Here is a 72,089-nt window from a genome sequence, read left to right on the forward strand (position 1 = left end):
TAAACTTTTTGTTGCGGAAAAACTAAAAAAAAATGTTACATTTTGTGATTTTTATGACTGATTTTTATAATTGTGGGATATGCTAGAATTTAATCAAAATTCATAATATTTTTAATAACTACTTTTAATTTTGTTTCAGTGTCTACGAATGTGATTTTACGTACTAGTACTACAATTTATCATAGTGATAAATCATTACAAGTTGTACATTATATTCTTTTGTTTTTCGATCGTATTTTATTATTTAATTTTAAAGGATGATCCAAAATAATAAAACTTGTTTAATAGTAGCCCTCTGGGCAAGCTCACAATTCATGTGGGTCCCCATCCAGGTTCCGACCCTGAATTCAAATAGCCTAGATAATTAGGTTAAATTTCTCCATCTTGTTAAATATCTCTTGATTATCTTTGAACGCAAGAACAAATATGAAATGGCAATGCGGCGATAGAGAAGGAGGACGAGACAATGATTGTGAGGAAGGAAGTAGGAGATGGTGGTGATGAGTTGGGGAAGGCCAAGACAACGACAACAAGGGGAGAGGGAGGTGGTGAGGAAGGAGAGGATGACATGGCTTGACTTTGTCACAATTCAAATACTCCTAGTAATTGATAGACGACGATTGTTTTTATTTTTTATTTTTAATACTTATCTATGAAAACAAAAATCGATTGTTGCTTCTGGTAATTATTTAGGGTTTATGTGCTTAATGCTTTTTTTTTCCTCCAAACTTTTAGAGCATGTGTTTAAGCATTTGAAATTGTTTAAAATCTCATGGAGTAATAAACATGGCCTCATCAAAATTAATACACGCGCGCCGGAAAATTTTGAAGTGGGACAATTAAGAAATTTCTTGATGTTGTTCATATATGGTTTTAGCAACAAATCATCCCAAATTAGAAATAGCGAATTGAAGACAAGTCCATATCATTCAAACATTTAAACAGGTCCATAATCAGACTCTGGTCAGCAGCAAACTAATATTTAGCTTAAAATGATAAAATTAACATAGAAACCAAACGACTGCGAACGTTTACATTGGAACCCACTTGTAATTTTCATGGACTGCCTCAAATTGAACAGCTCAGTGCAGGTTAGGTAACTTCCTAGTCGAACCTCATGAATGAGGGTGAGCTTCAACCGACAAAGTATTCATTCTCTCGCACTGAATTAGCAATACGGGACACCTGCTACCGAGGGAACCTGTAGTCTAAGCATAGTAATTCAAGCTGGCTTTCTTTTTCGCTTGAACTTGGATGATGCCTTCATTGAAATCTTCATGGTTAACCTGATACACCAAGTTGGTCCAATTAAATTTAGTATAGCATCTAAGTATACAGTCAAACACAGCGTCTCATGTTTCATATAATCATAGTATTAGTTTGATGTGAACATCACTCAAGATGTCATATTTCTCAATACACAACAGAAACATCCACATGTAAACACCAACCTCAGTGGCATCACGGCGAAGTGCTAACATGCCTGCTTCCACGCAAACAGCTTTAAGTTGAGCCCCATTGAAGTCATCTGTTGAGCGAGCAAGCTCCTCAAAGTTGACATCAGGATGAACATTCATTTTTCTGGAATGAATCTGCAATTACAGAAGTTATCAGCAGCATGCAATAATTACCAAACAGGCATTGCTACGCAGGACATTAGATATAAACACAGATTTAAGGCACTTCACAATTGAAGCCAAATTGTATACTCTTGATTTGAAGATATATACCTGCAAAATGCGAGCCCTTGCTTCCTCAGTAGGGTGAGGAAATTCTATTTTACGATCCAATCGACCAGACCGCATCAAAGCAGGGTCTAAAATATCGGCTCGATTTGTTGCTGCTATTACCTGAATACACAAATGAATATTAGAAGCAATAAGAGACCATGGCACTGAATAAAACAAATTAGAGCAATGATATCAAGTGTTCTAACACAAATACAATGTTAGAATCAGAATGTTAACTGTGCTGGCAGTCTTGCACAAAATCAGAATGAAAGGAAAAATATATCACTGAAAGAGAGATTAAAAGAAGCAGAAGCAAACCTTTATCCGATCATCGCTGCTAAAACCATCAAGTTGGTTGAGCAATTCTAACATGGTTCTTTGAACTTCTCTGTCACCACTTACTTCACTGCATAAGATGAGATCCTCTGTTATGTTATTCGCTTATAAACAACACCAGAGCCCATGAAATATAGGGAGTCAGGGACTCAATACTTCATCCAATAGATTATCATTTACAAACTTGTGAGGCACGCTGCACGGGCACCCAAACAGAAATGCAAACTGCATAAAACCTACCTATCAAAACGCTTTGTACCAATAGCATCTATCTCATCGATAAAAATGATGCAGGGTGATTTTTCTTTAGCAAGTTGGAAAGCATCACGTACAAGCTTTGCTCCATCTCCAATGAACATCTAAATACATAAAAATATTATTAGAGTACGTACAGTTAATAAACAGACTTACCAAAAAGAACCCAAAATACCTAAAGCAAAAATAGGGCTAAAACTGTATTAAAATCAAAATCACTCTAGGTAACTAGAATCACGCACTACAAGGGTACTTGTTTGGGCTGCACATGCCAAATGCCCACGCCATCAGGTTCATTTAAAAATGAACTTGAGCTAAATATACCTGAACGAGTTGGGGACCTGCTAGCTTTAAAAAAGTGGCATTTGTTTGGGCTGCACATGCACGGGCCATCAGAGTTTTCCCAGTTCCAGGAGGACCGTAAAGAAGGACTCCTTTTGGTGGGCGAACTCCTAACTTCTGAAATCTCTCTTTGTGTGTCATTGGCAACACAATTGCCTCAACCAACTCTTGAATCTGAAGTGTTAAAAAGCATGTCTCATAAAATATTATAAGAAATTACAAGAACCAGTGCTATTAGTTGATCAAAGGCAGAAACTTGCCTGTTTCTCCAAGCCACCAACATCATTGTAGTCCTCAGTTGGTTTCTCATCAACCTCCATAGCCTTAACACGAGAGTCATACTCGGATGGCAAAGTATCCAATATGAGATAACTGTCTTTGTTTACTCCAACAAGATCTCCAGGCTTCAACGTGTCAGGATCGACCAAACCGACCACAGGCAAGAAAATTGTCTGCAATTGACAGATTGTATGAAAGATGTTATTCCCAGAAACTTCAAAATATTTGTATGTCATATACGGATTATGGATTCCAATGCAGATGCCCTTTCCTAGGTATCAGTGTTCCTTCGATATGTTCAGCTCAGCATAAATTATAGTTGAAGTAAAAAAGAAGGAATAATTATTAAATGAAAGGACCTCCTGATCATTACCATCAACTTTGAATTCTTCATATTTTCCAAGCATATGAAACTGTATAGTGGATTCAGTTCCACTAGAAAAGCATATAAAGCTTAAAAGCTGTAAATTGAAAATCTCACCTACACCTAAATCATACCTAACATAAAATCGACGAAGACAGAGGACAGACAATGGAGCTAGTATAAATGTATGATAAGTACCTGGCGTGTAGATGTTTTTAGCACAACACATTTGCCCTTCCTTTGTGAATCGAGATCAATATTTGCACCATCTTCTTCAGCTTCTTCCTCTGGGTTCATTTCCAATATCTGAGAAAACAGATAAAAGGTGGTAATGGTATCCCTTTGGTGGCACACAGATCATAACTAAGAATTTTGGATAAATGCCACCAGTGTAGATCGCAACAGCATTAGAAGATTATTCAGGTTCCAGAGATCAGCTACTGAAACACATACAGGCTAATATGACATATATTCATATAGGTATTTCCCTTACAAGTATTTTTTGTGAACACACTGTCTAGGTAATATCATCTGGATACATCTCAAAAACAGTTCACAAGATAGAATGACCAGACAACACAACGGTAGTCCAACTGATTTGGATCATATCATGGACTGGCTCCAACACAATCTATACAAACGTCATCTTTAGATTAGTTTCCATGTAAAATATCTTTATAGAGCTGAACAACTTTGATGATCCAATAAATTTATTGTGTTTAGTTAGTAAAAATGGAATAATGTGAGGGCCAAAACTACAAAGTTTCCCTCAATTGTTTAAATGACCGCCAATTGTTATGATCTCAACTAATCATGAGACAGATACCCCTCCGACTTTGCATTCCCTACAGGACGAGCATTGATAAAGCTTGAAAATCAAACGATAGTGTAACCCTTCCCACTCCCCCAGGCCCCAAACAAAAGTGCACAAACCAGGCAAAGAAAAAGAAGAATAAATAGAATCCATTTTCTCCCGCTGTAATCTGAAACCCTAAGCAAAGCATAAAGAACCCAATCAAGCAATCCAATTTAGAGAGGGAAGTCCCAAAACCCAGCAGTACATAATTATACCTCCACAATGTTTCCGACCAAGTAAGGAAGCTGCTTATTCAGCTTGATTTTTTCCTGATTCTCTTTAATCTTCTCGCGGAACGACTCCAACTCCAGATTCGTCCTCTGTAACTCTTCCTGTGAAAAGCGATAATCCAGATCAGATCTTCACCGAAGTTGAAACTGCAACAAAATAAAAATTGAGCGAAAACAGAAGGCAACGAAAAGTCGGAATGAAAACCTTGAGAATACGGATTTCGTTATCAAGAAGACGAGAGGCGCGAGTAATGTCCTCGGTAGTCATGGAGGAGAGCTGGTCGTCGTCGAAATTGTCCTCCAACATGGGCGTCGCCATACCGATCAACTATGCTTCAAGGTCTCAAATTTGGTTAGAGAGAGAACTCAGAGAAGAGAGAGTAGAGAGGAGAGAGCCAGAAAATTGTTAACTTGGAGAGGGGGAATGGTATGTCGATTTGGGCTGAAATATGTTTCACTGGAAATAGCCGAGACGGTCTATTAGTTTTGCGGCTCCATTACTCTCACGTATTCTTAATTAGGGATGTCAATTTAGCCCGAAATCCGTGGATCGGCCCAAATAACTCGGTAAAATCATAGGGTTAGGCCGGAAAATTGCAACCCAAATGCAGAATAGGGCTACACGGGCTGACCTGTTCGGGTCGGTGGGTTATGCGGGCTGGCCGGGTGGGTTGCGGGTTAGCCCATGGATTGAGCATTTAAAATAAAAATTTAACTAAAATTTTATGTAATATACTTATATGAAGTATATATGGTAATTATAATATTAAGCGCACCATTGATATGAAGTATATATGGTAATTATGTCTTCTCTCTCAAATTGAAAGTTAGGGTTATGTGGAATATAGATATTATAAATATGTACTCATATTAAACCCCGCATTACGTTATTATGTCTTTCCTCTCGAAGACAATGATCCCATTGAAGCTTCTAAAGTTATTGATGTAGAAGAATGTCATTCAACTCCATAGAGTTTATTTTTTGAGATACTACTATCTATATTATCTTTTTAACTACTTAGAATTTATTTTTTGGGTATACAATTAAGAATGTCATTCAACTCATTGAAATGCATGATTTCCATTTAATTTCAGTCAAATTCACGCATGCTACTAATTAGCAATATGTTTATGTATTTTGTTTTAATTTTCAATCGCTGTTATTTTGTTTCTCTTGATCACTACAATAGTACTTTACTATTTGTGACAATATGTTTTTTATAAGTCAGAATATTGGATTGGATAGAAAGTAACACATAAGATCACTTTTGACCCGAATAGCCCGTGGGTTAGCTCGAAACCCGAAGATTTAGGGTTATGGTCGAAAATTTATAATTCGAAAAATTCACAATCCGAATAACTCGCACGCTAATAGCCCGACAAACAGAGTAGATTGCCCGAACCCGAGCGGGTTAGCTCAATTGACATCCCTATTCTTAATACTCCATCCGTTCATAAAAAAATAGACAAGATTATGAATGACATAAGTTTTAATATATAATTGGTAAAGTAAGAGAGAGATAGAAAAAGTAAGAGAAAGGAATGGAAAAGGTAGTGAAATGAGTGTTAGTGGATTGTGAGATCCATATTTAGAATGATATGTAGAGTTAGTATTGGCTGAAAACTTTTCTTTTTGAACTTAGTCTATTTTTTGTGGATGGATCAAAATGGAAAAACTTGTCTATTTTTCGTGGACAGAGAGAGTACTACTTATTAATATATCCATATTTAGGAATGTTAGTGCAACTCACAACATGTGGGTTGACCCGAATAACCAGCTAAATTTAAAGGGTTAAGGTGGAAATTTTATAGCCCAATAAAATTATAACCCGATTAGCCCGCAATTTGAATAAGACGAACCTGAAAATCCGATGGACTACCCTGAAAACCTGATAAAATTTTATGGTTCTATTTGTTTACTTCTAAGACTTCATTGATTATTTTTATAAAAATGAGCATTTGATAAGGCTCATTTCATGCATTGGTTATGAGGTTAAATTATGTGATTTCAGTGAACTAATAAGTGTTTGTAAGTTCTGGTGCGTGAAATATCTGCCAGACCCAAGGAATGCATACAAATCAACCGGGCAGACGAAAATGAGGAAAGTGAAGTGAAAAAGCGCCAGCAATTTACCTGACTGAGGAAATGATGAACACGCTGGCAGGAAGTAAAAGTGAACGAGGAACAAATCCTAAAAGATCCTTTTTCGGAGGGCAAAAATGACAAATCATAAAGAAGGAGTGCCCTAGGGATCTGAACCTCAACTATAAAAGGGACAACTATCTTGAAGAGGATAATCATTCTACACCAGCTTTAACACACTCATTAGTTTCACTTTTAGTTTTAGCTAACTTCACACACGCACTTGGCTTCAATGAGGTAATTCTGGGCATATTGGGTTCGGTTTAGCTTAGTTTGTGGTGTAACACCGTCCTCACGGGGGTGAAGATACAATCCTTTTTACATTTCTTTTGTCTTATCTCGCCGTGAACTTATTTGCCGGAAGCTCGGCGACTGCTATTATGTTTGAACCTTTTTCTGCAGCTATGGAAGTTTGTGTTTTCTGTTTAATGTTGGTTTTGATGCTTGATGTTCGTTTTTACTGATTTGGATGTTTTTCGCAATTGATTGTCGATTTGGAGTTGAGATCGGTTGAATCAGAGTTGGTTTGTTGTTGAATTGTTTGAATTGGAGTTGATGGATATGGATCTGGATGTGGTCGAGTTTAGATTGGATTGATCTGGAGTGGATTGTGAATTTGAGTTGTAGATTTGATACATACTGATTTGGATCTGCATGGTTATGGTTGTTTTTACTGTTGCTTTCGATTTGCTCGACCTGGTAGTTTTTAGCTTAATCGTAATGTTCGAAGTTCGATCTGAGTTTACTCTGTTTCTCTGTATTTAATGCTCTGTTCCGTTCTTGTTCATGTCAATTTGCTGAAGAAGATGAAGATCGTTGGTAGTTAGACTCAGATCTGTTTGTTTGTTTGCTTTTGCAGCTTTATCTGTTGTCGTAGCTAAATCGGGAAATCTGCTCCATTGCTTTTTCTTACATCTTTGTCTCGCTGTTTTGGGAAACATATTTACTTGACCTAGTAGTTTGATAAACTTTCCTTAGTTAAGTCGTCTCTCGAGTCATGCATACGTACGTGTTTTTCTTGTTTCTTAGGTCTAGTAGTTAGTTTAGTCTTTCAATTCTCTTGCCTCCAGTAGTTTTAAAGAATTCTTAACCCATGAGTTGCGTGGCAGCAGCCGACCTTCCCCAAACCCTCTAAATACTTGCTAACACCTCCGTCTCTGTGGGATCGATCCTTACTTCCATATACTAGCCAATAGTATGATGGGTTAAGGTTTTGAAGTAGTGAAAAGTGTATCCAATGACCATTTCTAATAGATTCATGATCTCCTAGACCTTGTGATATAATGAATCATCTGGACCTGTTGGATTGAGAAATATCAAGTGCACACACTATTTCTAGCTACTTCATCATTGAATAGTGATTGACATATAACAATATTTTTTTACTTTTGATGCCACACAAATTGATGATATGATGCAGCTTCTTAATTATGACTAGAAAATGCTTGACTCTATTATCATGTAATTTCTCTTCTTTGACACAAATTAAAACTTCTCCTACACTGCTGGTTTAAATGCTGAGACTTTCAAATTTACGAAGTGAGAGTACTTGTAGTAAAATGTTGATGTTGTGAACCTTTCACGTAAAACCTTTTTGAACATGACCAATTTACAAACGCCCAGCCTCCCTACAAAGCGCTCTCTGGCTCGCTGCCGCCGGACCTATTCACCCACCTCGTAAATCTTCGCAATCTCTATTTTTTAGCACAATTTCAGCGGCGAAGTTCCCCAACCCTTTTTCTCTCGCTTTGTCGAGCATCAATTTAGCTGAGAACAATTCATCCGGTTCGATTTCGGCGGGTTTTAGTAATTTGACTAGATTAGACACACTCTATTTGCAGAGCAACCGTTTCTCCGATCCGATCCCGAGTTGAATATACCCAACTTCAGTGGCAGACACAGAAAACCATATTGATAGGGACTATGTTTACTAGTACTACCTTTTTACATGGTAATTTACACATGAATTTGGATAAATATAAATTTTTTTTAGCAGAAAATCCCCCAAAAAATGGTTTTAACCTTTTAGGGAGGGCTTAAGCTTGTGTCTGCCAATGCCTAGCTTTGTTCAATTTAGTGTATCGAATAATGGTGTCGAAACTGGTTGAATTACCCCTAAGGAGAGGATTCTGCTCTACGAATGTGATTACAATTAGTGGCTCATGGTTGTGAAGATAGGGTGATTTCTTTCTCCCCAGCAATGGTGTGAAAGAGAAGTGGGCTTTGGTGAAGGAGTAATTAGGCATATGCTAACTCAATGAATTAATAAAGTAAATATTTAAATTTTAGTAAAAAAATAAAATAAAATGATGTCGTTTCGTTTATGAAACGTTGGCCAAATCCACGTAAACACTCCTACATGCATGCCACGTAAGCTAAAATTTTCCACGTAAATTTTGCGGCTCCCATTGACTTGACGTATCAGTATTATACATTTATAATATCCGTCTGTGTCACACCCAATAACAATATATGCTATAACAATTTTCTATGTCAGTATACTGACAAATTCATATTTTCATTGGTTTAATTGGTCTGTTGATGTGCTTTATATCAAGCTTATTGCTTGAATTGTTTTTTTTCTAGCCAGTTAATTGTTATTTTGGAGATTGATGTGTTAGTTGAGTTGTGTAGAGAAAAACATGAAAAATAGACAAAATTGGTGAATTCTAGTACATCCGGGTGGAGCTCCGTCACTAGTGTAGCACCAGGCTGGGTACCAAACACAAGGCGTAAAGGATCCAAGGACATACACCCGACCGGGTACCATTCGGCCAGGTTGGTTCACTCGGTCAGGTAATCAGACTAAAGCATCGCGAATCCAGGCAATGTACCCGCCCGGGTACTTTTGTGACCATAAGGTCACCCGGACAGGTAGAGGTGCAAAGGCGTAGGTTTTCCAGCAACTTAAACCTGAGCGGGTAAACCTTGGCGTATCAAAGCCACCCGGACGAGTCTGATAGTCTGGCGTTTTGTAACACCCAAACATGATTTTTGGAAGAAAATAAAGAGGAAAAATAACGCCTAGGTCATGAAGGATGTTGAAAGGCTTTGATATTTTTTATTCAACTCGTTTGATTCTATTGATTTACACTCCTTTACATAGGATGGAGACTAGAGTAATTAAGGTAAAGATTTACCCTAATTCCTAATTGCTAATTACATGGTAAGTATCAATCACAATATCATTCCATATTTTCTTGATATTTTCCTTGTCTTGATTTCTTTCCAACACTCCCCCTCAAGTTAAGTAAGGGGGTCGTCCATGCTTAACTTGCCCAATGCTTCACGAAAGCTTCTCGAGTCCACTGCCTTGGTCAGAATATCTGCCAGTTGATCTTCGGATCTAACAAATGGTAGTTCCACGACCTTTACTTCTATGTTGTCTTTGATGAAGTGTCGATCAACCTCAACGTGTTTTGTCCGATCATGTTGTACTGGGTTCTCGGATATATTGATGGCTGCCTTATTATCGCAGAATAGTTTGCACGGTCCTAAGGGCATCAACTCCAACTCGGTCATTAATCGTTTTAGCCATAGAAGCTCTGTTAATCCGCTCTTGATCCCTCGAAATTCCGCCTCTGCACTTGACAATGCTACCACCTTTTGTTTCTTGCTTCGCCAAGTAACCAGGTTGCCTCCAACAAATGTAAAGTATCCAGCGGTTGACTTTCGGTCATTTGGGTTTCCTGCCCAATCTGCATCTGTGTACCCACATACGTCCATATATCCATGCTTCTTAAACATTACTCCATGTCCTGGTGTTCCCTTCAAGTACCGGACGATTCTTATTGCTGCCTCCCAATGGGCTGCCTGTGGCCTATGCATGAACTGACTCACTACTCCGACGGCATATGATATGTCAGGTCTGGTGTGGGATAAGTAGATCAACTTTCCGACTAAGCGTTGGTACCTTGTACGATGAGTGGGTTCTGCTCCTTCTACTATCTGTAAACCATGGTTCTGGACCATAGGGGTGTCTGCCGGCTTGCAGTCCAACATTCCAGTTTCTGCCAACAAGTCAAGAACGTACTTCCTCTGATTTATGAAGATTCCTCGTCGAGACCTTAGTACTTCTATCCCCAAGAAATACTTTAGTAATCCAAGGTCCTTCATTTCGAACTCCGAGAAAAGATTCTGTCTTAATCGTTTGATTTCCTCTTCATCATCACCAGTGAGGATCATATCATCAACATATATAATAAGACATGTGATCTTCCCTTCCATTTTTTTCAAAAACAAGGTGTGATCGGAATTACTCTATTTGTACCCGTACTTCTTCATCACTTCGGTAAATCTCCCAAACCAGGCCCGAGGAGACTGCTTCAACCCATACAACGTTTTCTTAAGTCTGCATACTCTTCCACCTTCAAAATCCACAGAGAAACCTGGTGGGGCCTCCATATAGATCGGTTTTGAGAGTTCACCATGCAGGAAGGCATTAGTGACATCGAACTGGTGTAGAGGCCAATCCTTGTTTGCCGCGATGGAGAAGAGGACCCTAATCGTGTTCATCTTGGCAACTGGAGAGAATGTCTCGGCATAATCAACTCCATATGTTTGAGTGTATCCCTTTGCTACCAATCTGGCCTTATATCGCTCAATTGACCCATCTGGTCTCCTTTTGATGGTGAAGACCCACCTGCACCCTACAGCTCGCACGCCTTCTGGTCTGGCACACACTTCCCATGTTTGGCTTTTCATCAGTGCCTTCATTTCCACCAGCATTGCCTTTCTCCATTGAGGTATTTGCATAGCTTCTTCAGCTGTTTGGGGAATCTCTTCTTCTTCGTATAGAGCTGTTGTGAATGCTCTAGCCATTTCCGCGAGGTTGGCTTTAGCTAGATTTGCCATCGAGTATCTGCTTTTACCCCCGATCTTTTCTGGACTGTATCTCTTAGGTGGCACCCCTCGAGTGCTTCTGGGTGGAAGAATGTATCGGCCAGTGTCCCCATCAATAGCAGTGACCTCATCGGTCTCATCAAGGTTAGAAGTAACAACTGTATTCTCAGGAGTGGTTTCGGAGTTTACCTCGGATATCACTGGAGGAGGATTGGTTTGAGGCATGGCTGGTTGAGGGGGATCCATAGTAGACGTGACTTGCTCGGCGGTGGCGCTAGCTTGTTCTGTTAGTTCCGCTTCGGAGTCGCTTGATTGAGGCACCAACCAACTTGGAGGTCCACTCATACCCCTTAGGGTATCTCTACTCTCCCCCTGACCTCTAAGTTGAGTTTGATAGAAGTATTCGCACTCAAGGAAGTTACAGTTCATGGTAGTGATTATTTTCCTAGAGGATGGATCATAGCATCTATACCCATTTTGATTAATCCCATATCCCAAAAAAACGCATTTCACAGCGCATGCAGAGAATTTAGTACGCTCATGTTTCGGTATATGCACATAGACAGAACATCCAAAAATCTTTAGTGGAAGAGTAAATGGTTCAGACACTTTTGTTAATTTTGAGAGAACTTGAAGAGGTGTTTGCATATCAAGAATTTTTGTAGGAAGACGATTAACTAGGTACACCGAGGTGGCAACTGCCTCTGGCCAAAGGAATTTCGGAACATATGAATCAAAAAACAAGGCTCGAGTTATTTCAAGAAGGATTCTATTTTTTCTCTCGGCTACCCCATTTTGTTCCGGTGTATATGGGCAGGTGGTTTGGTGAATTAACCCATTCTTCTTTAAAAAATTCTTCCATGTCTCTATTAACAAATTCTCTCCCATTATCTGACCTAAGAACCGAGATAGTTTTATGAAACTGTGTCTGAATCATTTTGAAAAAGATTGTGAATTTTCCGAAAACCTCAGATTTATGTTTCAAAAAATATACCCACGTCATTCTAGTGCAATCATCGACAAAAAGAAGAAAATATTTAAATCCATGATCACCAGTAATAGGCGCAGGGCCCCACACATCAGCATGAACAATGGAAAAAATATTTTTAACACGCGTATTACTGGATTTAAAAGATTGTCTATGATTCTTAGCCAAAACACATGACTCACAAGAAATGTCTTTAAGATGAGAAAATTTTGGAAAAAGTAATTTGAAATAACCCGCGGAAGGATGACCCATTCGACGGTGCCACAACCAAGCTTCTCTATCGGCAGATCCGTGAGCAAGCATCGCAGCGCCCCCTTGGTGAGCTATCTCATCCACATAATAGAGTCCCTGACGCTCAGTGCCACGCCCAATTATCCTCCTCGTCCTGATATCCTGTAAAACACAGAAATTTGGATGCATCAATAAAGTACAATTCAGTTCCTTCGTCACATGACTAATAGACATCAGTTTGTGAGATAATTTGGGCACATATAGGCAATTCTTAAGTTTCAGACTCGGGGATATTTCAATAGTTCCACTTCCATTCACCGATGTCAATTCCCCATCAGCGGTTTGAATTTGGCTTTTTGTTGCATCATTAAAGGTAGTAAAATCCCTCTTATCATAAGTCATAGTATCTGTAGCCCCACAATCAAATATCCATTCATTCCCAGTATTACCCGATAATTTTTTTGCCATGCACGCAATGTGGGTGTTTTCAAGAGGTGCAAAATAATTTAGGTCAATAAATGACTTTTTTGAAACCGGGGGGATAATTTTCACATTTTTAACTTCTGGGGGACTCAATTGCACTTTCATCCTTTCATGGGGTAAATCATGCAATAAAGGAAAGTTTGGGGGTAAAAAGTGGGATTTGACATTCTTGGAGGATTTAAATGATAAGAGTAAAGTGGGGTTAGGGTTTTTAGGCCCCAACCCGTTACCTCCAACTCCAATCGATCCGCCTCCGAACGTCCCTCCTCCTCGTCGGTAGTCGGCGATTGCCGCTTCCCCGATTGCACCACCCCTGTTTTCTTGTCGGCTGTGGGCGTCGGCGGCCTCCTGGTTGCCCGCTCCGGTCGCCGGAAACAATCCTCCTCCATTCTCGGTTACTCCGATGGCTAGTTTCGCCTTGGCTCTCTGGTTTTCGTCCCACCACTCCGGGAAGCCGACGAGAAGGAAGCATGTTTCCTTGGTGTGTTTGTGCTTCCCATAATGCGAGCACCACAGTTTCGATTTGTCCGGTTTAAACGGTCGCCGATTTGAAGGGTTGGGTGCACCGGTTCGGTGCGGCGGTGGTTCGCCCCGCTGCTGATTTCTAGCTGCGAATCCGAGTCCGATACCGCCCGATGATGCGACACCGCTGGTTGCGCCGGCCGGTTCAGGGAAAATTGCCGGCATGATTTTAAGCCGGGCGGTCTCTCTCTTTATCCAGCCATACGCGACCTCGGCTGAGGGCCACGGTCGCTCCTTGAGCACTTCCCGCTTCATCTGATCGTATCTCGGGTTGAGTCCGGTTAAAAATTTGAATAGTCGCCGGGTTTCGATGTATTTCCGGAACTGACTTACTCCCTTGTCACAACATGTGACCGGCTGTTCTTGGCACCGGTCTACATCTATCCACGTCCCATGTAAGTGTCGCCAATATGTCTCCAGGCTTTGTTCTCCTTGCTTGACATTCTCTGCCTTTTCCTCCAGGTCGAAGAGTAAGAATGGATCGGATGTGCTTTCGAATGTTACGGCTAGGCTTTTCCACAACGCCTCTGCCGTTTGGTGATGAGCAAAGTCGATGACGATGTCGGTCTCGATGTTGTCTAAGATCCACGAGAAGACGATTAGATCCGTCTCCTCCCACTCCGTGTAGTCTGCCGCCCCTGGTTCGGGTGGTGGCGGATTGCCGTTGATGTGGCGAAGAACCCTTCTACTCCCAATCTGAATCTTCATTAGCCGTGCCCATATCGAATAGTTTGATCCGTTGAGCTTTACAGCAACTATTACATTCTTGCTGACCCTCAGCTTGGTGTCGTCTGAGATTTTGGGTTTGTCGTCATCGGCCATGGCTTAATTCTGCCTTAGGAGGTCGAGAGAGGTATATTTAGGCTGTGATGAACTTGTTTCTGAGCCTTTGCTCTGATACCATGTTGAAAGGCTTTGATATTTTTTATTCAACTCGTTTGATTCTATTGATTTACACTCCTTTACATAGGATGGAGACTAGAGTAATTAAGGTAAAGATTTACCCTAATTCCTAATTGCTAATTACATGGTAAGTATCAATCACAATATCATTCCATATTTTCTTGATATTTTCCTTGTCTTGATTTCTTTCCAACAAAGGATTCACACCAGCCGCCTCCTACACCTACTACACACACCCCCAAGAACACCTTTGAGAGAGAGATTTGAAGATTAAAGATTATGCATCGGAAGATTGAAGCTTTACTCCATAGATCTATCTCACATGAGTACTTAGGCCAACCACAGTGGGGCGGACAATAGTATGCCCGATGCATCGGGCGCCCTATCGTCTACCACTGTGGCTCCGCGGACGATGGACGATGCGTCGTCCGCGCCATCGTCCGCCCACTGTGGGCGATGCGGACGATGGCGCGGACGATGCAACGCGTTTTAGTTTTTTTTTTTTTTAATTTGAAAATTTTGTTATATATATATACCCAGCTTCACTTTTCATTTGTAACTTTTCGATTAACTTTTAAACTCTCAAATTACGCTATAAAATGGAATCCGTTGGATACTCAAGTCCTAGTAGCCCGATGATTGGAGATGGCGCACGGTGGTCGGGTACACAACCTGGCAAATATCGGTAGTTCGACGCCAGAAAGAAGCGGACCAAGCACCGGGCGCATAATTTGCCACCTCCAACAACTTGTGAAGAGTACGTCCCGAGCGTACGAACTACCAGCCGGATGAAACCCTCGTCTTGGCGAGGTGTTGGGTGGATATATCGGAGGACCCGATATTCGCGAACAACCAAAAGCAGCTCACGTATTGGGAGCGCATCGCCGAGCGCTACAGTGAGGTGAAGCCGCCGAGCGCGTACAAGCGCCAACGAGAGCAGCTCCGCAAGCACTGGGATCAGGTGAAGAAGCAAGTCAACCTGTTCGCGGCGGAGAGAAGTGCTCGAGGGATCAGGGAAGCGGCGAGAGCTTGAGCGACGTGCGCGATAGAGCATTGTTGTCTACCAGTCCATGTACGGCGACTTCAAGCATTTCAACATCTGGGCGCTCTTGAGGGACAAGCAGAAGTTCCAAGGCAGGATTCTGCACACTGGTGCAGCGAAGAGGACGAAAACCACCGACACTGGTGGTTACACGACCAGCGAAAGGGGAACTCGTCCGGTGGACCTCAACCAGACGTGCACGGAGGAAGAGACTTTCGGCACACTGATGTCCTCCCGGCGGCGTCTCATAGGCGTCAAGGCTGCGAAGAACAAGGGGAAGGCGAAGGCGACATCCTCCTCGGCCGCCCCCCCATCGCCGATCCTGACCCCAACCCCTACCCCGACCCCAGCGACACTTGCCTACGCAGATTTGGCAACGACCTCGATGGCACGGACGTTGTTGGATACGCACAACGCCCTTATGAAGTGTATGGATCCGGCCAGAGCCGAATTCCTCCAGAGGTTGATCGATGAGTTAAGCCGGAAGTTGGGGCTTTTGTAGGATAGTCAATTTTTTTTTATTTCTAACCCGTGTAACTTTTTTTTAAAATCAATGAATTTTTTGCCGTTCTTAGTTAATCGTTATGTTTTTTTCTAAGTTTGCATTTATATATTTGAAAATATTTAAATTAATTAACAAAACAATAGTAAAATGCTTAGGGCGCGCCTTAGGGCGCGCCTTAGGGCGCCGCGCTGCAGGTGGAAGGGGAGGAGGATAAAATTCTGACGTGACGGTGCATAGGGCGGGCTTTAGGGCGCCCCACTGTGAATGCTCTTAGTATCTTTTATTCATGTATTTGTTGGATTCCTTTGTGTTAAACTTGTTTTTCTCCATGAACATGAGTAGCTAAACCCTTTTTGTAGAATTCCTAGTGATGATGCACTAGTTTCATAGTTTTTATCCAATTGATTTTGTTTTTACCTTGCTCTTGTAGTTGTTTGCTTATTCTTGGATTTATTCATTTCAATTGCTTGAGCACCACTTGATTGTGTAGGATTAATTAGATTAATCGGGAGATGAAATAATTAATTTGGAAATAAGAATAATTCACACCTTAATACAATAGAATTCGAGAGAGTTGAGGTTTTGAGTGAGGTCTTTGATCTTATCGTGCTTTATGGAGTTAAGGGTTTAGGATTACAAGGGGACTTCAATCATAATGCCTAATCTACAGGTTTCTCTCATCGGGAAGGGGTTTAATCTATAATTGTGATCGACTTAATAACTCTAGAGACGCAAAAAGGTAAGGCAAATAGATTGGATAAGAGCTTGAAATTGTGCATCGGATCCTTGAGTTCTATAATTTTCTCTATATTATCTTTCCGCATCTTGTTTACTTGTTCCTATTTGTTTACTTGCTTATTACTCCCTCCGTCCACGAAAAATAGGACACATTGTGAAGGCACGGGTGAATTGGTAAAGTAAGAGAGAAGGGAAAAAAGTAAGAGAGAAGTAGTGTTAGTGAAATGTGGGGTCCATATTATTAGTACGAGAGAGGGAAAACAGTAAGAGAGAAGTTTTTGAAAACTTTCCTTTTTAAATGTGCTCTATTTTTGTGGACAATAAAAAATGACAAATGTGCTATATTTTTCGTGGACGGAGGGGGTATATGCTTTCATTAGTGTAAGAACAAATCAAACTTTTCCCAATTGTCTAGATAGTAGTTAACATTTGTTCGGGTACTTAAGTTCATACAAATTTGTCTCTGTAGGATACGATACTCTTGCTTACTAATTGCTGCACTAGCCCCGTACACTTGCGGGTATTACTTGTGTTAAAATAAATTGAGTCATACACACATATCAATGTTATAAGTATATAATATCAGTCTATGTCACAAACACATACTCCCTCCATCCCACTTAAAATGAAATATTTGGGAATCGTCACGAGATTTTATGTAGTGTTGTTTTGTGAGTTAATGAAGAGAGATATGGAAAAGTAGAGATATAGTTGTTTTCATTTTAGAAAACGTTTCATTTTTAATGAGACAGTCAAAAAAGGAAAACGTTTTATTTTTAATGGGAAGGAGGGAGTATATATTATCGACTTTCTTCCATAATTTCATAATAAATCTTAACTTGAATTGACAATTTCATTTTCACTAAAATAATTAGAACACTATTATACTACCTGACATATGTATGTACTCATTATACGTATTAAGATATCAAAGGAAACTATGAGATAAAAAATTTATGTAAAATTTAATGTACCTGTTCTACAAAAAATCAATGTAAAATAAAAATTATAGTAAGATGAAAAATGATGTAAAAGTTAAACAAGAAAAATACATATGCTCTATCCGAGAATCGAACTCACATAAAATGTATATATTGGCTGCTGTATGAAAAATCAAGTAAAATGTCGGTAGCAAAAACAAAATTTATATATGATGATTGGAATTGAAATCTCACCTCACTCCGGTAAAGAAAACACTATATCAGCCTCGGCATTTAACAATTATGCTAGTATGTAATGAATACGTATATACATTTTTCAAATTCTTGAGGAAGCTATGGGCCCCTCATGCCTTCGCCACTGATCAGGGTCCAGGGATAATCAGGTGTGTATTTTTTAAAAGATTGTAGACGAAAAATAAGTAAGCAAAATGCATTCGAGATGGAGCACACGTTATGCAATTCGATTAGTAAAAGATGGAGTGTCAAATCATGCAATTCGAAGTCTTAATTAATGCTCCCGTATTCCAAAAAAAATACTTTTAAATGTTCAAAAAAATAGTCTCATTTCTAAAAAATGAAAGTTTATAATCTTTTATACTTTACTCACTCTTGCTCTCTATCTTTCACTTAGTTAACAATTTTTCATTAAAATTCATGCCATAAATGAGACTATTTTTTTGGAAAAAGGGAATGATAGTTGGAATGTCCAATCATGATTAGTTGGAATGTCCAATCATGATGAAATACATGTACTGGAGTTATAGATAGAAAGTCAAATCATGCAATTCTTAATACATATTAAGGACGAGGCGATCTTTCATTTCATATAAACATGTCAGAGAAGATCGAAACTTAGTGGTTTGCCACTTTTAACATATGCAAGAGCCAATAGGAGATGCATATATTATGCGTGGCTAACTAAGCAAATTATCTAATTAAAAATATTAACCCGTGTGTCATGTTACTACGAAGCTATATATTGATCCGCTTGTGCTATAAAAATGAATTTTATTTGAGACTTGAAAGCATTGAAAATGTCCAACGATATCCTCCCAAAAGCGAGTTACTGGGGCATACCCGACTCCCTGACCCAGTTGGATGGTTTCTGGCTGATCAGCACAGCAGTCGACCCGGCCACGACCTTCCGCTCCAACTTCAACGCCCGCGACGACGACGTCATTCTGGCGTCGATGCTCAAGACCGGCACCACGTGGCTCAAGGCGCTCGCCCATTCCATCCTCAAAAAAGGCGAAAGCGGCGATCCCCTAACCAAAGACAACCCTCATAACCTCGTCCCCACCCTCGAGTTCGAGGCCTTGTCGTCCGCCAACACCAAGTTCGACATCTACGATGCCTCGGGGCCTCGCCTCCTCCACACCCACCTCCCATACTCCATCCTCCCGGGCTCCGTCAAGAACTCCGCCTGCAAGATCGTCTACATCGCGAGAAACCCCAAGGACACCCTCATCTCCATGTGGCACTTCTATAATGCCATAGTGGTTATGGGCGGTCAAGAGCCGGTGTCGCTTGACGAGGCTGTGGATGGCTTCTGCTCCGGCGTGCATCCCTTCGGCCCCTTCTCAGATCACGCGGCAGAGTACTGGCTGGAGAGCAGGAGATGGCCGGAGAAGGTGTTGTTCCTCAAGTATGAGGAGATGAAATCGGACCCAAAGAGGGAGGTTTCAAGGATTGCTGAGTTTATGGGGAGGCCGTTGACGAAGGAAGGAGAGGCGGAGGAGCTTTTGTGGAGGTGCAGTTTGGAGAGGCTTAAGAATTTGGAGGTGAATTCGACTGGACATGATGTGGGGCCCATGCCCAATGCTGCATTTTTTAGGAAGGGTCAAGTTGGAGATTACAAGAATTATTTGACGTCTCAAATGGAAGAACGGATTCATCAAACCGTCGGCCTAAAGCTTGAGGCGTTAGGCATCTTTTTCTAGAGAATCAAACACCTTTTTCATTCAACTCATAATCAATTGGGAATTCCGAGTCATTCAAATTTCAATGTGTGTGATTTGTACTAATATATTGTACTTCTATAATGACTTTGTTGGATTAGTATTAGAGAAATTCTCTGTGTGAGTTTTGAACATTTCTATTTATAAAAAATGGGCATCCAATAGTGATTGAGATATAACAGCAAATTTTTTACTTTTGATGCATTGACAATATGGAGTTCCTTATGAGATGAAAATGCTTGACTTTGTTATTCCGTAGTACTTCACTACAAAAAAAAAAAAAACGCTTGAATGTAAGCACAAAATTTCAAGCACATGTTGTGCTTGCAAAATTTGGAAGAATTTCGAGCACAAAAGCAAGCAAAATGCAAATTAGGTGGCTGAAAATAATTTTGCGAGAACTACTTTGAGCAAGTTAGAGCAACAACAACCGTGCTCTTGCCAGCGAGCACGGTTGTGGGCCCGGCCCCACTTTTTCTGTTTGCTCTTAGGCAAGAGCACAACACCCACAGCTGTGCTCTTCCGCAAGGACGATCACAATTCAATTTAAATAAAAACATTTCCATAATATTAAAATTCATTAAAAACTGAAATAATATAAAAAAAGACATAATTAAAATCCTAAAATTAAAAATTACATAATTAAAATCCTAAAAAAAATTAAAAATCATAATTAAATTCCTAAAATTTTAAAAAATCACTACGCGTTGCCGAATTTCGCTCACATGTGTTTGATTAGGTCTTCTTGTAGCTCAACGTGGGCTCGGGTATCGCGCGCATGCTTGTTTCGATCCTCTCACCCACCGTCGTATGCACACCTCGGCTTGGGGGAGACCTCGCGCTTGAGCTTCCGGCTCCATCCTCGTCGTAGAAGCTAGCCGCCCTCGGTCCTTCGTTGGCTATAATCATGTTGTGTAAGATAATACACGTGTACATGATGTCGGTGATATTGTTCAAGTGCCACAGCCGAGCCGGGGCCTTCACAATGTTGAATCGGGCTTAAAGGACCCCAAAGGCTCTTTCGACGTCTTTCCGCGCGGACTCTTGACGCTGCGCAAAAAGAACCCTTCTCGGGTCTTGCGGGTTGCTGATCGTCTTCACAAAAGTCGACCACCTTGGGTAGATACCATCGGCGAGATAGTAACCCATGTGGTATAAGTTTGTGTGCTTTGCTTACCATTGGTGGTGTAAATTACACATATGCCTTATTTTCTCTGTATTGTCGTTTTAATAATTAACTGTTTTCAACTATAATCAATTCTTGACAAGTGAAGAATAATAGGGTTATTGTTGTTGAGGTAAACTAAGAGTTTATGAGCTCTGATTCATTTACTGCCTCAATAATTTAGGGCTTCATACACAACGAAGCACTTTATTTCTCAACTTTGGTTACTCCTGCTTGCTTTAAGTAGATGTGGGTGTAGACAGTATACTGATTTTGCTGCATTGTTGCTTTAGGCAATTGTTGGTTGAGTATTATGGCTCCAAATCCAGATGTAATTAAGAACTCATACATTTCTCTATTGAGAATGTTGAAGGCACATATATTTTTCTCTTGTTATCACAGTCTGGAATTCATACATTTTGTTGTAGATTATACAAGTGAAAGCAGAGTTATGAAGATTGTTGCAAATATGGTAGAATTGTCATTATAAGACAAAATATGATCTGTCTAACTTATGCCGGGATGGAAGTATGACTATTGATTTATTGATACTTCGAAGCTTAGGCCACTTCTTGATAGTTGTGCATTGCTGTTCCAATCACCTTACTTGTTTCAGGCTTCAAAACACGTTGGTATCTCTCGGATTTGTGAAATCTAGACGCATTAAACCAAGTGGTGATAAAAAATGTGTGTATTCTTGTTTTACTAATGCACCTTACAATGTGCTATATATGATTAGCAGGACGTGTTGTATTTGAAATATTCAATGTGTGATCAAATTTCTGGAAGTCTAGCTCACAGTCTCACTTGTTTGCTTTCCCCCCACAACGACAGCTACGTACTGCATGCATTGCCATTACTGTGGATTCTGGCGAGCACTACTGCCCCATGTTGCTGATCTCCATCGTTATTGGTCTCTCTTCACCGGTATATTCCTTCAACACATTGCTTTAATTAAAATTATCAATTTTCTGTTTGTTCTTTGATTAATGATCTCCATTGCTTTGATTAAAACTGTCAATCTTGATGCTCTTGCTGAATTATATAAATCATTGTGATTTTTACTTATGTGTGGATGTTATATGGTTCAAATTGTGATCTTTAGATTTTGTCTATGAGATCTTTGCTACTTCTATATCATTGTTCTTGCCACAGCAAAGAAGATTGTGACGATATTGAATCAAGTTCACGAAGCAGTTAATATTCAAGATTAGCCTAAATAGGTAACAAATAGTATTATACACTAATCTATTGTTTACTAGATAGCTCAATTTCTTTTACTTCATTTTCTTACCATTTCGAGGCAGTGGTATCTGTTTTACTTGATTTTTGTACATACATATCATGTTCAGTGAGGAACGAGGTCTTCAAATATTCTCTATGTTCAAGTAATATTTGTCCAACTACTTTATTGTTGTAGTTCAATGGTATTATTCACCCCCATCCCATGTAAGAAAAAATATAACATCATTTGCTCAGCTCTAATGTGCATAACTTATGTTTATGTTTGAACTTATAGTTAAATGCCTAGAGGAGGCTTGAGGAACTAGAGGAGGTTCCTCCTGAGCTAGAGAATATCTTCACACTTTTTGACGTAGAAGTGTCACCAGAAGAAGGGGACGAAGAAACAGTTGGAGTACATTCACCAATAGCTCCTGATCAACCTGATCTCCTCGGAAGAAAAATCATACATCTAAGGGATGGAATGTAAGTGGATGATTATGTTAATAGAATTTTTATAATTTACTAACTATACATTGATTGATATGCAGGCTCTACCCTTCCAAAGATGTAGCTAATATCTGTCTTGACGTTTTTCATAAGATTGTTCTCCCAGACGCCTTCTTTGAAAAAAGTCTTAAGCAGCTCCACATTGGAGTTTATTGGCTGGAATTCAAGGTAATATGCATCTTTATTTATCATCATGATTGGATAGTCTTTAGATTTTACCTTGACTGTCATTAGAACACACTTCTTTTCTTTTTTATTTTTATTTGATATGTTGTTTCAACACTCCTTTTCTTTTATTATTTGTGTAGAAACATGCTAACGTCGAAAATTATGATCAAAATCTCACGTTAGAGGCATTTAAAACAAAATGCAAAAACTAGGTATGGTGATTATATCATCAAAATGAGAAAGAAAAACAAGAAACCAACCTACTTCCCTGAGGTCGTGTGGAATGAATTATTTAAAGCGTGGAATACGGCTGATGCTGTAAAGGAAATAGGTTCCTGGAGCTAGGCAAGCGACAAGCTTGTATTTTCAATTTGCTACCAGCTCAGCCACTGGCTTTGCATCTTCCGGCTCGTCTGGCCTTAGCACTGAGCAGGTTGATGAGCTTCTCGAGCGACGAGTACAATCATTGCATCAAGAGATAGAAGAATTTCGGGAGCTAGTAAAGGTCCTCGGTTAGCAAATTCAAGAGTCTAGAAGATTCAAGAGTCTAGGAGAAGTGGCTAGTACTATTTGAACTAAATTTTGTGAGCTTGTAGTATTTGAACTAAATTTTGGGAGCTTGTAGTATTTGAACTAAATTGTAGGAGCTAGTAGTATTTGAACTAAATTTATGATCTGATTGAATTTAAGTTTAAGTGTAAAATAATACTCCCTCCGTCCCCAAAGAATATGCACTTTGGGTCGACACGAGTTTTAATGTAAAATTAGTGAAGTAAGAGAGAGTAGAGAGAAAAAGTAAATAAAGTATTATTAGCGGAAAATGGATCTCACCTCATTAAAGAGAAAAAAACTTTCTAAAATTAGAAAATGCATATTCTTGTGGGATAGACTAAAAAGGAAAGACTGCATATTCTTGAAGGACGGAGAGAGTATTTTGTGTCTATGTTTTGAATTTGTCATTCAATTGAGTTATTTCATACTATGATTTGAAAAATAAATCCTAAAATTAATTTTTAAAAAAATTACAGAAATTTAGTAGAAAATTATTTTCGAATAGATGCTGAACAGCGAGCACAGCGGTACTCGACATCTACGACGCCTCGGCTCCTCGCCTCCTCCACACCCACCTCCCATACTCCCTCCTCCGGCCTCCGTCAAGAACTCCGCCTGCAAGATCGTCTACATCGCGAGGAGCCCCAAGGACACTCTCATCTCCATGTGGCACTTCTTCAATGCCATATTCAGGCGCCATAAAGAGCCGCTGCCGCTAGACGAGGCTGTGGATTGCTTCTGCTCGGGCGTGCATCCCTTCGGCCCTTCTCGGATCACGTGGCAGAGTACTGGCTGGAGAGCAAGAAAAGGCCGGAGAAGGTGTTGTTCGCGTCAAGTATGAGGAGATGAAATCGGAGCCCAAGAGGGAGGTTTCAAGGATTGCTGAGTTTATGGGGAGGCCGTTGACGAAGGAAGGAGAGGCGGAGGAGCTTTTGTGGAGGTGCAGTTTGGAGAGGCTTAAGAATTTGGAGGTGAATACAAGTGACCATGGTTGGGGCTTGTGCCCAATGCTGCTTATTTTAGGAAGGGTCAAGTTTGGGATTGGAAGAATTATTTGACGTCTCAAATGGAAGAACGGATTCATCAAACCGTTGCTCTTAAGCTTCAGGCTTTAGAGCATCCACATTCGTGCTCTACATTTGTGCTCTTGCCAATGAGCACGGATGTAGGCCCCAGACCCACTTTTTTCTGTCTGCTCTTAGGCAATAGCACAAACAACCCACATCCATGCTCTTCCGCAAGGACGAGCACAAGGGTCCCACCATTCCATTATTCAATTTAAATAAAAACATTTCCACAAAATTAAAATACATTAAAAATACCCGAAATAATATTACAAAATACATTAAAACTTAAAAATTACATAATTAAAACTCCTAATCAATATAAAATACATAATTCAACTCCTAAAAATCAATTAGACAAGTTGTATAAAAAATATGAATGAGAGATGATTTGATGTGAAAAATGGATGATGAATGTGTGTATTTATAGATGATTTTAGGGGGGGGGGAAATAAAAAATAACAGAAAAACGGGCCAAAAACGGCCATTTTTGGGATTGTGAAAAATTTTTTTTGGTATTATTTTTTATTTTAAAAAACATAAAAAAAATGATTTTCCAACGGATATGCGGTTGGCCAATCAGAACGCGCCACGTCGCCTGCTCGCTGGCACGGACGTGCTCGATGCATCGAGCAGCGCCGTCCGTGCCAGCACTGTTGCTCTTAAGCTTGAGGTTTTAGGCCTCTTTTTCTAGTTCATTATGTGGGGTGGATTTATAATTTCAAAATTATAATATGCATGGTGTTTCTTGATCAAGTATTAAAACCGTTAATGCTAGCCAATTCAAACAATTGTCGTTCGATATCCTAAATTCGCATTCCAGTATAACTGCCATTTAACAGTAATGTTATAACCTTCTGGATCGTAAATAAAATGAAATACTTAATATATACTTTAGCATTTTAGGAAATTTTTGATTCTATGTAAATGCGCAAAATATTTCTTTAATAATATATATGCAATAAAATAACGTCACGCAAATATAGTTGACAAAACTATGTAAATAAATAAGGCCCAAATCATGTTGCAAAATGCTTCGTTTCATTAATAAACCCGTTGCCTTACCACTTGGCCACGCCCCATTTCAATTTCTAATTGACACTAAGAAACAATAATATTGTTATTGGTTGTTTGTCAACTCCAGACCAAATAAATATCTAGAAAGATTCCATATCTATAGAATATAGATCTTATATATCTATAGAATAATAGAATAGACCGGTATTCTAATTTTGATACATATAGATACAGAATTCAACTTAATTTATTGATCATTACATAGAATTCAATTAAGATATTGTATGAAAGTATCGTTTCTTCTATTCTCCTTTGAGAATTGGAGGATTTTTGGTTGGATGGATTCAAAGAAAAAGAAGGATTTTTGTCTACCTTATTTACTTTCTTTCTTTCTTTTTCCTGATATCAAAAATGCAACCAAAATGCAATTATCTCCAAGAACAAAATGTCTGTTATGCTTAATATCGTTAGTTTGATCTGTATTTGTATTAATTCGCCCTTTATTCGAGTAGTTTTTTCTTCGGCAAATTGCCCGAAGCCTATGCTTTTTTGAATCCAATCGTAGATGTTATGCCAGTCATACCTCTGTTTTTTTTTCTCTTAGCTTTTGTTTGGCAGGCTGCTGTAAGTTTTCGATAAGATCCGGAATAATAATATCCTAGAAAATGCATGATTTCCTCGAGAAAAAATTCTAACAATTGACAAAATCAGATAAATTTTAGAGTATGAACCTTCGATTCACACATTGATTCGTGAATAGTTAACATAAACCGGACTTACCCCCATTTCCTCGTTTTTGAGCCTTTTCCAGTCATCCAGTCAAAGACCCTAACCCTATTAGGGTCTCCCACAATATCTAAATTTGGATTATAGGCGCAAATTAGATTTTTTTTGTTAATGAAAAAAAAATGAATTTGTGACAATACATTTCTTGAAAAAACCTCATTCCTTGGTATCAAAATAGGATATGTGGTAGAAAAATAGAAGATCTATTCTCTTTTTTTTCTAAAAAAAAAATCTTGGAGATTGTGTAATGCTTACTCTGAAACTCTTCGTTTATACCGTAGTGATATTTTTTGTTTCTCTCTTTATCTTTGGATTCCTATCTAATGATCCGGGGCGTAATCCTGGACGTGAAGAATAAAATACAAAAGGTTTCTTGATTCATTTTCAAATTTTCTTAGGATTTTATCTATTCACACGTTTCACTAAGATTTTCAAAAATTGAAAATAAATAATAAAATAGAATATTAATATATAAAATATAAATAAATAAAGTAACCAACGGAAACGGAAAGAGATGGACTCGAACCCTCGGTACGAATAACTCGTACAACGGATTAGCAATCCGACGCTTTAGTCCACTCAGCCATCTCTCCCAAATGAAAAAGAGAATTACTACATTACACATAATCTAAGGAGTTTTTCTTTTTCTCGTTTCTTTCTCTATTCTATTATTTCTATATAGAGAGATCCACAAATCAGGAATTTCCTTTATCTAAAATCGAAAAGATGGACTCGACCGCGCCAACACTCGAACAAAAAAAAAAGAAGAAGCAAGACCTCTTTGTGTTGATTTTGTTCGAAAGGTCCTTCTTATTCTCACGACCCGGCATGGTCAGTACCTAGCCGGGCTCTTTTTTTTGTTCCAAAAAATTATAGAGAAATAATGATTTCTCTTTTTTGAAAACAAAAAAAGACTTTTATTATTATAATTATATTCAATTGAATATAAAATATTCAAGCAACGACAAAAAGAAAAAATATTATTTAAATTATTTTCTTGTTATATTTTACCCGAACTAAAAAAAAACTATCGATTATTCTACAATACATTTTTTGTGTTATGATTTTAATGTTTTTTTATCCATATCTAACTTCTTCAGTGAAAACTTTAGTTATTTAATAATTTCAATTAAATTCTTTTTTGGAGCCTCTTTTCCGAATCTCATTAAATTTTGATCTACTTGTGAAAAAGTTCAGCACGCTCCTTTTGATGATTCTTTGATAATCCTATCTTGATTATGTTCAATTAGCTTGCTCGACAAAAGGTCCATTTGTATACAATAATCATATGATGCTTTTTTTGATACAAGAGGGTGCTTTTTTGATTGAAAAAGGGATAGGAGATGTTTTATCAATTTTGAAAATTCTGTCTATTTTTTTCTTTTATCTGATAATTTCTTGTATTTTCATCTAATCAATTTATTTTTATGTTTCGAATCGATTAGCAAATCTTTTTTTTTTAGATTTGTTAGTTCAACGGTTTGATTAGCTCGAAAAATAGCTTTTCTCTTTGTTTTAATTCAATTTAATTGCTTTTGGTTCGGATTGTATCCATGTCTATATACCCCTTGTTGAGCTGAAGTTTTGTTTAATCGATATTTTCTCGGGGTTGCTAACTCAATGGTAGAGTACTCGGCTTTTAAGTGCGGCTAGAATCTTTTACACATTTGGATGAAGTGACGAATTCGTCCATACCATTGGTAAACTTTGGAAGACCACGACTGACCCTGAAAGGGAATAAATGGAAAAAATAGCATGTCGTATCAATGGAAAGTTCCGAGGATATTTAATTCTTATCCGATTGGTACAAAACCTTCTTCGAATTCTTGGAACAGAACAAAAGAAAGTTGGGTCGAATGAATAAATGGATAGGGGCCCTGCGGCTTCAGTTAATTCTTAGAAAGAAAAAGCAACCGGCTTCTGTTCTTAATTTGAACAATTTCCCGATCTAATTAGATGTTAAAAAAAATTAGTGCCCGATACGGGAAGCACTTAAGTGGATTCTATTTTTTTAATGAATCCTAATTATTCCCATTCTCTATTATGGAATGAAGATGTGTGTGTATAAAGAAGCAGTATATTGATAAAGAAAGTTTTTTTCCGAAATCAAAAGAGCGATTGGGTCGAAAAAATAAAAGATTTCTAACCATCTTGTTATCCTATAACATTAACACGTACGGATTAAATGAAATGAATGGAAAAAGAGAGGGTAGAGAATCTGTTGATAAGTTTACTTGTCTCCGAGGTATCTCTTTTTACTAGAATACTTTGTTTTGACTGTATCGCACTATGTATCATTTGATAACCCCCGAATCTTCTACCTTTAATTCAAATGGAAATTCAAATGGAGAAAATCCGAAGATCTTTACAGCTAAAGAGATCTCAACAACACGACTTCCTATATCCACTTATATTTCAGGAGTATATTTATGTGTTTGCTCATAATCGTGCTTTGAATAGATCTATTTTATCGGAAAATCTAGGTTATGACAATAAATCCAGTTTACGGATTGTGAAACGGTTAATTACTCGAATGTATCAACAGAATCATTTTATTATTTCTTCTAATGATTCTAACAAAAATCCATTTTTGGCGCGAAACACTAATTTATATTCTCAAATTATATCAGAGTGCCCGTGTTTTGTGATATCCGGAAACTCACAAGGTATTACAGCAAGGGACATGTGGTGTGAAATCAAAGAGGTAGGATTGCAGAACTTTCACAGTTTTTAAACCATGCATAAACAGTATCAATGGTTTCCTTATATACAGTGGTGTAGTCAATCATGTTTTAGTGACTAATACATCTCTTAAAGTAGTCTTAATTTACTTCGCATGCCATAGGACAAAACCTTGATATAGCTAAGAGACTAGATACATTAGTATTTTTGTTGATTATAAATAATTATGAGCTTCAAAGTTTTCAGTATCATCATTCTTTCCAGACTAACCTGGTCCTGTCTAATTAGCGTGGATCGTTTGACCACCTAAATTCCGAACACGTATCAACACCTTCTGAACCAGGTTCACTTATTGGGGCAGCCGTGACAGCTTCTTTGACTATTCCTGCAGGAACTGTACAAAGTGTTACATTTTCTGTGGCATGGGCTTGCTTAGAAATAAACTTTCAAGCAGGAAGAACCTATCACAGGCATGCAAACAAATGCTCGTTTAATTTGATTATACTCCTATTTATATATGCTGCTTTTCAACTTTGACTGAGTACATCAACTTTGCTATCAGGCGTTATACTGAATTCTATGGCACCCATGGTAACATGGCATCAAGCATTTCTCATGATGCTATTGTTGGTAAACTCTCAGCAACTTCATTTATGATCCTTCAGTCTAAGAAATTTTTTAAGGGCAAAAACGTCAAAAGAATCATATTAATGTGTTTATATATTTATTTTCTAACTTTTTCTCACTTATCTATTGTATCATCAACAAACCATAGAACGTTTTCGTTGGGAGTCAGAAATTGAAGCATGGCAAAGACCTATTCTCGAAGACAAGAGACTTCCTGAATGGTAGGTCTTATTGTTTCATTGATTGATACTCCTACTTGTTAGTACAGTTTGAAAGGTGGCATTTTTTTCAATGGTCTATTGCAGGTACCCGCCCACACTTTTCAATGAACTGTACTATCTTAACTCAGGGGGAACAATTTGGACAGGTGATTGGGTAATGGAGTATGTGTTGTGAGGGTGATAGACTTTAAGTCTTGATATTTTCTCTTTCTTTCTCCTCTTCAGATGGAACTCCACCAATACATAGTATACGTACTGTTGGTGAAAGAAAGTTTTCACTTGACAGATTAGGCTCAAATAGTAGTCGTACAGTCAATACCACTGAGGGAAATGACACAGCAATAGACATCCTTGAAAGAATGACATCAATGCTTCAGGATGTTCATACTTCTGCATCAATGAGTTCTGCTCTCGGAACAAACTTGCTCCAGAAAGGAGAGGAAAATGTGGCCAGTTCCTCTACCTTGAAGGGGATTGAATATCACATGTGTAATACATATGATGTCCACTTTTATGTTTCATTTGCATTAACCATGTTGTTTCCCAAACTTGAACTCAGCATACAAAGAGACTTTGCTGCCGCAGTGATGATGCATGATCCTAGTAGGATGATACTTTTACAGGACGGAACATGTGTCCAGAGAAAAGTTCTTGGTGCTGTTCCTCATGATATTGGAATGAGAGATCCATGGATTGAATTAAACTTTTACAACCTTCACAATACAGATAGGTGGAAAGACTTGAATCCGAAGTTTGTCCTCCAAGTTTACCGAGATGTGGTTGCCACAGGCAATAAAGAGTTTGCTCGAGCAGTGTGGCCATCAGTCTATGTTGCACTGGCTTACATGGAACAGTTTGACAAGGACGGAGATGGCATGATAGAAAATGAAGGGTTTCCAGATCAAACATACGATACATGGTCTGTAACTGGTGTGAGTGCATACTGTGGTGGCCTATGGGTTGCAGCTTTGCAGGCTGCTTCAGCAATTGCACACGTGGTTGGGGACAAGGGTTCTGAAGACTACTATTGGTTTCGGTTTGAGAAAGCAAAGAAGGTGTATGAAAAGTTGTGGAACGGATCTTATTTTATTTATGATAACAGCGGCAGCAGTACAAGCTCATCCATCCAGGCTGATCAATTGGCTGGACAATGGTATGTTAATTTTGTTTAAAGGTTTCCTCATATTTTGTGATTCACCTGTAGAAACAGAATCTGTTGTAATCTTTTTCATTTCCATCACATTTTTTTACACGTTTTATAGGTATGCTCGAGCGTGTGGTCTTTTACCCATTGTTGATGAAATAAAGGCAAAAAAAGCTCTTGAGACAGTATACAACTTCAATGTATTGAAGGTGAAAAATGGGCAGGTAGGGGCAGCAAACGGGATGCTTCCAAATGGAGAAGCTGATATGTGTACATTGCAGTCGAGAGAAATATGGAGTGGGATTACATATGCTGTTGCGGCAGGCATGATCCACGAAAATATGGTAGAAACAGCATTCAAAACTGCAGTGGGTGTCCATGAAGTAGCCTGGGCAGATGAGGGTAAAGGATACGTTGAGTTGTCCTTGACCAAGAAACTAAGATATCTATTTATGTGTGCATTTGTGTGCATGTGCGCTTCTGTAAAACCTTTTTATTTTGAGAACTACATCCGACCTATAAAGTAACTACATTGAACACTATCTATCCTGAGTAAGTATCGATCTAACAGTTTATTCTTTTGATAGATATGCATTCCAGACGCCCGGGGGTTGGGACTTTGAAGGGCGGTACAGATCTCTTGGTTACATGCGACCTCTAACGATCTGGGCGATGCAATGGGCACTAACACGACAGAATAAGTTGCCATTGCCGGAACTGAAGGAAGAGATCACCGAAGAAGCTGTGGTGAAGAAGCAACATGATGGATTCACCAGAGTGGCTCGTCTGCTCAAGCAGTCCGAGGAACCCGATTCCAGGAGCCTTTTCCAGGTCGTCTTTGATTACACTTGCAAAAGGATGTTGGCCTGAAAAATGCAACTCCTCAAAGCTCTTTTATCACTTCAATATACAGTATAAACCATTATTCTTTTCGATAATTTTCACTATACAATTATAAAGTGAGTAATTTACAGATACAGAGCCATGAAAGTTTTAATCAGTTCGTAGGGAAAATCTGAATACAGTAACGAGAAAAGCTTTGTGTTTGTATTATTCCTAAGCTGTTTTTGTATGTGCCAAAGCTATATAAGAAACTCAGCTCCAAGCACCAAAAATAAGCTCGCAAATTAAGGCGCAGTAATTATGCTTTTAAATATGATACTATTAATTATATTGATTAAAGTGATTAAACATTAAATAAAGTGTAATTAGCATTGGTAACTGTCCATGATACTACCACACAAATTTGTTTGGGTTGTTCCTTCGGGTATTCACAATAATGATACCAAAAATCAGCTACTATAACTTATTTTTCCTTGACCGGCAACATTTTTTTAATTTTATAACTAGAATGATTTTTAACTCGTTAATCTAGTCAACAATATTTGAAAAATATTCATATATAATCAAATGACTCACGAGTTCAATTATTTTTTCTTTGTGCAATTTAATTGTAGTGAAATTAAAACATAAGCATTTCTAAAAACAGTAAAGAAATATTCTTATATATATATATATATAGGGGTGTGTTAAGGTCCTTTGCAGCTTTTCAGTCCAATGTTCTTTTTAATCACAGTCCTTGGATCCTTGAATTGGATGGTTGTGATGATCTGCATTATTTGATGAAAAATTTGCATTATTAGTCGGTGTGCATTATTCAACTGAAAATCTGCATTATTACACTATAATGGAGCATTATTAGTCGGTGTGCATTATTCAACTGAAAATCTCCATTATTAAATGACACGTGGCATCAATCTAACCGTCGAATGACAAAATCATGGGGCTGAGATTAAAAAGAACAATAGAACAAAAGATACAAAAGGAAATGAATACATCCATATATATATATATATATATATATATATATGGTCTTCATCTACCAAAATCAGTCCTTAAGTATAGAAATACAGACTATATCTATACCGTCGGATCTGGAGATTAATGGCTAAGATTTGGAGTGACTCCTCGTTTTTTATGGGTCATAATAAGATCGATCTGTGTCATGTGCGGGGTAATTTAAGAATCGAAAATATTAGGAACCGTCGTTCCGTTTTTTAGGCGCTGATTAATTAGGATTTGGGAGTAATTACTGCACACGCTTAAGTTGGTGCTTGGATTCCCACGCCATTCAATTTCACTCTCATTAAACAAAAACTCTCTAATTTCCCTCAAATCTTCTTCTTCTTCTACCGCCAAATCAACAAAAAATCCTCCAACAAAAAATCGTCGCGGCTCAAAATCGACGTCTCGTCCACAAATTCGTCGTCTTCTCTACAAAAACGTCGCCTCTTCCAGAAAATCGTTTCCTTTACAAAAACCCTATTCATACTCCAGAAAATCGACGAAGAAGGGGAACCAAATACCTAATTCAACAATGGTCAACACTCGAGCAACTGGATCTGCTAGTCATGACAGAAAATGTTAGTAAGTTTTTGTTACCATTGACTTAAATTTGACAATATCAGGCCAAACTTTAACTTCAATTCGTTGTTCGACACGTAGTGTATCAGAGAACGAACGCGAAGAAGAAGATACCGCGGATCCCAAAAGCACCGAAAGGTAAGTTGATTTCACATTCTGGGATTTGGATGCATGTAGTTTTGTTTCGATTTTGGAACTTTGGTATTTAATTGTGGTTTTTTGTTTCATAAGCAAAAGGCCAAACTTCCACAAAACCCTCAACTGAAGTGATTCTTGCTAGCCATGACATAAATCAAGGTTAAAGTTATATATTTGAGCACTGTTGTGTATGAGAATTATGTAATTTGTAATGGTGCAGTGACAATGTGGAACCCAAGGCCAGCTTAATTTGCACGATGTGTAACCATATATTTCCATGGCCCAAATATTCGTTTAGTATGACCCAAAAGCATAGCTGATGGTTTTTGGTTATTGTTAGTGTATTCTCCGGTCGTATGACCTAGGGCCTGCTTATTATGGCCCAAGTTAACCATATGTTTCATGACTCGAATATTCGTTTAGTATGACCCAAAAGTCGTTGTTGATATTTTTCGTTATTGTTAGTGTATGCTTTGGTCGTATGACTCAGTTCCAGCCTGTTATGACCCGATTTAACCATATGTTTCCATCACTCAAATATTCGATTAGTATGACCCAAAAACATATTTTATGTTTGTGATTATTGTTAGTGTATTCTTCGGTCGTACTAATATTTGGAACCCATGACCAGCTTTTCTGATATATTTCATATAATTGCTCTTTTAGTTTGATGTTTGATACCATTATCCAAAGTATTCGGTTCGACAAACATAGTGAATTGCAGGGTGGTCTCGCAAGAAGAATCGGTGTGAAACAAGGAAACAGAACTAACATAAATGAATTACAAAATTGTGTTGTTACACCACAGGCTGGAGTAAACAAGGTAATTCTTGTGTAATAATTCTTTACGTTTATTGATTAATGCTATAAATAGGGTTCTATAATGGTATTATCGTACGGTATGTAGAAATTATTATTGCAGATCTATGACATACGTAAACATATCTAACACATTGCATGTTTTACAGATGACGTTCTTTTGTAAGTATTTAGCAATGATTGGTTGTCACAATCAATGCAAATCAGTGATCAACGTACATATTCAGAGGTTAAAGATGAGTTGGAGAATGACAAACAATGTTGATGACAACGAGGTTTATTTGCTTAGACACCTTGAAGTCTACATGAGTGAAAGAGAGGGTCAATGGAATTGTGGACTATCGACTAAAAACAAAGGTGTGCTTCAGTATTTAATAGCTAAATACAACCGTGTGTTGATGGTGGTATGAAATAATCATAACGCGTTACTGAATAAAGAGGCGGCATCTAAACATTAAGCAAATGAGAACAAGAAAAAAAGATCAACGTAGAAAATATGATAGCTAACTATGGATCTCGCCAAATGGTTATGTCGTAACTTAAATTAGAGAAAGATTTTGTTCATTTCTTTAAAGATAGTATTTCTCTTGTTTTTGAATCATGTTTATATGGCGACTGGATGTCATTGGTACTATATACTGTTTCATCTATAAGATGAGAAAAAATTCCATTACAATGACCTTTGAATGCTTTCCTCTTGTTTCTTGTAGACGATAGCCCATGCGATGAACATTACTCGATACACTGGAAACAAGAGGAAAGAGGAAAGCATTCAAAGGTCATTGTAATGGAATTTTTTCTCATCTTATAGATGAAACAGTATATAGTACCAATGACATCCAGCCGCCATATAAACATGATTCAAAAACAAGAGAAATACTATCTTTAAAGAAATGAACAAAATCTTTCTCTAATTTAAGTTACGACATAACCATTTGGCGAGATCCATAGTTAGCTATCATATTTTCTACGTTGATCTTTTTTTTCTTGTTCTCCTTTGCATAATGTTTAGATGCCGCCTCTTTATTCAGTAACGCGCTATGATTATTTCATGACACCATCAACACACGGTTGTATTTAGCTCTTAAATACTGAAGCACACCTTTGTTTTTAGTCGATAGTCCACAATTCCATTGACCCTCTCTTTCACTCATGTAGACTTCAAGGTGTCTAAGCAAATAAACCCCGTTGTCATCAACATTGTTTGTCATTCTCCAACTTATCTTCAACCTCTGAATAGGTACGTTGATCGCTGATTTGCATTGATTGTGACAACCAATCATTGCTATATACTTACAAAAGAACGTCCTCTGTAAAACATGCAATGTGTTAGATCTGTTTACGTATGTCATAGATCTGCAATAATAATTTCTACATACCGTACGATAATACCATTATAGAACCTTATTTATAGCATTAATCAATAAACGTAAAGAATTATTACACAAGAATTACCTTGTTTACTCCAGCCTGTGGTGTAACAACACAATTTTGTAATTCATTTATGTTAGTTCTGTTTCCTTGTTTCACACCGATTCTTCTTGCGAGACCACCCTGCAATTAACTATGTTTGTCGAACCGAATACTTTGGATAATGGTATCAAACATCAAACTAAAAGAACAATTATATGAAATATATCAGAAAAGCTGGTCATGGGTTCCAAATATTATTACGACCGAAGAATACACTAACAATAACCACAAACATCTTCGTCGATTTTCTGGAGTAGGAATAGGGTTTTTGTAGAGGAAACGATTTTCTGGAAGAGGCGACGTTTTTGTGGAGGAGACGACGAATTTGTGGACAAGACGTCGATTTTGAGCCGCGACGATTTTTTGTTGGAGGATTTTTTGTTGATTTGGCTGTAGAAGAAGAAGAAGATTTGAGGGAAATTGGAGAGTTTTTGTTTAATGAGAGTGAAATTGAATGGCGTGGGAATCCAAGCACCAACTTAAGCGTGTGCAGTAATTACTCCCAAATCCCAATTAATCAGCGCCTAAAAACGGAACGACGGTTCCTAATATTTTTGATTCCTAAATTACCCCGCACATGACACAGATCGGTCTTATTATGACCCATAAAAAAACGAGGAGTCACTACAAATCTTAGCCGTTAATCTCCAGATCCGACGGTATAGATATAGTCTGTATTTCTATACTTAAGGACTTATTTTGGTATATGAAGACCATATATATAGGGTATTCATCTATCAAAATACGCCCTTAAGTACAAAAATACAGACCAAATCTGGAGCGTAGGATCTGATTATGGGCGGCACGATTTAGTCTTGACAACCATTTTGTTATGTCATAATAAGAATGAATTGAGGCATAAAAGGGTAAAATGGAAAAAAAATATGAACAGACGTTCCGTGTTTTCTTCGCGGAAATCATGGGATAATTACTCCACACGCCATTAACCTGATTGTTCGGTTCCCGCCTATTCAATTCGTCTTTCCCCCCACAGTATATCTAACTCCCCCAAAAAACCCTAATCACCTAAATCACACATTACCTCTGTAAATTCTGAAGCGGCAAAACAATTAGAAACTCAAACCACTCTTTGTTCGATTGAAGATTCGTCAGATAGTTCACCTAAATCGGCCATCCACAATAAGCGCTCCAGCCCAGAAAATCTATCCCGATCCCACCAATCAACGAATAGGAAGATCCAACAATCAACTACGGCAATGGTGAATACTCGGGCATCTGGATCTGCAACGAATGACGGAAAAGGTTAGATGTTTGTAGTACCCATGACCTACACCCCTTTCAAATACTTCAAAACTATAACGGCTTTTTTTGTTCAACCAGTGTATTAGAGGAGAAACACTAAAAACAAGCCACCGAGGATCCCCAAAGCTCAAACCGGTAAATTGCTTTCCCCTTCCAGTTTATTTAATGAGGTACTACGTATGTATCGATTTGGAAGCAGCGCATGTAATTGTGTTATTTTTCATAAACAAAAGCCCATTCTGCATCCAAACCAACAACAGAAGCAAGCGAATGTATGCATGACATAAATCCATATTATTATGCTTTATTTGTTTCATTCTTGTACCGCTGCTCTGTTAAAAAGGCAAAATAAAGAGATACAGAATAGAAATTAATTGCTTGACTACCAGGCATATTTATGTGAATTTTTAATTATGTTAAAAGCAAATGTGATTATGTTTCAGGGGTTGTACCACAAAACAAAACAACACCGCAATCCAACAAAGGGAAGGAGGCTGATGCAAAAACAGCAATTCCTGGTAACGGTCTGTGATCCTCCCAACTGGTACTTAGTTGTGATGTTTGAGATGATATATGTAAATACATTTGGTTATGTTAAACCCCTAGGGCTTACGATGGAACAACTCATTATTAACTCTCTCTGTTATTTAGAAAGATGTGATTGTTTGTAGGAAAAAAGGTGATTTTTGAGATGATATATGTAAATACACGTATAATGACTTCTCACTATTATACTACTCCTGGAGCATGACATTTTTACCTCTAACTAATATTTTGAAAGTATGAATTGTTTGTGGAAAAAAATTGGTGAGATCAGTGGTGGATACTATGAGTTTATAAGAATGTCATTGTATTTAGTGTTTGCAAAATATTTCTGTTAAAAGCAGCACTAATCTGGAATATACTTTCAGATACGAGGGCTACACCAAAAACGTTGCGGTAGTGGATAAATCTACTGGAGACACAACTGTACCTGTTTCTCAATCTGGAAAAGGTGAGTACAATAATAAACTTAAGATGTCTTGCTGTATTGAAATGATTTGAGTAATAATTTTTTGATTTGTTATGATGCTTATGTTCATTTTCAAATTCAAAAAAAGCTTTTTATGTTTGGTATGATTATGGAATACAATTGAAATAATTTGATCATATTTTTGTTAATGTAACACAATGTGTAGCTGTAGGAGGACTGGGACTGTCCTTAAACAAAGCCAATGATATGATTATAAGAAAAAGAGCCCAGGCCAGGAAGCCTAAAAAGAATGAATCTGCAAACTATTGGAAATGTGAATGCAGATACATCCCATGTCGCCGACAATGATGTTGTTAAGAACACACACCTGATAGACGAAAGGTATGCCACTACTATACACCTCTAACCAAATATGCGTAATATAATTTGATTTGGTATTATTGTTACAGGATCAAAGCGCATAAAAGAATCAGTTTTGCAAATAAACGATCCAGAAGCAGACAAACAAGCCGAAATACAGACTGCTGAAGAACCAAGAAAGGGCCCTGCATCAAAGAAGGTTGCTAAAGAGAAGGTGAACAAAGGGAATGAGAAAGTAGGGGAGGGGGTAGAAAAGGGAGATACAGATGAGGAAAAGGTAAGGCACGAAGCGTTGAAGCTGAAAACCAGTCCAAGGAAAATAATCGAGTTGTTTCAATCGCTAAACGAAAAGTAGTTGAATGAAGTGATTGATATGGGTTTTGGTGAGATATAGCATTTTGGAATAGCAGAGGTCCCTGGAAAATTGGCGTATGACCTGGTGATACAGTTGGAAAACCAACGTCTGTCAATATACCCAGAAGATGTGTACGTTACTTTAGGGCTGCCTATCGGTGGAACCTTGATCAACCGCGTAAGCAGACAAAAGAAGAAGCCATTCTTTGATGAGGTGGCTCGACAGGTTGGGAAACATGTCGAGCGTATTCTACCAGAAGACCTGATTAAGGAGGCATTTAAGTATAAAACTGGCGGCGAGTGGTTTCAGAAGGTTTTCCTTCTAATAGTTGACACAGTTCTCATTAATCCTTGTGGTGATGGTAAATGTAGGACACATATAGACCATTTGTTCAGAGATATTTCGGTTGTGAAAGAGTACAACTGGTGTGCATATGTGCTGGAGACACTAGCTGTTGCAGTAAAAAGCAGAAGGTCTACTAAGAATACACCATTCACAGGACCCATATCATTCTTGGTGGTAAGCGCTGTGTCTCCCCTTATTGAAGCATTATGTTAATATGAACAATAGAATAGACATACGTGACTTACATATTAGATTTCATATGTTTAATCATTCTCAATTACTATTAATTTGTTAAACATCTATATCAGGCCTTTTATGTGGATTGGGTTTTCCACCAAAAAATGTTGGTTTCGCACGTTTTCCCAACAGTTTTTGGGTGCATATGTTATTATTACCTTGATTAGTGCATATTTTGACCCTTAAGTGTTCATTTAAATATTTATATTATAATCATATGACGTATTAAAAGCTTACTATGAATTTCCGATATGAACTATATATTATTATACCGTTGATTAGCGTATAGTGGGTATGTATTTAATGGTTAAAGTATGTATATTGTAAGCGTATTACTAATTAAATGCTTGTTATGACCAAACTTATATATATGTTATTATGACTTCGGCTGGCCCATGTTATGACCCAACAGTGATCATTTAAATATTTATATTATACGCGTAAGCCGAATTAAATGCTTCTTATGACCAAACTTATCTATATGGTATTATGACTTCGATAAGCGTATATTATGACCCTGAATTTTGCAAATAAATATTTATATTATAATCGTATGACGTATTAAATGCTTAGTATGACCAAACTTATCTATTATAAGCTATTATAATTAGTTGTATAGTTTGGTATAAAAGCATTTAAAGTATATGCTTAAATATACATCTTTAACTTAATACATACAACTATACGCTAATCAACGGTATAATAACATATAGTTCATATCGGAAATTCATAGTAAGCTTTTAATAGCATATGATTATAATTAAATATTTAAATGAACACTTAAGGGTCAATTTACTAATCAAGGTAATATAACATATGCACCCAAAAACTGTTGGGAAAACGCGCGAAACCAACTTTTTTGGTGAAAAACAATCCACATAAAAGGCCTGATATAGATGTTTAACAGATTAATAGTAATTGAGAATGATGAAACATATGAAATCTAATATGTAAGTCACGTATGTCTATTCTATTGTTCATATTAACATAATGCTTCAATAAGGGGAGATACAACGCTTACCACCAAGAATGATATGGGTCCTGTGAATGGTGTATTCTTAGTAGACCTCCAGCTTTTTACTGCAACAGCTAGTGTCTCCAGCACATATGCACACCAGTTGTACTCTTTCACAACCGAAATATCTCTGAACAAATGGTCTATATGTGTCCTACATTTACCATCACCACAAGGATTAATGAGAACTGTGTCAACTATTAGAAGGAAAACCTTCCGAAACCACTCGCCGCCAGTTTTATACTTTAATGCCTCCTTAATCAGGTCTTCTGGTAGAATACGCTCGACATGTTTCCCAACTCGTCGAGCCACCTCATCAAAGAATGGCTTCTTCTTTTGTCTGCTTACGCGGTTGATCAAGGTTCCACCGATAGGCAGCCCTAAAGTAACGTACACATCTTCTGGGTATATTGACAGACGTTGGTTTTCCAACTGTATCACCAGGTCATACGCCAATTTTCCAGGGACCTCTGCTATTCCAAAATGTTGTATCTCACCAAAACCCATGTCAATCACTTCATTCAACTGCTCTTTGTTTAGCGATTGAAACAACTCGATTATTTTCCTTGGACTGGTTTTCAGCTTCAACGCTTCGTGCCTTACTTTTTCCTCATCTGTATCTCCCTTTTCTACCCCTCCCCTACTTTCTCATTCCCTTTGTTCACCTTCTCTTTAGCAACCTTCTTTGATGCAGGGCCCTTTCTTGGTTCTTCAGCAGTCTGTATTTCGGCTTGTTTGTCTGCTTCTGGATCGTTTATTTGCAAAACTGATTCTTTCATGTGCTTTGATCCTGTAACAATAATACCAAATCAAATTATATTACGCATATTTGGTTATAGGTGTATAGTAGTGGCATACCTTTCGTCTTATCAGGTGTGTTCTTAACAACATCATTGTCTTGGACATGGGATGTATCTGCATTCACATTTCTAATAGTTTGCAGATTCATTCTTTTTAGGCTTTCCTGGGCCGGGGCTCTTTTTCTTATAATCATATCATTGGCTTTGTTTAAGGACAGTCCAGTCCTTCCTACAGCTACACATTGTGTTACATTAACAAAAATATGATCAAATTATTTCAATTGTATTCACTAATCATACCAAACATAAAAAGCTTTTTTTGAATTTGAAATTGAGACATAAGCATCATAACAAATCAAAAAAATATTACTCAAATCATTTCAAATACAACAAGACATCTTAAGTTTATTATTGTACTCACCTTTTCCAGATTGAGAAACAGGTACAGCTGTGTCTCTAGTAGATTTATCCACTACCGCAACGTTTTTGGTTGTAGCCCTCGTATCTGAAAGTATATTCCAGATTAGTGCTGCTTTTACAGAAATATTTTGCAAACACTAAATACAATGACATTCTTATAAACTCATAATATCCACCACTGATCTCACCAATTTTTTTCCACAAACAATTCATACTTTCAAAATATTAGTTAGAGGTAAAAATGTCATGCTCCATGAGTAGTATAATAGTGAGAAGTCATTATACGTGTATTTACATATATCATCTCAAAAATCACCTTTTTTCCTACAAACAATCACATCTTTCTAAATAACAGAGAGAGTTAATAATGAGTTGTTCCATCTTAAGCCCTAGGGGTTTAACATAACCAAATGTATTTACATATATCATCTCAAACATCACAACTAAGTACCAGTTGGGAGGATCACAGACCGTTACCAGGAATTGCTGTTTTTGCATCAGCCTCCTTCCCTTTGTTGGATTGCGGTGTTGTTTTGTTTTGTGGTACAACCCCTGAAACATAATCACATTAGCTTTTAACATAACATTTAAAAATTCACATAAATATGCCTGGTAGTCAAGCAATTAATTTCTGTTCTGTATCTCTTTATTTTGCCTTTTTAACAGAGCAGCGGTACAAGAATGAAACAAATAAAGCATAATAATATGGATTTATGTCATGCATACATTCGCTTGCTTCTGTTGTTGGTTTGGATGCAGAATGAGCTTTTGTTTATGAAAAATAACACAATTACATACGCTGCTTCCAAAATCGATACGGTAGTACCTCATTAAATAAACTAGAAGGGGAAAGCAATTTACCGGTTTGAGCTTTGGGGATCCGTGGTGGCTTGTTTTTAGTGTTTCTCCTCTAATACACTGGTTGAACAAAAAAAGTCGTTATAGTTTTGAAGTATTTGAAAGGGGTGTAGGTCATGGGATAGATTTTCTGGGCTGGAGAGCTTATTGTGGATGGCCGATTTAGGTGAACTATCTGACGAATCTTCGATCGAACAAAGAGTGGTTCGATCTAATTGTTTTGCCGCTTCATAATTTACAGAGGTAATGTGTGATTTAGGTGATTAGGGTTTTTTGGGGGGAGTTAGATATATTGTGGGGGGAGAGACGAATTGAATAGGCGGGAACCGAACAATCAGGTTAATGGCGTGTGTAGTAATGATCCTATGATTTCCGCGAAGAAAAAAACGGAACGTCTGTTCATATTTTTTTTTTTCCATTTTACCCTTTTATGCCTCAATTCATTCTTATTATGACATAACAAAATGGTTGTCAAGACTAAATCGTGGCAGCCCATAATCAGATCCTACGCTCCAGATTTGGTTTGTACGTATTTTTGTACTTAAGGACGTATTTTGATAGAAGAATACCCTATATATATAATATATACATCATCTTACATAACGAAAAGCAAGCAACAATTGTAAGCTCTCACTTTGGGGATGAACATTACAAGAGCTCACCCATGATGTATATAGGTAACATATATATCTTCAAAATTTACAAATTATGAATGATCCAGCCGCATTATATACATGCGTGCGGTTTTACTACACCCTCTAGAAAACATCTTTTTTCACATGGCTTTCTTTGCACATAGTTGAGAGGTTTAACCCAAAGCTACACAAGAACCTAAACAGACCACTGTCTAATTAGTAGTCATAACTTCTCCTTCTTCTATACAAAGGCAAAATCTTGTATTCAATTCATCACTCTCTATTTAGTAATTTCTAGCTTGTCCTCACAGTGATCCACCCATCCTCCGACGATGCCTCAGACTGATCATCTTCCCAATCATTTCTAGGCTTCATCGAGAAGGGAATTACCCTCGCAAATCCGTCATCATGGCCGTCGTCGTCCTCATCATCGTCAGTGGTGTGACAACATCCGAATCATAACCTGCAGCAACGTCCAGGACGCTGGTGGGGACAGCGCGATGTCCCCCATCCTGAGGAAGGGGTGGTCGAGCAGCATCCCGCTCGACCACCTCTTCCTCGGATCCCTGTCCAGGCACTTGGACAGGAAGTCGAGGCCCTCAGGGGAGAAGTTGGCAGGGAAGCGAGGGAGCTCGTGTCCCTGGCGAGATCCTGAGCATGGCCGCCATGGGATTGTCAGAGGGACCGTCCCAGGGCGGCTTGCCAGTGGCCATCTCGATGACGGTGCATCCGAGGACCAGATGTCGGATGCGAAGTCGAGGTTGTGGCCCTGGAGGAGCTCGGGGGCCATCCAGAGAGGAGTGCCCCGATGCCGCGGCAAGGGGGGGTGCGCTGGGCGCAGCCGAAGTCGGTGAGCTTGACGGAGCCGGAGGCGGAGACGAGGACGTTGTTGCACTTGATGTCAGAGTGGACGATGCCGGAGCGGTGGAGGAAGTCGAGGCCGAGGAGGATCTGGCGGGTGTAGAGGCGGATGAGCTTCTCTTGGAGGGCGCCGCCGAATTTGTGCATCATGTCGGAGATGCTGCCGCCGCCCATGTACTCGAAGAAGAGGGTGTGGCCGTCTTTGCCCATGCACTTGACGATGTAGGGGGAGTCGAGGTCGTGGAGGATGTCGGCCTCGTTCTTGAGGGAGGAGATGCCGGCGTCGGTGGTGGCGGATTTGACGACGAAGAGGGAGCCGGTGGTGGTGTCGATGGCGAGGTTCACGGTGCCGAAGGACCCCGACCCGATGACGTGGCCTTTCAGCCACTCGCAGCATTGCCATTTGCCTCGCATGTCTTCGAGATGGCTCAGTTCGCCGCCTTCCATACCTATTATTATTATTATTTGATTATTATGTAAATGATTAATTGATCAATTAATTAGCCAACCGGAAAATTCAATTTCAAATTCAAGAGCGGCATCCACGGGATGGAACACCGCTCTCATCAACACAAAGTTGGATTGAGAGATCATATTATTGTTTTTAGCCATTTTATATGTCTGTGTTATCAGCCTTTGGTGATCCAATAATGTCGGAAGGAATTCGTAGATCAATGGCTTTATTAATAATGCAAACCACTTTTTTTATTTAATTAATATACTTGACAATTAATCGATTTATGTAGGAGTATTTATTTTATAAAAGTTATTAATGAATTATTCTTATATTTACAATCAAATACTAACTCTTTTTATTTCTTAGAAGATCAAAGTATTTCGTCCACCTTCTTCATGCCCCAAAAGGCACGTGCACTGATAGGATAAACCCCCTATCGGGTTGATCGGCGTCCGTAGATCGGCGATCGATAAATGTCTGTCGCGGGCAAGTGCCCGTCGAGCAAGACGGGTTTCTCACTTTGGAGAAGAGAATGAACGATAATATTGATATTCTTGATTGATTTCTCAAATGATTACAATAACTCCTATTTATAATGCTAATAATAACTTAATGAACAAGAAAACAAAGATATGGAATAGATATGCAAATCCTAATTTATCTAATTAATAAGGCTCGTATCAACTCCCCCACGGTTGAAATCCACCTTGTCCTCAAGGTGGGAACTCGGCAACCAAATCTGGTGTTGTGCGCGGAACGTCTTCCGTCGGGCAGCGGCGCAACTTTGGTTCGAGATGGTGGAATGCATAACTAGTTGCTGTGCGCGGGTGGATTCCCGTCGGGCAGCGCCGTAGCTATGGTTCGATCGGTGTGGCTAGTTGCTGTGCGCGGTGGATTTCCGTCGGGCAGCGACATAGCTATGATTCGATCGGTGTTTTGGAGGGTGAGATCGTGATGAAAGCACCAATTTGATAGGATAAACCCCCTATCGGGTTGATCGGCGTCCGTAGATCGGCGATCGATAAATGTCTGTCACAGGCAAGTGCCCGTCGAGCAAGATGGGTTTCTCATTTTGGAGAAGAGAATGAACGATAATATTGATATTCTTGATTGATTTCTCAAATGATTACAATAACTTCTATTTATAATGCTAATAATAACTTAATGAACAAGAAAACAAAGATATGGAATAGATATGCAAATCCTAATTTATCTAATTAATAAGGCTCGTATCATGCACATATTTTAGAAGCTTTGCCAAGGAGTATTTTAGTATAGTTCGTTCTCTTTTTTGAAATAATGATCGGTGAATATAACTTGCTTTTCAGCTATTCTTTTAATGAATATAAATAAATTAGTGGTATAACTTTATTTATTCCATAATAAGAATTCACTTTTATCATTTTGATTTGTCCCGTGAGGAAAGTCTCTTTTTATTTAAACTATAAAATTAAAATAGAGTACACTATAGTATTTTATTATAAAAGTTAATATTCCACTATAATTAGAAATATGATATATATTTATTAATTTTATATTTCTTAAAATATGGGTTGAGTCACTAACCTTTTCTTTTTTTACATTTTTTAAAAGTTGTATCAAATCTATATGAACTCCATTTCAAAATAAATTGTTCATTTTTATTTTGACATATTAGTGAGATATTCCAAAAAAAATCAAGCTTTAAGAGCATCCACAATAGTGGACTAGCCGGTGCCCTAGCCGTCTATTGTGCGGCGAGCAATCGGCTAGCCGAATTTTTTGTTTATATTTTTTTAATTTTTATTTATTCATACTGTATATTTACAAGTCATTGCACTTAATTTTTTTTAATTTTTGATAAAAACTAACAATTGAAATGAATTAATCGTATTTTTCAATTTATTTGCTGGGCTAGGGTATTGGCTAGGCTATTGCTAGACTGTTGCTTGACTATGACCGTGGTTAGGCCGTGGGAAGAGATTGATGATGTGCGAGAATAAGTTTTTGGCTAGCTATTACTAGTCAAGAGCTATTGTGGATGCATTTAAACTGAGATTGAGACGAAAGAAGGTCCTAAGAGAATCCGCAATGGTGCGGATGTCCCGCGCGAACACCCGACGGACTTTCCAAAAACACCTCCTGCCACGTCATAAGGACATCCCACTGTACAGTGACAGACATCCCCAAGGACATCCCGGTAGACATTCATAATAAAAAAATCACAAATTCACCAAATTAAACAATTTACGGAAATAGAATTTCGACACGAATACGGGCGGAGAAAGTGCAATGATAATTTCATTAAATAAAAAAATGAAAAAAGTACAGTTCAACTTAAAAAAATTTTAAACAAATTATATTATAAAATATCAACGTGCGCCCCTCCGCATCCATAGCTCTTCAATTATATCGTTCTGGAGTCGAATATGAGCTTGTTGTTGGCGCATGACGACAAATACACGAACCCGATCGGCAGCTCCATGGGGTATCCCCATACTCATATTGGCGGTGGCCACGCCGTGGCTTGGACCGGCAGCATGAACATCATCATTAGCCCAATCAGTCTGTGCTGATTCTTCATCTTCGACAATCATGTTGTGCATGATAATACATGCGTACATGACGTTAGCGATGCTGTCAATATACCACAGCCGTGATGGACCCTTCACTGCCGCCCATTGAGCCTGGAGAACACCAAATGCCCGTTCCACATCCTTGTGGGCTGCCTCCTGACGTCCTGCAAAATAGATCTTCTTTTCGTCTGATGGACATCTGATCATCTTCACAAAGACGGGCCACATAGGGTATATCCCATCCGCCAAATAGTAGCCCATATTGTGCTGGTTGCCGTTGGCGACGAAACTGACGGCCGGACCAACGCCCATGCATTGCTCGTTGAAAAGGGGCGACGACTGAAGGACGTTGATGTTGTTGTTCGACCCGGCTACTCCAAAATACGCATGCCAAATCCACAGCTGGTAGTCAACTACCGCTTCAAGGACAATCGTGGGATGCTTGCCTTTGAAGCCGGTAGTGTATCTCCCTAACGCCCTTACAAAAATATTGTAGACATTCGCGGGCAGTCGACTCACCGATGTGGAGGTACTCATCGAACATGTCGGCTGAGACTCCGTACGCCAGTTGTCTGATTGCGGCAGTGCACTTCTGTATGGGCGTGTGACCGGGTTTACCCACCGCATCCTCCCTGAACTTGAAATACTCGTATCGACGCTCTAAAGCGCTCACGATTAGCATAAATAGCGGACGATGCATCCTAAAACGTCGCCGGAATAAGTTATCCCCAAACCGCGGCTCCGGAGCGAAGTAGTCCTCATACAACCGATGGTGTGCAGCGATGTGGTCCCGGGGTACTATAGTTCGACGATGGATGGGACGAGGTACCGCCGGGTGCTGCAAGGCCGCTTGTATCAGACGATTTATCTCCCGAGACGTATAGGCGAGCACCTGTTCGTTAATTCGTCGGCGTATGTAATCAGCACCCCCACCACTACCACCCGCACTACTACCACTACCACTAGCCATTTTGGATATACTAATAGGAACGTAGAGAGAGAAACTCGTTAAAACAAGTGGTACGAATGAAATGAAGTTCAACGAGCCATATATATAGAGTTTTTTTTTAATTAAAAAATCGGGACGTCCGCCCGGGACGTCAGTCGTGGCTCTGCAATGGCGGACGTCCCGTGCGGACTTCGACGGAAGGCAGCAGATATGCGGTGTCTGCAGCGGACTTTCGCATCTGCGCCTCTCAAGTTTAATGACGGACGTCCGCCGGAAAATCCGCCATTGTGGATTGTCTAATGTGTAGGACCAAATTATTATCGATTTTGAACTGAGTCAAAATTAAATAGAGTAGCCTAAAAACTGAGAATCTAAAATAGCAACGTAGGTGAGTGGTGAAAGAAAAAGTGGGTGTGTGAGAGTTTGTTTATTTAATTGTTCCACAGTGTTATTGCCTTATTGGGTTCTGGAGTTATGGTTATACCTTTTAATTCGTCTGACGCTCCATTTCTTCTTCAATGATATCTATCCTCGACTCCCTAAATCTCTCGCACTCGTATACTCCATTTGTGCAACACACGCCAGATACATGCACGATCAATAACCCTCCCACATTTGGCTTAAATCAGAAAATAGTTCAGCAGAAATTTGAGAGGTTGTACTAGAAAACTGTGGTGAAGCAAGAAGGCAGGAAGAAGAAGAATAAGATGGTGATAAGCAAGGAAAAAAATGCTGAAGACTGGTGCTTCGTTTGCAAAGATGGCGGTGATCTTATCATTTGTGATTTCCAGTGCGTTTTTGTTTGTTTTTCTTCCTCATTTTCTTTTGCGTACCTTCCATTTTTTGTTAGGGAGTTTAAACAAAACGTGAACAAATCGGATGTCCTGAAAGGCGTGAAATACTTTCAGATCAAATCAATTTGGCGGTTTTACCAATATTTGATCGATATAATTTAGGTTTCGAAGATATTCATATGTAGATTCTGTAGATCTTTTTGAACCCAGAAATTGATCATAAGAAGAGGTTGAAAACAAAGAGTTGATTCTCTTCGTTTTTTTAACAGTTTTTGGCCGGAATAGAAAATTGCAAAATAGTCCTTCAACTTTCGGAAATTACATTTCCAGATGAATTTTCTGTACAGCAACTTTAATGGAAATAAAAAATTTCCAAGCTAGACCCCAGCCAGGGGCTCTGCCCCTTGGACCCCGCTACTCGGGGCGCTGCCCCCGAACCCCCGTCTAATCATAAGGATTCAAATTAGTGTACACTCCGCACTTCCAACTTATTTAATATCTCATTATGATCACGTTGATCAGTCAAGTTAATTCAATTATATTAAAATATCCAACATTTTTCATGTGTCCATCTATGCCTAGTCAATTGGGGCTTCCTGCTTTTCAATTACAGCTTCTTTGTCCTTTTCTTTTTGTGTTGTTCTTTCTTTCTTTTTTTTTTAAAAAAAATTATTTTTAGCTCAATAGTTGACTAACTTGGACTTCCGGTTTCAATAAATCATTTTTCTGCAAAATAGTATCAAATTTACGAAGAGACAACTGTTTTCTTTTTAACATGTCATTCTTTACAGATATTCACTTACTTAGCGAGAAATAGGAATGAGCTAATTGGAAAAGCTTGCATTTTGGTTTAAACAGATTATGAAGAATTTTTGCATGTTTTTCTGCTGCATACATTTGCTTACAAATTTATTTTTGAAGTAAATTTTCCTTTTTGATTCAGCTAATCTGAGCATGGTGCTATTGCATATGCATATGGTTATGTAGAATATAGATTTGTATATGTGGATGCTATTATGCTCTACACCTGTTGGTCAAAAATCAATTTCGATCTCTATGTGCATAAAGTGCTCTAAATGCCAACAGGCTCTACTATTAGCCCTCCATTCTCAAACATTTGCACTGCCTTTTTAAAACATACTGATGTCAATTCGAGAACATTTTACTTCTTGCCATGTATATAACCATTTGGATATGATGATTATACTTTTTCCAGGGGATGTGTAAAATCTTATCACCCTGCTTGCGTGGAGAAGGATGATTCGTATTTTGAAAGTGAAACCCACTGGACTTGTGGTAAGCAAACAACCAATCTCATCTATCCCTTACAACCTTGCATTCATCTGGATTGAAGGCATGGTATGTCTACGATCTATGCATATAAGAATAGTAATTCAGCTAAAGAAGGTAAACACAGCTACCTTCAACTTTGCAATGATATAAATTACAGAACACATGCACAGTAGTTGGTTGAAGAATATGCATTAATGATACTGTTTTGCTTAATATGAATAATGTGAATAAAAATGAATGATAGTATAAAATGATTAGCCACCAAATACTTGCTATAGATCTCCATAGATGATGATAATACATATCTCAGGTTCTTGAATAGGACATCAAATTGAAGAGTCCTTTGCGATCACGGCTGCAATTGTTGGGAATGGGTACAAATTGGGATTTATTTTAACAAGTCCAAACTTTATATCTGCGAACTCATACTGTGATATCAACACTCTTGTCTTCAATCTTTAACAAGATTGTGTTGCATGGTTGTTATCTATCTCATTGCATGTAACACAGTTTAAAAGAGTGCATGATCATATCCTTCACAGTATGAACAAGAATTACTTAACCTTTTCAGCTTGGCATACTTGCTTCATTTGCGATAAGAGTTCCAACCTTCATTGTTATACCTGCACAAGTGCTGTTTGCAGTCGCACTTGCTGCCTTCGCCGTGCAGAAATTTTACCAGTTAAAGGGCAATATGGATTTTGCCAGCCTTGCTTAGAACTTGCTTTACTTATTGAAGATGGAAAGGATTGTGATTCTGACGGGGTACGAACTGTTCGATTATCATAAAGTTTAAATCAATGCTTATGTAGTTGGATTTAGTGTACACTGTTTCTAGGCCCACTTTTTAGTGATGAACATTATAAACCATTCCGGAATCGTAAGAAGATTGTCTTTTATTATGTTAAACTGACATCCATTTTAATGAGAAGCCACCTAGTTCATGCCTCAGAGATCAGAAAATATCTACAAGAATTAACTGAATTTTTTTTAAACAGTGGTATTTTGTTCTAATGATCCTGCCTCTTGAGTGTCTTGACTAAAGATCATCATATTCCAATCTTTTCTATAGACTAACTAGCCTTAGTCAGATGATCTTATCCTGGCCTGTGTTGGTAGTTCTCTCAGGGCATGTTTCGGCTCTTGCTTGCTTGCTCCTTCTTTCACACTTGTTAAAGTATATAGTAAAAGAATTAAGTATTACCTACTGTTGTTTCAACTACATGGATAATATTTCTCTTCTGAGCATAGCTCTATCTTTTAATGCATGTAATAAATATGCTGCATAATACAATGTATCCTATTATGCGTGCAATCTAAGATATACAGTAAGGTTGCCATCAATCAGTCTTCTTGATAAATTATCAGGTGGACTGGCTTAAATTTTGCTTTCACTTAACAATTAATATTAGTGGTAACCACTGGAATATGCTCGTCTGTTTGCAGGAGATGGTGGACTTTGAAGATTTGGAGACGGTTGAGGGTTTATTTAGTGAATATTATAAAATAATCAAGAAAGAAGAAGGCTTTGAGCCTCAGAATTTTTATGCTGCAAAAGATGGGGTGAAGACTACAAAAATATCCAATTATAGCTCGGAAGATAACTGTGAAGAAGATGAAATATCTGATTATGATGGTGCAGAGCATGTTAAAAAATACAGATCTGGGAGAAAGAAGATTGGGATGCAGACACCCGTGAAATTAAGTAAAAATGATTTTATTGGCTGGGGCTCAAGAGCCCTTATTGACTTTCTCAGTTCAATTGGTAAAAGCACCAATGAACAATTGTCTCGGAGTGATGTGACTTCAATTGTGAATGCGTATGTAAAAGAACGTAACTTAATGCATCCAGTGAAAAGGAAGATGATATTGTGTGATGCTCGTCTAGAGTCTCTTTTCAGAAAGAAAACAATGGCTAAGAATAAAGTGCATGAGCTGTTGTGGGACCATTTTGCAGAGAACCATGATGAATCAGAAGAAGATGAGATGGGATATGATTCAGAGGATGATAATGCAGGCATTTCGGATGTATGTAAGAAACAAAGAAAGTTGAACTCTGAGAACAAATCTCCGGAAAAAGAGCTAGCCGATGATGTGCCACTGAGTTGTTTTGCATCCATTGTCAACGAAAATGTGAAACTTGTTTACTTGAGGAGGAGCTTGCTACTTGAACTGCTGAAGCAGCCTACATTGTTTGAAGAAAAGGTTGTTGGATGCTTCATTCGTGTTAAGTCCGATCCTTATCATAATCATTCAAGGAATTCTTATCAACTAATGCAAGTTAGAGGTTAGTCTTGAAATACTCTCATCGACTCAATCTATACCTACTAGAAACAAGTCTTCTTTTATAGTATTATACTCCCTCCGTCCCAAGGAGGAAGATGACCCCTTCATTGGGCGGCACAGAGTTTTATGCAGTTTTATTTTGTGTGTTGAGTGGAGAGAGTAAAGTGAGAGAGAGGGAATAAAGTAGAGATAAAGGTGTTTCCATTTATAGAAATGGGTCATCTTGGTTGGGACAAACTAAAAAGGAAAGGGAGTCATCTTTAATGGGACGGAGGGAGTATTTAGTTTGCATATTATATCACTGTTATATATTTATTTTTGGAAATATTATAATATGATATACTCCTATTAATCTATTTTACTAGTATAAAAGCTTGTATTCTTACAATTTTAGGTTATTCCATAATAATCTCATATTTTAATTTTAAAGAATGCTTTGGTAATCTAGAATAATAGGTTTTTTTATATTGGATACAAGATGAATCCATTTGTATCTGAAATTGTTTAAAATTGTGATAAGGTTATCTGCCTTATATATTTATAATTTAAATCAATATGTTTATGTGTGTTGCATGTATCAACTTGCTATGCTAGTTATAAACAGAACTTTGTTGATTGTTGAAAAAATGTAATAGCTGTGTTGAAGATCAAAATGAGGCAGAAGTATTGTGACTATGGATTTCAATGAAGCAGAAACAGTTTCTGTTTTTCCGTGGCTCATGGTATAGAGTTATATTTTGTTATGAACTCTGTGGTTAGCGGTTGATTCAAAGAATATATAAATTAGGAAAAAAACATCACTGCAGATGACTTGTAGAAAATAATCAATCAAGGATCTTTGGCCCTTAAATTTGGTATGCATTTTTGAGATGACAATGTTAGAGCTAGCCAGCTAGGTTCAGTATCATAAAGGTTAATAATTTAAGTCTTATTTGTATAAACTTGCTGTAATAAAATCATAATTTTAGGTGCTTCATTTCAACTGCCAGATAAGATAAATAAATAACACAATACATCAATTAGAATTCTGTTAATATGATGGCAACTCATCCAAAATTTTTAAAAGTTTCCTTAGTGAAGAATAACTCAATATCAAACATCGTTCATCTCAACAAGAGTAGAACTAGCATTAGAACCTTGAAACTCATTTTTGGTCTCAGATGGTTAATGCAATGTAAATGTTGTTCCTACTCCATTTATGTGCTGAGAACTGAAAACAATTGATGTTTTTCCATCATTCATATATTGCAGTTGCACTCACAGTGTGTTAAAACTTTTAATTTCATACTATGAAGTATCCAATACTTTGGAAATTTTAGAGTCTTCAAGTTTGAACCAATTATCTTTTAGCCTCACAGTAAGCATGCATTGGCTAAATCTGTATGTGAGATCATGTATGAACATCAGTTTCTACAAGTAATGGGTTTGGCAGTTTTTATACTAGCTAAATTGTGGTATAATAATCAGGCTGCACTTTCATATTACATCTAATCCAGAACTTTCATGAGCTAACCAAGCATATTGAAATGATTGGCTCAGTCTTTCGGTCTTTCCGCACAGTTGGGGTTATGACCATTTATGTCAAATGGTCACTGAGATCTCACTTCCAATTAATAAAACCTTCAATCTCCGAAAATGAGGCCAGAAACAGTTTTGGCTACCAACAGTTTTTCAACTTTGTCCTTCCGTTTCAAATGGCCACACAGTTGTGACTGCACATTCAAAATCCATTGTGATTGCTAAAAACAAGTTTGGCAGTTAGCGACTGGTACTTATTTTTTAATATCTGGAATCGTAACTGGACCTTTTAATCAAAATGTCAGTTGTGTTTTGACTGAAACCGTGGTCAATGGATCTGTTATGGTTAGTGACAGTTTGGTTGGAGGTTTTATCATTTCTAAACTCATGACCTTATTATCTCTATTTACAGGAGGATCTTCAACAGAAAGCCAATATTCTTCATGAGGATCTAACCAAGCATGTACGTCAGGTGGTCTTTATCTTGGACTATAAGTTCTACACATGATTTATATTTTGGCTACTTACCATATTGTTTCGAACTTGGTAGAAAATTGAATAAATATTTCTTATTTTAATAAATGTTATTGAGGGCAATACCTGTTAGTGTAAAGGAGCATCCACTCAACTAATATATACTTGGAAGGGAATTGTAACTCACTGAACACTTTCTCAGATAACAACCTCTCCTGCCCAAACTTTTAGCATTTCCTAAAATTCATATATCGTATAGCTTCTTTCAGGATGCTGATGGTGGTTCCGGAGCATGCATTGTGTAAGAAGCATGTTGTTGTAGAATTTTAGTAGCTATATATAGCTGAATGGTTGTTGCTGTAGAGTATGTCTTTATTATTGTTTTATTAGCTCTATTGCATCAGATATATCTTCCTGCCTGTTTCATCTGAAAGTATGGTTTCATTTGATCAATGATTTGTTACTATAATTTTTTTAAGTACATTCTTCTTGTTTGTTTGACTGACAGAAAATGTTTTGCTTTGTCAAAGATACAAACATGATATCAAAATTCCATCTCCCCATTCATTGTCTAATGTTTTTAATTGAATTTAATGCAGTCAATAGCTAGAGAGTTGCCCTTGTTGCAAAATCTCATTGATCGAGCCAATGAGAAAGGATGGAGTCGTGAATATCCTTTAATGCTATGTGGGAAACTAGGTTTTAAGCTTTTGGACATAGCATATGATTGTCAATATGGATAGTTAGAATCATACATACAATTTCCAGCAGAAAACATTGGCCTTGTTAGGTCCTCATTTAGAACGATAACAAATTTGAAGAAAAGTTCAACTTGCAAGGTTTAAACTACATAGTCCGATGGTAACTAACTCAAGTTGAATGCCTGTGTTTTCATTTTATTCAAAGAAATTATAATATGATTGTTAGATTAACATGGGTATTATCTTAAACAGATTTCCAACTCAAAAAGGACGTCTTCACTTCTGTTATAAATAAATGACAAAACTGGCCAATTTTTCCAACTTATCCTGCAGTTACACCACATTATGTTATGGAAGGGTGATATAAAATCCAATATAAATTATGTTTCAGTTTCTGTATATTTATAGGGATTTAGACATGTGTATGAATGCTGCCAGATAAAAATACTCCGTACCATTTATTTTCTGGCTTCTACTATGAATTGACTTTACTGCACATTCCACACATCATCCTAATGCTTTTCTGCTCTCCACTCTTGTTATGCATTCTTGGAAGGAACAAACAATTGTAAGGATTCTCTGTTTGTTGGCCTTGACTCTATCTTTGCTACACTTTTTGAGTACCTGAAGAAGAAAAGGAGTCTACAAACTCCATCAGAGGTATCAAAAATGATAGAAAATGTTCCTAGAGTCATTCCTGATCGACACGAGCTTCATCCCATTTCCGATGATATTGTCAATGACATAAGAATTGATAAAGACTCTCCTAAATCAATCCTCCGGTGTTGTTCCTCTGTTACTATGCAGGATGACAGAGAATCAGGTATGTCGGAAAGCTCCTTGAACACATTTTATTTTTTGAAGTGTTGAGTATCCATCGCTATTGTCAAAACGTGTTATTTCTTTGATTTTTCAAGAATCTTGTGTACCTCTTTATTAGAGAAAGTTGTCTTCTTATGATTAGCACCATAAAGTAGGCGATAAAACAGAGCTTGGGGTGATAAATAATCATTCAATTGGATAATTAGAGTGCAGGGAAAGTTATTCATCTTGTTCCGAAATCATGCGAACCAAACATTTGATTAAGTTGCATTATCTTATCATGCCTTATCACTCCTCCTCCTTAGTAGATTTGAAATTTTTATTTTCTAGTTTTATTAAACTCCTGATTGCTTTTCTTTGATGATTTGATGTATAGAGTGGAAGCCTAATTTTCGTACAGAGTATGAACTTATGCACTTAACTGAGTGAAACTTATATCTACTTGTGCATGTAATGGCATATTGTGCCTATAAACTGTTGACCAACATAAGGTGTTTCTGAATCCTCTAAATACTAACAGTTCATATGATATTACTGGTTTGGATGCAAAATGTTTGTATGTTGCTAATGTATTAAATACGAATGCTGTCGTACCATTACTTTGACAACTTGCAGGTGTCATATGAAAATTGCCAAATGATTATGTTGTTATAAAATTACATACTAACAGTAGTCGTTCAGGATTGATGGAACTGGTCTAATAAATTTCTGTTTTGGCTAAAGAAGAGAAGACTCTTCGTCATTGCAATGCATCTCCTCCCGCAAGAAAGCAGTCCATATTCATAGGGTCTGACTCCGAACCTGAGGAAGACGACATAACCATCAGAAAGGCATCGCAACCCACTGCTGAGCCAAGAAAACATAAACTGGAGGGAGAAGAATTGGGTATGTGCTCCCATGAGAAACGCCTCATACCGCAACCAAGAAGCAGCGCACATTCAGGCCACCGGCTGTGTGTGAGATAAACGATATAAAGCTCAGTATGAGGGCGGGTGAGGACCACTACAGCGCACAAAAGATATCAATCTGATGACTAGTATGCCATTGAAATTCTAGGTTGAAAGGAAGGTATAATGAAGATACATGTAGATTTTGGTTGTCCTTTTGTTTAAACTATGTATTTAAATGGAAAACACATTTCAACATCTCATAAATACATAAGCAACCCATAAGCAAAAGACATGTAACAAATATTCCTTCTCAGAGAATGGTAAAATGGATAAAAGAGTTATAGCATATACAAGCATTCGAAAGATGCTTTCAGTATACTTAATCCAACAATTGATCTAGTAATTTTAATGAAATTTGTTATTTTAATTGTATATAATAACTCAATTAGAAATAAGAAATTATTGTAGGATAGGAGTTGATACAAGATCCTGATGCGAGTTACTTGTATAAATATGCGAGTTACTTCAAAACTCGGTTGCACAATTATTACACCTAACTAATGCATCTAAGTTTTCGACTAACATTTAATATTGACTAAAATATAGTCATTTCCACATAACACGCTTTAAGAATTCGCATGACTTGCAAAAGCAACTCATGACTAAAACATTTCTTATCTGCAACAGTTAAAAGTCGGGTTAAGCGATGATTTTTGTGGCCTTAGATCATCCTCAAATAGCGGCGAGCGCACCGACTCGCCGATTTTTGGCGCTCGCCTAACATTGCAGCCGGCGAGCGCCAAATCGGCGAGAAAAACGGCGAGCGCACGTCGATTCTGAGTGCTCGCCGGTGCGCTGGATGCTATTGCAGGCTCCCGATCGGCGAGCGAAATTTGTTTTTTTCGAAACACTATATATACGCGATTTGCACGTCATTTTCATTCGCACCACTTATTTTAACGAGTACTCTCTCTATCTTAATTTCTGTACAAGATCAATAACGAGAAATGGAGCACAACAACGAGCCTACTCCGGGGACGAGCGGGTCTTAAACTCCCACGGTACCCGTGGGAGGTGGATGAGCTCCGATGCCCGGGTACTACTACCCTTGGCAGCAGATGATGCCCGGTATGGTATCCGAGGGTGGTACGCCGGGATGGCAGGGGATGCCGGGGGGTCTGGCGATGCAGGGCAGGCAGGGGGTATCCGGGGGTGGTACCCCGGGATGGCAGGGGATGCCGGGGTGGGCACCCGGGATGCAGATGACGCAGGGGTACCCTGGGATGCAGGGGACGCCGGAGGGGGGGACAACGTCTATCGCCCCAGTTTTGATTTTGGTACTGCTTCTTCGCACACCGGAGACGCAGTTCACTGGGTTTGAGACCTTCTCCGTAGAGGAGTTGGGACTAGATCTCGGGGATGCGGACACTCCCGTTCAAACGGGGGGAGTAGGGCGGGGTCGGGGCGGGCCCAAAGAAGAAGGGGAAGAGGGTGGTCGGCGAGTCATCGCAGCCGGCTGGTGACGACAGCCAGCCACGGAGGAAGTGGACGGACGCGGAGAACGTCGCGCTGTCCAAGGCGTGGGTGAGTGTCTGCGATGACCCCCTCGCCTCGAACAATCAGAGGATCCTCAACTTGTGGGCTAAAATAGCAGCAGCCTACAAGGCATTTTACCTGGCGGGGAGGTCACGCAGCGTGGAGGAGTGCCGGAAGGGGTGGGACAGAATCCGGTCTGGGGTCTCCCGATTTTCGGGCTTGTACACCAACGCCCTCCGAATGAAGTCCAGTGGCCAAACTGACGAGGACTGCAGGAGGATGGCGGAGAAAGAGTTCCCCTTGCCCGGACTTTACAAGGAGTTTACCTACTGGAACTGCTATCAAGTGGTAATGGACTCCGAGAAGTTTCGGGCAGGTGTCGATGCTGGCTGGCCGAAGAAGCAGCGCCTGAACTATTCCGGTGATTACGCCGACGACAGCAGCAGCGGTTCCCACGACCTCCCCTAAGATGCTCAGGAGACCCTGTCCCCTCCCGCGTTTACTCGCCGCACTCGCCCGGTTGGTCAAAGGCGGGCGCAACGGGCTCGCCAGAGATCCCAGGAGGTCCAGTCGGCAGCTCGACAGCCGACCTCGTCTTCTTGGCGCGTCAACAAGCGCGGGCTCAGATGATCAAGGTCATAGACTCATAGCTGACTGGAATAATGCAACTGACCCCGAGGAGAAGAGTTTTTTTTACGCAGTGCTCGTGAGTATGCGCGCCGATTTGAATGCCGCCGCGGCACAGGTGGGGGGCTCAGATGCCGCAGATTTGGGGGTCCCGGATAGCGGCAGCGACGGCGACGACGGCGAGGAGTGAGGCGGAGGCGGGGGGCTCGTGCGTGGAGTAGTAGTTTTTTTAAAATTAATGTAATTTTTTTTGTTAATGTATTTTTTTAATTAATGTACTTTTAAAATTTTAATATTATTATTAAATTTTCCCGTATCTGTGTCGTAAATTTAATTTCGTATTTTGTGTGATTGTTAATTATTTATTTTTATAATTTCGTTTATTGTGACTATGCTATGGCTGAGCTATTGCTTGTCCAGTTGCTTGTCCTGATGATGTGGCAGGGGGAGTTTGTGGCTGGGCTATGGCTGAGCTATTGCTTGTCCAGTTCTTATTGTGGATGCTCTTATTGACAATTATGATTCAGCCGCCAGACTAAAGGTATCACCTAACGCATTATATACTACATTTCATAATACATCATTAAAAAATTGATAAATGGGTCTTATTTTATGGAAAAAAAGTTATTTCCAATATAACCTATCCACTTAAGTAAAGAAATTTAAACTACACTAAATATCAAAAACGTATTATTTCAAATCAATTTTAGTTAATTATGCTCAATTCTAATAAAAAAAAGTAATGGTGGATCACATTTTATATAAAAAAAAATTTCAAATAATCTTTCTTGCACTTTCTCGTTTCTACACATCTTTCAGTTTCACTAGTTCTCAACATATTTTAATTACTAATCTTGTTTCTTTTCAAAAGTTATCTCCTTATAATTTTGTTAGCTGCTATATCAATAATATATATATGTAAATTAATTTTTATGTATTGTATAGTAAAAAACATCAATTAGCAACATTACTCCATATATTAGTATTTTTGTATCATGAAATAAGTACAAATACATAACAGGAATATAAAAATCAAAATCAAAATATCATAAAAAGAAAAAAAAATATTGGAAAAACTTCAAGTAACAAGAAAGAAAATAGTAGTACTAAAAAGAAAGAAAATATTTAATATTCAAAATTTTAAGGGTTCATAATTTATTTATTACAGATATAGCTTCTACATTTAATATGCTTGTATCAAATGATCATGTTTGAGTTCTAGAAAAAACTCAATATTAAGATAATAAAATTGATTGAAATAAATAAATAATTAACTGAAATTGATTCGAATAAATACATTTTTGATATTTAGTGAAGTTTAAATTTCTTTACTCAAGTGGAGAGGTTATATTGGAAATAACTTTTTTTCCATAAAATAAGATCTACTTGTCAATTTTTTAATAGTGTATTATGAAATATAATATACAATGCATGAGGTGATCCCTTCCGATGTTCGGTATTCCCTTCATTATTGCCTTACTTCGTTAGATAAATTTATAGTGACACAACATAACACTATTCCACGTGTCCCCCACTATATACGTATCCTCAGTTTTCCATTTTAGCATGTCTTATTAATTATTCCACTTTATTTGGTAGTGTATCTCATATTTCATTAATATGTTGTTACTCACATTTTATTATAATACTCATATATAAAAGTAGGATACACATCCCATTAATATTTTCAACTCACTTTTTTTACGATTCTTATAATCCGTGTATGGTCAAAGTGAGACACATAATGTGGGACGGAGGGAGTATAGGATAAGTCAAAACAAAATTTATGGTAACTAAATCTATCAATATCTAAAGTGAGAGTTTTTTGGACCGCCACCTGGCAGCATTTTGGCGGGAAAATGAAGTTCTACTTTTTTTTTTGTTTTTTTATTGCATTTTTTTATGAATATTGTTTCTATCATTCATGGTTCCAATGCTGCTGTGCTGTTTTTGTTATTTGAATTTTTTTAGCTTTAGTTTGATTGGCTTGTGCAGTTCACTATTTTTTGAACTATTAAACCCCAATCCTATTTTGTAAAAAAACACAAATATATCACACTTTTCAAAGGTGATTGAGATAAGTATCTTCTGCAAATTCCAATGCTTCACTTACCTGAACAAGTATAAAAGATATATTAGTTTTCATATATTTACAACATTAAAAAATTTGAATAAGGTAAAATATTATAACTTTTTTTGTATACTAACTATGTAAAATGTATTCAATGTTGAATGTTGGAATAAGAGAAATTGCAAAGATATAATCAGTAACATATGCATATATTCAATATAAGATGAACACAATTAATTAGTATGGACTTTGCTAGGATATGCATATATTCTATGGAATTATTTTTGGTACCAAATCTGGTGTTTAATACATGTATCTCAGTGATAATTTAAGAATTTCAAGCTGCATAATAAAAAATGTATCATTTAATGTTATGTGTAATAGATTTGCAGTGCATTAAAATCATATGATTGAAGAACCTAGACCTTGAATTCATATTCTTTGAGTGTCCTGATTTCAATATCCAAGTTTGCAAATCTAATAAATAAGAATAGTACCTGTTTTTGGTTTTGCATATTTTTCCATTAAGATTAAGATTCAGATATCCTGTAAATGTAATCATTTGTTGATTAGTATCTTAATCTGAAAATAATATAGTTCTTAAAGTGGGATACATTCATGTTGTTACCTATTTTTTGCTCTTTCTTCCTCTTCTTTTTTGCACAGTTTTGTGTGTAATGTTAAAGTCTTCAAGCTCGAATGTAATTATTTGTTAATATAACCTGCCGATCAAATCAGATGTTGATGATTATGTTAGTCTATATAATATACTTCTTAAAGCTGTTTAAACTAAATGTCTTACCAAATAATTGGAAATTCTTCTTCACCTTCTTCTCTTTTCCACAATGTAGATTATGAAATATTAAAGGTATGTGCATTATTTGGTTAAGGTTTACTGTAAACAAAATAAATTATGAATTACTTTGTTAATCTGGCAATAATATATTTATTCAAGCTAATAAATGGAAGTAGTTACCTATTTTGTGTTCTTTCTTCTTCCTTTTCTCTTTTCCACATTGTAGAGTGTACAATATAAAGAGGCTTATAGGCGTGCCTGTATCTGTATCCTTTTTTATTGGTTGCAGCAGTCTTTCTTTCTCTTCCTTCTTGAAGATTAGAGGTGGCTCTTCTGTCATTAGTCATAAATGAGGCTATCAGGTGACCCAATTAATGGGCCCTATAATTAATAGAGCATGCATAAAAATCCACATTGATTGAATATATATTAAGTAGTTCTATTAACTAACTTATTTTATATTTTCTGCATGTATTTTTTATTCGAAAGTTAGTACTAAATACCTGATTTTCTTTTATTATAATTTATTTGTGTTATTTGAAAGGTCTCATCTATAAATACCATCTTCTACTTCTCTTTTACTCGCCCTGCAACATCTTCCTCACTATCTTAGAATTCTCTTCTTCTTTTGGTATATGTTACTTCCATTGTCTATTTATCCTACTCCTCAACTATTCTGCCAAATCATATATGCAGTATCTTTAGTTATTATTTGTTCTTATATTGCAACTCTGCTTTCCTTTACTTTACTGCTTCAATCTTCATATACTATAATGAAGTTTCTGTAGTTTAGTTTACTATATCTCACCTTTGATGATTTGCCATCTTCTGTTCTTTTCCTTTTTTTGGGTCTTCGCCTTTTTTCTTTTGATCTTCATTGTCAACATCTTTTATCTTTAATAGAATTCTGATTTTTGCAACTGAAAAGAATAAACATAAATATTCAAAATAATGTGTGCTTAACTGAAAGATCTGGAGTAGTTTAATACATCTAACCTTTGATCTTTTTCTTTATGATGTACTTTATTTTTTTCTCGGTCCTCAACTTTTTCCATTGCATTGAATCATCTTTGCCATGTGTCACCAATTGCCCTGTTTTCCATTTGTCATCTAATGGAATTGTGATATTGTGCACCTCTAAAGATTAAACATCAAAATGGGTCTATCTGGACATCTTATTGAACTCTATTTTTTTTATCTCACAATGGTATAACAATCTCCACTATCTATGGCGCCCTATGTTACCTTGCTGAAGAATCTTCATACTGCCATTACTAACTCTGTTGTCAAGGTCCGTTGTGTCCGTGTCTTTGGAGGTCTTCCTGATGACAATAGAGATATCAATTCATAATCTGTTTTTCATGATTCTAAGGTATATTCAATCTGTAATCATATTAAAGTTTATTCTAAACTTATATCTGTTCTCTTTAGTTGTTTTATTATTCTTTTTCTGCAACTCTTCTTTATTACCTCATTTATCATACTCATTTCAAGCCGCATGTAGTTCAATATAGTGTAACTGACCTCTGAGTTCATTTTTTTCTATTCATTTTTTTTATGCTCTACATCTTTTTATAATCCCTTGAATCTACTTTGCCATGTACCTATTCAACAGTTTTTAGGCTCAACTGTATAAAATAGATTATGAAGTTATAAAGTTTAACATTCTTTATAACTGAATAGGTTAAGAAATAATTACTAACTTTCTGTCATTTATAAGTTTTGCATTTGATCCTCTATGTCATCATCCTCTATCTTATATGGAATCTGCAGTATTGAATTTGAATTGTAATATTCTGCACCTGCAAAAGAATACACATATAACTTAGTGTATATTTTAGCTTTCTGATATATATATCTAATATATTCTTTCATTTTTCAGGTCTGTTATATATCTAATATCTAAGATCTTATTTAATTTATTTTTAGGGGACATACATTCAAGTCACATTCCCAAAAAAATGCTCTTCAGGAACACAAACTTAGAGAATGAGGCATCTATTATATAAAAAACTTCTTTTTTAGGGACAACACCGTTAGAAACAAAGCTACTAATCATCCATATAGATCTTTATGAATTACAGGACTGAGATGTATGAAGTCAAAGATAATGAATTTCCACCCATGGTGTTTTCATTTAAACCATTTGGTGATATATCGCAAGCAATGAGAATGATGACCAGACATCCTTTTTTGGTAAAAAAGTTTTGATATATTATTCATTGCAGACCTTATTTTTCAATCTATTGGTACATTGATCTCATTTTTTTGGCAGATATCATTGGGGTCATTACTTCCCCTAGAAGTGTTGTCAAGCAAAGTAGATACGGGTTGATTGAAGTTGAAATCAGTGATGAGCAGTAAGTTTCATACTTATTTTTCTTATTCTCTTTTTGAAACTAACTCTGCTACTTTTTTAACATCCATAATAAAATTTTCTGTACAATTTGGGATTCCAATGTGGAATCTTATCTGTCTCAATTGACCAAGGCTGAAGGGATTGTTCCTATAATCATAGTGCAGTTTTGTAAGCCTAATGTTTTCAGAGGTTGTGTTTCTATCTTATTTATCTATAGTTTTGTGGCTGTCATGTATTTGTCTTAATGTTTCTTTATTATATTTTTAGGTGAGGTTGGTGTGTCCACTCATTATCAAGCATCCAAGATTTTAAAAATGCTGATATTGATGTACTGAAGGAATTTAGGAACAAGTATTGTTACCTATGAGTTAAGACTATATTGTTAATTTTTTAAGGGTGACTGATTCTAACAAATGTGAATTGTAATGTGTAGGATTAAACATGACGATACTTTCCTTGAACAAGGGATTGTGGATCAAACTGGAGTAAGGGTTAGTAGAGAGTTTGATGACCTTGATGTCAAGTCTCTTGGTGATGTTGTTTGTTTGGAGGTATATTATGTTCTTTGTAAATTATTTTTTTATATACATATCATTTTTAAATGCATATAGTCATTTAGAATCCAGACTATATTTTTTTTAAATGTTGGAATAGTTTATTTCTGATTTTGATCATCACAATGGATCATATTGGGTTTTTGGTAAAGTGGAATCAATTGAGCCTCATTTTGGAGAATGGTATTATTTAGCATGTAAGACTTGTGTCAAGAAAGTCAGAGTGTTGGATGACAAGAAGTTTAGGTGTGATTTCTGTATTAAGAATTTTTGATGTTGTTGTTAAAAGGTATTAATCTGCCTCCTCTTTTTTTTTGAATAACTTGGTTTCTTTTGTTCATTTTTGTCAAGTTATTAAATTCAATAACCTTTTCCTTTTTTTAGGTTTAGGTTTGTTGTGAACATTGTTGATGACTCAAGTAATGCATCTCTTTTGTTGTGGGATAGAGAAGTGGTTCAACTAATTGGAAAAAAAGGGTCACTGACTTGATAGTGAGTAATATGGAGGTAATAAAACATCACTGAAATAATTTAATTTCAGTAGTAGTTATATTTTCTTTATAATCTGTTTTTTTTGTTGTTTTAGAACTCTGCTATGGAGTATGTTCCTAGGAAAATTGAGGAGTTGCTATTGGGTTAAGAAGTGTTGTTTAAGATACAAAGCAGGAATAGCAAGGAATGTTACCGTAGATATCCATATACAGTTAACAAAAGTTGTAATATTCCAAAAGTTGTTGAGAAATTTGTTCCTGAGAACATTGCATCACAAGTTCTGAATACTGATGTCAAGTTGGTTGATTTACCCTTTGGATCTGATATTGTAGAGGTATTTTTTAAGAAAATTAAGCTGACCTCTGTTATATATGTTTTTGGTTAACTGAAATTCTCATATTTGTATTTTTTCTAGGTTTCTGGCAAGGGTTTTGTCACACCTGATTTATCAGTTGTTACTAAACAAAATGAGATTGAATGGATTGCTGAAGAAAGTGTGAAGTGATGCTTGGAAGATGAGTTTGATAGTTGTGATGATGTGTGTTTTGGTAAGATCAAGAAGAAGATGAAGAAAGTGAATGTCATTGAAGATGATGATGAGGCATCTGTCAGCTACACTCATGATTTATTTGGTGCAGATTAGCTTTGGAGAATCCTAAGTGTTTATCTGTTTTTTATTTTTTGCTCAACTTTTTTGAACTTATCATAACTTTCATCTTAGTTCTTTGGAGGTTTAGTTGATGGACTATGTCACATCAGTTAGCAGTTCTGGATTTTGATTTTTGTCATTTACTATTTTGGTATTAGTAAACACCTCTAAGATGAATTTTTTTTGTAATGATGGCTAATGCCTTTTTTATTGAATTAATTATTTGGCTTAACATTTATGTGTTTTATGTATTTTTTTGGGTTTTCTATTATTTAGCATAATCATTCTTGGATATAGTTAAATCTTTAGTAAGGTAAAATGTGATGCATTCCAGTTAGTATGTAGTAAAAGGCTTATTGATTTTGTTGTTTTTGCTAGGCTCTTTTGCACTCTTTCTTTATAATCTTTCCTACTGCATTATTCTATTCAATAAAGGTTTTTCTACTAACTCATTTTCTGTTATATTCATAGACATCTGAATTCCTGATTTTTGATATATCTTGAGAATTAAGGAGATGGTTTAGCAGAATCATGTTTGGACATACTTAAATCCTAAGTAAGATAAAAACTAATGCCTTACTCTTAGTAAGTTTTGTAAAGTCTTACTGATTCTATTTTTTTGCTAGACTCTTCTGTACCGTTTCTTTTTAGACTTTTTTACAGGATTTTTCTAACTCAAATTAAATCAGATCACAAACTATGTTTCTGTTTTACAAGTCAAGTAATTATTTTAGTAATATTTTAAAACTGATTTTAGTTGCTATATCTTCATATAGTTATCCAAATAGACATCTGAATTCATGATTTTAGATAGATGGTGATTCTATCTAAAACTCTACTTGATGATATTTTGATATATGTATATACAACATTACAAATAAGCATTCATTAAAACCAATGACTTCAGATAAATCAGGTTAAGCTTATGATGATATTAACTTAAACTGCCATAGTTTCAAATTCAAAAGTTATTTGAGGTAAATCTACTTAGATGGATCCACAATTCTTAATCAATATCCAATACTTTCACTTTACATGTTGCATGAGTAGTATTTATTTACAAATTTATGTATCTCTTTGGAAGGCAAGAATACACTCCAATGTTCCTTATATTAAATATGTAATTCTTTTCATTACTCATCTTCGACATATTTTCCAACAGATATTCTCTTCAATAAAGGTTCTGAAACTAACAGTCACAAACATTTCCATATAAGCACCTAAATTTTGTTATCATTCACAGAAATATATCACAGTCTATTTATCTCAATATTCCAATTTTGCAATTTTGTTATTAAGTATTGTAATAATGGAGTGCTCATTTCAGTTGGAAGAAGAAGGCAGAAGTCGGTAAGCTCGGCTTACCGAGCTGGAACTAGCCTGGAACTAGCCGAGAAGAAGAAGGCAGAAGAAGGAAGCTCGGCTTTGAGCTGGAACTAGCCGAGAAGGAAGAGTTCGGTTGTGAGCCGAGAAGGAAGAGTTCGGTTGTGAGCCGAGAAGGAGTTCGGTCTTGAGCCGAGGAAGGAGTTCGGTCTTGAGCCGAGGAAGGAGTTCGGTCTTGAACCGAGAAGGAAGAAGCAACCTAGCCGAACTAGCCGTTGGAGCAGCAGTTAGTTAGCTGAGATGTAGCGGTTATTCTTCTTGCTTTCTTGATTCTTCTTGTAGTTAGTTAGTAGCAGTTGCTACTTGATTGTAGAGCTTTAAATAGCTCACCGTGTATGTAGTTTAGAGTAGAGTTTAATCAATAAAGAGTTTTCCAGTTTCTCTTCAAGATTATCATCTTCAATACTCAAAGTGTGAGTGTGTGAAAGCCTTGTGTGTGAGTAAATCCCAACAAGTGGCACCGTCTGTGGGAAGGGATATTGAAGCTGATTTGCAGAGGATCAAACGGTTTCAGAGATGGCAGCAAGGCTTGATGCAGAAAAGTTCACAGGCAAGAATGATTATAGCCTGTGGAAGATGAAGATGAAGGCGGTTTTGATTCAACAAGGCTTGGCCGCAGTTCTTGCAAAACCAGAGGAGAAAGGAAAGGCTCCAGTGCTTGATGATAAAGCTCAGGCAAAGATGGAGGAGATGCAGCTCAAGGCACATTCTGCAGTGATTCTGTGCCTTGGAGATAAGGTCTTGAGGGAAGTTCAAGAAGCCAAGACTGCGGTGGAGATCTTGGACAAGTTAGATGAAGTTTACTTGGCCAAATCCTTGGCTAACCGGCTGTATCTCAAGAAGAGGCTGTATGCCTATAGTTTTTCTGGAGATAGGTCCATCATTGAGCAGCTAGAGGAGTTCAACAAGATCATTGATGACCTGGGATCTGTTGATGTCAAGATTTCAGATGAGGATAAGGCCATTCTCACATTGAATGCCTTGCCTAGCTCGTATGACCAGCTAAGTGATGCAATTATCTATGGAAGAGATAAACCTATCACCTATGCAGAAGTCTATTCAGCCTTGATGGCCAAAGAACTCCAGAAGACAGCCAACAGAGGCTCTGCAAGCTCCAATGTTCAAGCTGCAGAGGCCTTGAATGTGAAGAAGTTCAAGAAGCAGAACTTCAAGAAGAAGTTTGAGGGCTCTAAACCCTCAAGTTCTGATGCTCAGAAGGAAACCAGAGCTTGCTATTGGTGCAAGAAACCTGGACATTTGAAGAAAGATTGTCATGCATGGAAGAGAAAGATAGCCTCTGAGGGACACAACCAATCTGATTGTGTGGAGAGTGCTGATCCCCCGGCTCAACTCATGAATATTAGTGACAGTGGGGTCAGTCATAGGTGGATTATGGACTCGGGGTGCAGCTTCCATATGTGCCCCAATAGAAGCTGGTTTCATGATCTTCAAGAAGCATCGGGTACGGTTGTTCTTGGAAACAATCATATTTGTCAGATCAGAGGAATAGGGAAGGTAAAGCTAAGCCTACAAGATGGCTCTATAAAGATCCTAACTGGGGTGAGGTATATTCCAGAAGTGAAGAGGAACCTCATCTCATTGGGAATGCTGGAGCAGAGGGGGTTCACCATATTGATGAGTCAAGGAAAATTGTTTGTTAAATCTGGAGATGCAGTGATGATGGAGGCTGACAGAGAGCATATTCTCTATTATCTGAAGGCTAAGGCTGTTGATGGAGAAAGCAATGCAGTGTCAGATGATTCCATAATGCTATGGCACAAGAGATTGGGCCACCCAGCTGAAGGAAGCTTGAAAGAACTCATCAAGAAGGGTCTGATCTCTGGAGATTTCAACAAGATGAACCCCTGTGAGCAGTGTATACTTGGAAAGGCTAAGAAGGCACCCTATCCTACAGGTATTCACTCTTCTACAGCCCCTTTAGACTACATACATAGTGATCTTTGGGGGCCTTCACCGGTGTGTTCAATTGGTGGAGGAAAGTATTATCTAGCTATCATTGATGACTATACAAGGAAGTTGTGGGTATATATTCTTAAAGAAAAATCTGAAACACTCACAAAGTTCAAGATATGGTGTAAGGAGGTTGAGCTAGAGAAGGGTAGAAGTGTTAAATGCTTAAGGACAGACAATGGCCTAGAGTTCTTGTCTGCTGAGTTTGATCTGTTTTGTAAAGAGAAGGGTATGAAGAGGCACCGGACTGTTCCTGGTAATCCTCAGCAAAATGGTGTTGTGGAGAGGATGAATAGGACAATCCTAGAGAGGGTGAGGTGCCTGCTTCTTGGTTCTGGTTTGAGCAGCAGGTTCTGGGGTGAGGCTGTGTATACAACAGCCTATCTCATCAATAAATGCCCATCTACTGCCCTGAAATCTGAAACTCCTGATTACATGTGGTATGGAGCTCATAGTGACTACTCAAAGTACAAGGTGTTTGGGTGTGCAGCCTATGCTCATGCTAGGCAAAGTAAGCTTGAAGCTAGGGCTCTGAAATGTATCTTGTTGGGGTATCAGAGGGGTGTTAAGGGGTATAGGCTCTGGTGTATTGAGCCCGGTAAGCAGAAGGTCTTGGTGAGTAGGGATGTGGTGTTCTTGGAGGATCAGATGCCATACCTAAAAGATAAGCTGGACTCCAGTGAAGATGAGGGTGATTTCTTCAAGGTGGAGCCTGTGGGGGTTGGCCTAGGAGCAGGTGGAGTTATTGACTCATGGAGTGAGTCTGATTCAGATAAAGAAGAGGCTCCAACTCAGGGCAACCAGGCTGGTGAGTCTATATCAGACTCTATCAGAGACTATCAGCTTGCAAGGGACAGAGTTAGAAGAGAAACAAGGCCACCAACAAGGTTCTCTGATGTTGTGTATTATGCTCTGTGTGCAGCTGAAAGTATTGATGGCGCAGATCCACTCACATATAAAGAAGCTATGCAGAGTAAAGATAGAGAAAGATGGATTGAAGCCATGAATGAGGAAATAGAGTCTTTACTCAAGAACAAAACATGGATTTTGGTGGACAAATCCAAGCTGAGTACAGATGGTAAGGAAAGGAGGCTGGTAAGCTGTAAGTGGTTGTTTAAAAGAAAGATTGAGACCACGGATAAGGGTAGAGACAAGTTTGATCATTGCAAGAAATTGATCAATGTTTGTGCAAGAACTGAGATGAGCCCTCAGGTGGAGAATTGTAATAATGGAGTGCTCATTTCAGTTGGAAGAAGAAGGCAGAAGTCGGTAAGCTCGGCTTACCGAGCTGGAACTAGCCTGGAACTAGCCGAGAAGAAGAAGGCAGAAGTCGGTAAGCTCGGCTTACCGAGCTGGAACTAGCCTGGAACTAGCCGAGAAGAAGAAGGCAGAAGAAGGAAGCTCGGCTTTGAGCTGGAACTAGCCGAGAAGGAAGAGTTCGGTTGTGAGCCGAGAAGGAAGAGTTCGGTTGTGAGCCGAGAAGGAGTTCGGTCTTGAGCCGAGGAAGGAGTTCGGTCTTGAGCCGAGGAAGGAGTTCGGTCTTGAACCGAGAAGGAAGAAGCAACCTAGCCGAACTAGCCGTTGGAGCAGCAGTTAGTTAGCTGAGATGTAGCGGTTATTCTTCTTGCTTTCTTGATTCTTCTTGTAGTTAGTTAGTAGCAGTTGCTACTTGATTGTAGAGCTTTAAATAGCTCACCGTGTATGTAGTTTAGAGTAGAGTTTAATCAATAAAGAGTTTTCCAGTTTCTCTTCAAGATTATCATCTTCAATACTCAAAGTGTGAGTGTGTGAAAGCCTTGTGTGTGAGTAAATCCCAACAAGTATGCATATCCAGTATTGTTTAAGCCCAATATTAACCATAAACTCTAATATTTTGGCAACTCAAAGGTCATGTAGGAATCTGTGTTGCTTTTGAAGTTAACACTTTTTAAGAACACAATTTCTTTAAATATATCACTCATATGTTGCAGTAGGAAAGATTAAACATATTTTGTATGTTTGCAATCAAAAAGTTGAAGAGTTCTACAACCATAAAGGGTTGCTCCTATGAAGGTGTATCAACTGATGCTTCAGGTGAGTATTATACCTCTGATTGGTTTGATGAACTGGCTGCTACTTCCTTTTATCCTTCTTCTTCTTGCATATTTCATTGTCTTTCAGTTTTTTTCCTATCATTAAACAAATGTAAGTACTTTTATTTTAATTAAAAAGCATATCAGTTTAATATCCATTAACTTTCTATTTGAAGTAGATGGTTATGTAATCTCTATTTCACAGCAATATAGACAGCAAGCCTTAAACATATTCTGAAATTCACTAAAATCCTCAATTATGCAATGATTTTGCTAAAATTTGAAACCTAATAGTGATATAATATTTTTTTTTGTCAATAATCACAATTGTAGATATGCTTGAATAGAGTCTATCAACAACATTTCCGAATGTAATTGAGAAAAATATTCCATAAATGAACTTAGTGTGAGGAAACTTATTTCATCAGGTAGCTTAAAATGGGGGTTTTCTAAGTATTTGTGGTCTTTTTTCCAAATTTTCGATCTATTTGTTGAATCCACTTCTTCTCCGATTCTGGAAAAAAAACAATGAAAAAAGTCAGAATAAACCTAATCTTCGACCTTTTTGAATATTAGTCTAAATTTTGTTGGAATATACCTGTAATCGAAACCGAATTTGATCTGATTTAGTAGCATATCAATGGCCTTTTGCTGTGGTTACCGATTTTACGCCACTCTCCGTCGTCTAGGTTGAACCTACGACGGAGGCGTTGGTAAGATGTCGATGAAGAAAATGAATTCGGGGATTTTCAGTGTCAAATTTCTAGGGTTTGAGATTGTTTTGGTAGGATTTTAGTTGCAAATCTGGAGACGAATCGTAGTTCGGAGTTGTAAAGGTGTAGTGTTGTCCTCCGCACCGGCGATTCAATGGAGCATTTGATTTTCGGCGGAGGAGATGAGTGTTTAGTTAGGGTTTCTCGAACGGCGCCGACAAGGAATGAGGAGAAAATGGCTTATATATGTTGTATAAATTATGGCTTTGTTTCTTAAGTGGGTTAAAGAAAATAAACTAGAGTCTA

At 37.8% G+C, this 72,089-nt stretch overlaps 4 protein-coding genes, 1 long non-coding RNA gene and 2 pseudogenes across 5 annotated transcripts; 4 read left to right on the forward strand and 3 right to left on the reverse strand.

Annotated features, from left to right (window-relative positions):
• Positions 1 to 871: 871 nt before the first annotated feature.
• Positions 872 to 4,818, reverse strand: LOC121756124 (26S proteasome regulatory subunit 6A homolog). Its single transcript, XM_042151589.1, has 10 exons — positions 4,598 to 4,818; positions 4,378 to 4,494; positions 3,505 to 3,612; positions 2,924 to 3,115; positions 2,646 to 2,837; positions 2,307 to 2,425; positions 2,049 to 2,136; positions 1,731 to 1,850; positions 1,452 to 1,592; positions 872 to 1,286 (listed from the first exon to the last, which is right to left on the reverse strand). The coding sequence occupies exons 1-10, from the start codon at positions 4,709 to 4,711 to the stop codon at positions 1,209 to 1,211; spliced, it is 1,269 nt and encodes a 422-aa protein (XP_042007523.1). The 5' UTR covers positions 4,712 to 4,818; the 3' UTR covers positions 872 to 1,208.
• A 13,844-nt stretch (positions 4,819 to 18,662) lies between these two features.
• LOC121755131 (cytosolic sulfotransferase 5-like) lies at positions 18,663 to 19,836 on the forward strand. Its single transcript, XM_042150415.1, has one exon. It carries the CDS (start codon positions 18,765 to 18,767, stop codon positions 19,668 to 19,670), a length of 906 nt encoding a protein of 301 aa, XP_042006349.1. The 5' UTR covers positions 18,663 to 18,764; the 3' UTR covers positions 19,671 to 19,836.
• A 1,539-nt stretch (positions 19,837 to 21,375) lies between these two features.
• On the forward strand, positions 21,376 to 26,013 carry LOC121754740 (annotated as a pseudogene).
• A 2,691-nt stretch (positions 26,014 to 28,704) lies between these two features.
• LOC121754741 (non-lysosomal glucosylceramidase-like) lies at positions 28,705 to 31,715 on the forward strand. The gene is made up of 8 exons (XM_042150052.1): positions 28,705 to 28,875; positions 29,142 to 29,323; positions 29,416 to 29,483; positions 29,629 to 29,701; positions 29,786 to 29,847; positions 29,927 to 30,854; positions 30,964 to 31,263; positions 31,433 to 31,715. Exons 1-8 carry the CDS (start codon positions 28,705 to 28,707, stop codon positions 31,713 to 31,715), a joined length of 2,067 nt encoding a protein of 688 aa, XP_042005986.1.
• Positions 31,716 to 36,034: 4,319 nt separating this feature from the next.
• Positions 36,035 to 41,543, reverse strand: LOC121755375. Its single transcript, XR_006040717.1, has 3 exons — positions 41,469 to 41,543; positions 36,742 to 36,941; positions 36,035 to 36,089 (listed from the first exon to the last, which is right to left on the reverse strand). It is a non-coding gene; the product is annotated as an uncharacterized LOC121755375 (long non-coding RNA).
• A 1,850-nt stretch (positions 41,544 to 43,393) lies between these two features.
• On the reverse strand, positions 43,394 to 44,391 carry LOC121754742 (annotated as a pseudogene).
• Positions 44,392 to 48,453: 4,062 nt separating this feature from the next.
• On the forward strand, positions 48,454 to 56,560 carry LOC121755306 (zinc finger CCCH domain-containing protein 19-like). Its single transcript, XM_042150617.1, has 7 exons — positions 48,454 to 48,572; positions 49,793 to 49,872; positions 50,441 to 50,634; positions 51,316 to 52,156; positions 54,086 to 54,145; positions 54,747 to 55,671; positions 56,352 to 56,560. Exons 1-5 carry the CDS (start codon positions 48,490 to 48,492, stop codon positions 54,118 to 54,120), a joined length of 1,233 nt encoding a protein of 410 aa, XP_042006551.1. The 5' UTR covers positions 48,454 to 48,489; the 3' UTR covers positions 54,121 to 54,145; positions 54,747 to 55,671; positions 56,352 to 56,560.
• Positions 56,561 to 72,089: the final 15,529 nt, after the last annotated feature.

The sequence above is a fragment of the Salvia splendens genome, chromosome 11 (assembly GCF_004379255.2).
Source record: "Salvia splendens isolate huo1 chromosome 11, SspV2, whole genome shotgun sequence".
NCBI lineage: Eukaryota > Viridiplantae > Streptophyta > Magnoliopsida > Lamiales > Lamiaceae > Salvia > Salvia splendens.

Excerpts from the sequence above, each read along its gene's own strand:
- LOC121756124 (XM_042151589.1), bottom strand. The coding sequence starts at position 4,711 with ATGGCGACGCCCATGTTGGAGGACAATTTCGACGACGACCAGCTCTCC. Across the intron at positions 2,426-2,645 it reads CAGGTCCCCAACTCGTTCAG|ATGTTCATTGGAGATGGAGC; the intron begins GTATATTTAGCT and ends TTATGTATTTAG. Across the intron at positions 1,287-1,451 it reads TTCGCCGTGATGCCACTGAG|GTTAACCATGAAGATTTCAA; the intron begins GTTGGTGTTTAC and ends TTGGTGTATCAG.
- LOC121755131 (XM_042150415.1), top strand. The coding sequence starts at position 18,765 with ATGTCCAACGATATCCTCCCAAAAGCGAGTTACTGGGGCATACCCGAC.
- LOC121754741 (XM_042150052.1), top strand. The coding sequence starts at position 28,705 with ATGTATCAACAGAATCATTTTATTATTTCTTCTAATGATTCTAACAAA. Across the intron at positions 28,876-29,141 it reads TGTGGTGTGAAATCAAAGAG|CGTGGATCGTTTGACCACCT; the intron begins GTAGGATTGCAG and ends CTGTCTAATTAG. Across the intron at positions 30,855-30,963 it reads GATCAATTGGCTGGACAATG|GTATGCTCGAGCGTGTGGTC; the intron begins GTATGTTAATTT and ends CACGTTTTATAG.
- LOC121755306 (XM_042150617.1), top strand. The coding sequence starts at position 48,490 with ATGGTGATAAGCAAGGAAAAAAATGCTGAAGACTGGTGCTTCGTTTGC. Across the intron at positions 48,573-49,792 it reads CTTATCATTTGTGATTTCCA|GGGATGTGTAAAATCTTATC; the intron begins GTGCGTTTTTGT and ends TACTTTTTCCAG. Across the intron at positions 52,157-54,085 it reads TCAACTAATGCAAGTTAGAG|GAGGATCTTCAACAGAAAGC; the intron begins GTTAGTCTTGAA and ends CTCTATTTACAG.